The 60,948-nt window shown below is 42.3% G+C and overlaps 4 protein-coding genes across 7 annotated transcripts; 1 reads left to right on the top strand and 3 right to left on the bottom strand.

Annotated features, from left to right (window-relative positions):
* Positions 1-3,086: 3,086 nt before the first annotated feature.
* snrpb2 (small nuclear ribonucleoprotein polypeptide B2) lies at positions 3,087-8,869 on the bottom strand. 2 transcript variants are annotated; one of them, XM_066661422.1, is made up of 7 exons: positions 8,829-8,869; positions 8,501-8,596; positions 7,722-7,894; positions 6,187-6,318; positions 5,750-5,791; positions 4,289-4,377; positions 3,087-3,511 (listed from the first exon to the last, which is right to left on the bottom strand). In XM_066661422.1, the coding sequence occupies exons 2-7, from the start codon at positions 8,562-8,564 to the stop codon at positions 3,352-3,354; spliced, it is 660 nt and encodes a 219-aa protein (XP_066517519.1). In that variant the 5' UTR covers positions 8,565-8,596; positions 8,829-8,869; the 3' UTR covers positions 3,087-3,351. The 2 variants fall into 2 exon arrangements, with proteins under 2 accessions (XP_066517519.1, XP_066517520.1); XM_066661423.1 differs by having other exon boundaries at positions 8,501-8,570; positions 8,829-8,858.
* Positions 8,870-10,426: 1,557 nt separating this feature from the next.
* On the bottom strand, positions 10,427-14,787 carry rnaseh2a (ribonuclease H2, subunit A). 2 transcript variants are annotated; one of them, XM_066660920.1, is made up of 9 exons: positions 14,773-14,787; positions 13,567-13,720; positions 13,386-13,457; positions 12,867-12,993; positions 12,354-12,441; positions 12,027-12,164; positions 11,696-11,783; positions 11,080-11,203; positions 10,427-10,800 (listed from the first exon to the last, which is right to left on the bottom strand). In XM_066660920.1, the coding sequence occupies exons 2-9, from the start codon at positions 13,691-13,693 to the stop codon at positions 10,641-10,643; spliced, it is 924 nt and encodes a 307-aa protein (XP_066517017.1). In that variant the 5' UTR covers positions 13,694-13,720; positions 14,773-14,787; the 3' UTR covers positions 10,427-10,640. The 2 variants fall into 2 exon arrangements, with proteins under 2 accessions (XP_066517017.1, XP_066517016.1); XM_066660919.1 differs by lacking the exon at positions 14,773-14,787 and having other exon boundaries at positions 13,567-14,741.
* Positions 14,788-16,742: 1,955 nt separating this feature from the next.
* prdx2 (peroxiredoxin 2) lies at positions 16,743-26,857 on the top strand. Its single transcript, XM_066660921.1, has 6 exons — positions 16,743-16,892; positions 18,726-18,844; positions 20,164-20,317; positions 24,869-24,991; positions 25,673-25,803; positions 26,455-26,857. Exons 2-6 carry the CDS (start codon positions 18,742-18,744, stop codon positions 26,535-26,537), a joined length of 594 nt encoding a protein of 197 aa, XP_066517018.1. The 5' UTR covers positions 16,743-16,892; positions 18,726-18,741; the 3' UTR covers positions 26,538-26,857.
* Positions 26,858-29,157: 2,300 nt separating this feature from the next.
* junba (JunB proto-oncogene, AP-1 transcription factor subunit a) lies at positions 29,158-31,202 on the bottom strand. 2 transcript variants are annotated; one of them, XM_066659796.1, is made up of 2 exons: positions 31,109-31,202; positions 29,158-30,715 (listed from the first exon to the last, which is right to left on the bottom strand). In XM_066659796.1, the coding sequence occupies exon 2, from the start codon at positions 30,675-30,677 to the stop codon at positions 29,820-29,822; it is 858 nt and encodes a 285-aa protein (XP_066515893.1). In that variant the 5' UTR covers positions 30,678-30,715; positions 31,109-31,202; the 3' UTR covers positions 29,158-29,819. The 2 variants fall into 2 exon arrangements, with proteins under 2 accessions (XP_066515893.1, XP_066515892.1); XM_066659795.1 differs by having other exon boundaries at positions 29,158-30,835; positions 31,109-31,199.
* Between the last annotated feature and the right edge of the window lie 29,746 nt (positions 31,203-60,948).

Genomic DNA, 60,948 nt, shown 5'->3' with positions numbered 1-60,948 from the left:
CACCACCCCCCACCCCCACCCCCCAATGTGATCCCTGAAAATAGGTCAGCGTCTGTTAGACTTTGTGCTTTGCCAATGACAATGGTAGCCGTGCATTGTGAACCCAACAGTACACACTCGGTCTGGAACATTGGCTCATGGAGGTGTGTGTTTGGAACTGGTTACTGGTGCATACTGTTTCTTGTTTTTTAGCACAGTGGCGTCTATGCTTTATTTGATGATGATGTCTGTCACTTCCTCAAATCACATTTGCAGATGAGTGAGAATTCCAACATGAAAGAACAGACTGCTCACAAATGTGCTCACCACGCACATTTTCCCATTATTCTCCCATGGTACATTTCACCCCATTTAAAAGCTGTGAACACAATGACAGATAGCAGGTGTGTGGTTCATAATCATAGGCCTAATGACAGTTATCATGTGAGGCCCGTTTTAGTACACTGCTATTTAATTGTGCTGAGAGCCTATGGAAATTAAAGGTCAAAGGTCTTCTGTAAAAGCCAATACACAGTAGGCCTGAATAGAATTATATTACCACTGTATTACTCCCTCACTGGCTAGTTACCGGGTACGCCTACCTTGTATCATCACTCATTGTCCATTTCATTCACTCCATTGTGTTTAAAAAGCCATTAAGTCCAAGTTATTCATTTTTCAGGACATTTCTGAGATGCTAAAAATGAATAATTGGACTTGTGACTATTAATTAAACAAACGGTTGTTGGTCTTTGAATTTTACGGAGTAATTTGTGCCTATTGGTAGACACCTGCTCATTACGCATTGCTTCCTATAGTCAAGAGCATTAATAGAATTTGCTCCCTCTTTACTGCAGCAAGTCTGTATTTATCTGATCCCCCATCCCTCCAGGAAAATCAGTTCCCCAGCTCCTGTCGGCCACGTCAGGCATTGGGCATAATGACCTTTGGCTGAACTTTAGGTTGGCCTCAGGTGTTTGGTTTTTCTTTTCCCCAGCTGTTTAGTTTCTGTGGCTAGTGAGATGTAAGAAGATGAAGCAAAATCAACCAACACTAGCCGTAACTCGGCAAATGTTCCTAACAGTTCAATTAAGAATGTTGTAGAACGACAACAGGTCACCAACAGTGTCGCAGTCACACAGCTCCAGGGTCCTGGGATCGATCCTCGGGTCAACGTCAGTGAGGAGTGGGGTGTGTACTCCCTGTGTCTGTGTGGGTTTTCTCCGGGTGTTCAGGTTACCTCCCACAGTTCAAACACGTTCAAAGTGAAGACTACAAAGTTAAAAAAGCACTAATCACTGGAGCAACATGCAGAGATGCCAAGGAAGGCAACATATTGGAGAAGATTGGCTGTCCACAGGTGTGAGTGAATGGGTGAGTGTGAGAAACTGTCCGCAGGTGTGAGTGAAAGGGTGAGTGTGTGAAACTGCCCAAAAGTGTGAGTGAATGGGTGAGTGTGTGAAACTGCCCAAAAGTGTGAGTGAATGGGTGAGTGTGTGAAACTGCCCAAAGGTGTGAGTGAATGGGTGAGTGTGTGAAACTGCCCAAAAGTGTGAGTGAATGGGTGAGTGTGTGAAACTGCCCAAAGGTGTGAGTGAATGGGTGAGTGTGTGAAACTGCCCAAAGGTGTGAGTGAATGGGTGAGTGTGTGAAACTGCCCAAAGGTGTGAGTGAATGGGTGAGTGTGTGAAACTGCCCAAAGGTGTGAGTGAATGGGTGAGTGTGAAACTGCCCAAAGATGTGAGTGAATGGGTGAGTGTGTGAAACTGCCCAAAGATGTGAGTGAATGGGTGAGTATGTGAAACTGCACACAGGTGAGTGAATGGGTGAGTGCGTGAAACTGCCCAAAGATGTGAGTGAATGGGTGAGTATGTCAAATTGTCCACAGGTGTGAGTGAATGGGTGAGTGTGTCAAATTGTCCACAGGTGTGAGTGAATGGGTGAGTATGTGAAACTGTCCGCAGGTGTGAGTGAATGGGTGAGTGTGTGAAACTGTCCACAGGTGTAAGTGAATGGGTGAGTGTGTGAAACTGTCCACAGGTGTAAGTGAATGGGTGAGTGTGTGAAACTGTCCACAGGTGAGTGAATGGGTGAGTGTGTGATGCCCCGGTGCCCTGCTTGTGCCTAATGATTCGTAATAATAAACCTACTGTGAACCTAAACAGGATAAAACGGTTCAAAGAGGTTGAATGAATTAACAAATTATGCAAAATGCCCGAGTTGTTGTTCTGATTGGTCTAAAATTGTGAACATATGCATAGTAACACTTTGTTTTTTAAGCTTCCAATGTTAGATATTTAGTCATACAGACATAAGGAAATGTAACCGTACAGATGAGGACATTATTGGGTTAACATCACTTTTTCTGCATTAACTCAGCACGCGTGAGACGTATTCCAGTTTCACTGCCCAGCAAAACTGACACTGCTGCCGTTATAATTTTCAGTTTATATAAATGCTGATCTGTGTGTGTGCATCACTACACCGTTCTTTCACAGACTGTTAAATCAATAGTGTATTACAGAGGGAAGAGTGCAGGCTGTTTATTTATTAACCTGTCGCCACATGCTGAGATTCACATCGACGCTGGAGAGAGCAGAGCAGCTGCAGATTGCACAGCCTTGAATTCATTTTTCTGTGAAAGATTGATGCAGAGGGCGAAAGCAGACCCATCAAGAGTCCGGATGAGAGTGACCTTGGCCCTCAGGCAAAAGCATCTGTTCTCCAGGAAAATGACCAACAGACTTTAGCTCCAGAACAGCGGTGTCTGAACAGTTTCAGGGACCATGAGGATCTAGAGGACAGCAGATGAGAAATCCGGGCTTCTCAGGGTCAGTGTTAAACTGTTTAAAAAGTGCCCTTATTTACCTTTCACCTTGTATATATTCTGTATATAAATCAAATGTTTAACACCGTGTTGTGCTCTTAATAAACTAGAAAACGTACCATGATCTAAATAAATAGGCACCCCTGTGTCATTCTGATTAACAGAGGGGTCTTTCAATCTGAGTGGACTCAAATGAATTATACCAAAAAACCCACTGCGTCGGTAGAAATTGATGCGGGAAGAAGAGGAATTGTATAAAAGTCATTTAATATTTCTAGTATACAAAATAAAACAATTAGCGCACCACCCCCCATCAGTCCTTCATTCTCTCTGTGATCTTGTGTAATAATCTAACAGCCTGTACAGTCATTAAAAATAAAAAAAAATAAAAAATAAAAAACTAGCAGAAAGAGTGAGAGAGAGCGACCAAACGAGATTGAGACTGATGGTAATGGGCGGGGCACCAAACCAAAATCAGACCTATTAATTAGGCCATAGATTCAGCCCAAAAAGTGAGTGAAAGAGGAAAAAAAAAAAAAAAAAGTTCACTTCTTGGCATAGGTGATCTTCATGGCGCAGGTTGCAGTGATTCTGAAGCCCTGAAGAGCATCTTTAGCGACTCCTGCCTGAGCCTCTCCCTCAAACTCCACAAAGGCGATGTCGTGTTTCCCTGGGACCAGACGCACCTCTTTAAAACCGGGGAACCTGCACAAAGAGCACAAGGAGATGAGGAGACCACTCTGGAGGATAAAGATTCAGCTGCAGGTTTTATACTGAAGACACAATATTCAAGAGTTCAATGTTTTAAGTGCTGTTCGAAGTCTGGAAAATAAGCACAGAAACTCAGGATGCAACACTGGATGTGAAATGACTGTAGATAAGGGTTAGACCAATCAGAAGCAAGCAAGCACATCTGTGTAGAAGATAATTCCAGTTTAACCACAGTAGATAGCATTAGCTGCAGGTACAGAAAAAGGCTTGGCCCCTGTTTCTGATCTAGTTGGACACGGTAACTAAGACTCTGTCTCATGAGACGAGTTCACTACCTTCTGCCTCAGACAGTTGTTGACTTTACAGCTTCCCAAATGAGAAATAAGACAAGTTAGAACATCTGCATTGGCCACTTGTATCCAGATGTGGATATTATCAGGAAAGTGAGTGACCTGCATCGGAATTGTGGTGAAGAAAAATTTATGTTTCAAATAAAATCCAGCCATTTATTTTCCGAGCAAATAAGCGCAGAGACAAGGCAAGACCAGATTTACTACCTTTGCTCTCATTATGTGGTGCCTGCAATCAATCAAACTCACTGGAATCTGGTTTCTTTAACGGATTAAAAAGAAACCAGATGCCACTGGTCACAACGGTCCACTGGGAATGCAGCTAACAGCTCTGAAGGCTGAGGGTGAGACTTGGAGATGCAGATGAAAGAGGCAGGAGTTATAATGGAAAGATTATTTGTAGCTGATGAACTACACTCACTGGTTGAACAGCATGGACAGCATCATCTCATTGGTTTCTTCAGGCAGGTTGTTCAGGAACAGAATGTGGTTGGGTGGATTATCAGGAACCTGAAAGAATAGAACAAAACAAAGTGGTGAATTACTGCACAGTTCAGAGAAAGGAACAGAGAACAATGTAACATCCCGTAAGAGGCCAGTTCTGTTTTACATTTTTTCATAAAAAAACATGGCAGTTTTAAAAACTCTGGAAAAATAAGATTTATTTTTAAATAGGTACGCACACAATAAAATAACTAAACACTGTATCATGTGTGATTATCCAGAGCAAGAACATGTTAGTTTTTTAAGTTCCACAGTATTTAGTGAGTATTTAGAATTTAGTTACAGGCCAATACTAGTTTATCTTAACGTTTATTAATATTATCATTTAATATTATAATATTCTCTATCTTTATTCAATTATATTAGAGCTGGACGATACGACCAAAATTTATATCACAATATATTTCTTAATTATTGTCAATACGACATAACTCCGCTTTAGTTATTGATATGAACAATAAAAAAAGCCTCAAAAAATCTGCCAAAAACTGAAAGCAACATGACACCAACATCAAACAAAATCCTCTTGGCATTTTCAATATTCATTCATTATCTGTAAGCGCTTATCCAGTTCAGGGTCACGGTGGGTCTAGAGCCTACCGGGAACACACCCTGGAGGGGGCGCCAGTCCTTCACAGGGCAACACACACATTCACTCACACACTCACACCTACGGACACTTTTGAGTCGCCAATCCACCTACCAATGTGTGTTTTTGGACTGTGGGAGGAAACCGGAGCACCCGGAGGAAACCCACACGGACACGGGGAGAACACACCAACTCCTCACAGACAGTCGCCCGGAGCGGGAATCGAACCCACAACCTCCAGATCCCTGGAATATTATTATAAACTAATATTTTTAAACTAACTTTAAATTGACTGCAATGACCTGAGGACATTGCCCTGTAATGAACTTCAGTCAGTGACAGATGCTGTAAATAATGTATATTAAAATATTGAAAAATCATATAATTGTTATTGAAACATTTTATATTGCTATATTTATTGACATGGAATTATTGCCCAGCCCTATATTACAACAAATCATATTCTGAATCAGTTTCTGAATAGCACAGAGATCGCAAGTTTGATCCCTAGACATGCCTCAGCTGTCCAGCCCAATTGGCCTCACTCTCTCCATGGGTAAGATGAGACCCACTCTCAGCTCCTAGCAGTCTTTCAGCTGATGTGACAGATCTGGGCAGATTGCATTCTCCTCCAGTACATCAAGCTTCTCAGTACCATTTCATTAGTTTGAACAGAAGCAGTGGTTACATTTTACGGTATCTTATCTATTCATTTTGAAATCATCATGACTGCCTAACGCTCTTGAACAGAACTGTACCAAAATAAAATGAAATAAAAGCTTTGCGTACCTGTACTGTTGCTGGTGGAGCTGGCTGGGTGTTCACAGCGTTCTGTGAAAAGCACAATACATTTCCATCAACATATTTCAGCCAAGGGTCCAGTGAGAAATTTAAGCAAAATGATTGTTTCTACAAGAATGGCTTTTAAAAGCTGAATACATCTACCACAGCTGCATCAGAAAACCTGTGCCAGATTCTCAGAATAAATAAAACCCCATGATGGGTTTACACATTAGGCTAGTTTCCAAGACATGGATTAGTCCTACTCTTTGGGCTTGACTACAGCACACATGCTGCATCCCCACTGCAAATTTAATTAAGGCTAGGCTAATAAAGCTTAGGTATCATTCATTATTAGCAATGATATAATTACTTATATTATGAAACTGATTAAAAAAAAAGGTAGGTTTCATTGCTGATATAAAACTTCACATTTCGAAACTCACAGCTGGTTTCTTGGCAGCATTGGCTGCCTGTTCCTGAGCTTTCTTCTTCTTCTCCTTTTTCTTCTCTTTGTCTCCGTATGTGCCTCTCATCTTGGCAATGATGTCGGAGTCTGTTTTAGCGTATTGAATTCGCTACAAATGAACAGAACAAAACAATAAGCACCTGGCCATTTACCAAAACTACTGTCTTCTGTATAAGCACTGTAGGACACCTGCTCACACAGGAACGAATATTGCCAAAAGTATTCACTCGCCTGCCTTTGCACGTATATGAATTTGAGTGACATCCCATTCTTAATCCATAGGCTTTAATAAGATGTCGGCCCACACACTGCAGCTATAACAGCTTCAACTCTTCAGGGAAGGCTTTCCACAAGGTTTAGGAGTTTGTTTATGGGATTTCTTGATCATTCTTCCAGAAGACACTGATGTTGGACGAGGCCTTCTATCAGGTTGAGGTCAGTTCCTCCACAACAAACTCATTCATCCTTGTCTTTATGGACCTTGCTTTCTGCACTGGTGGACAGTCATGTTGGAACTGAAAGGAGCCATCCCCAAATTGTTCCCACAAAGTTGGGAGCATGAAATTATTCAAAATCTTTTAGTATGCTGAAGCATTAAGAGTTCCTTTCACTGGATCCAAGAGGCTGAGCCCAACTCCTAACAAACAGCCCCACACCATACTCCCCCCTCCAGCGTATTTTACACTTTGCAGTCACAGTGCAGTCATACAAATACCGTTCTCCTAGCAACTGCCACACCCAGGCTCATCCATCGGATTGCCACATAAAGAAGTGTAATTTACACCAATGTATCCGACGCTTTGCATCACGCTTGGTTATATAAGGCCTGGATGCAGCTGCTAGGCCATGGAAACCCATTCCATGAAGCGCTCTACACGCTGACCTTGAGCTAATCTGAAGGCCACGAAGTTTGGAGGTCTATAATGATTGACTCTGTAGAAAGTTAGGGACCTCTGTGCACTATGCACCTCAGCATCTTCTGAGCCCGCTCTGTCATTTTACGTGGCCTACTAATTTGTGGCTGAGTTGCTGTTGTTCCCAATCTCTTCCACTTTGTTATAATACCACTGACAGTTGACTGTGGAATATATAGTAGTGAAGAAATATTAGGGCTGGACTTGTTGTACAGGTAGCAGCATATCACGGTAACACACTGTAATTCACTGCATTCCTGTCAGCAACCCATTCTTCCACAAATGTTTGTAGAAGCAGTCTGCATGCCTTGGTGCTTGAAATTATAAACATGTGGCCATGGAAATTATTGGAACACCTGAATTCAATGATTTGGATGGGTGAGTGAATACTTTTGGCAATGTAGAGTAATTTCAAAGTAATGTGTTGTTTCACTGGCAGAATCAGTGTTGAGCTGTATGTAACTGGATGACCATAATGTTCAGTTGAGAAGCTTAAAGCCTAAACCTAAACTTACTGGAGCATATGTGATTTATTATTATAGATTGCATTCAGCCTAAACCTTTTATCACTGTAATGACAGACTCCTCAAATACCAACCATGGGCTTGTTGTAGAATGGGAACCCCTGGAGCTGTCTCAGTGCATTAGTGGCTGCAGCAAGTTCTTTAAAGACGACAAACGCCTGGCCTCTCATCTTCATAGTCTTCAACGCAACTATTTCTATAATCTGTCCGAACTGCGAGAAGAGAGCATAGAGTGATCTCTTCAACTCTGAGAAAAAAAAATGAAAGGAATCATTAGTCACAACATGTACATCTTCTGTTGTAGGTGTTAAAATTAAAAAGACAAGTGGTAACAGGATGCTGTCGGCTGGTGGACCATTATCAGTCCAGCAGTTTAAAAACTCCAGCAGTGCTGCTGTGCCTGATCCACACATAAAAGGCCAGCATACACTAACACAACACCATCACATCAGTGTTACTGAGTATAACCAGGACCTGACCATTGAAAGCCAGGATTAATAAAGTATGCAGAGCAACAGGGCAACAATCGGTAATTGAAGAACAGCAAAATGCTCCTGTAATGGTCAGTGGAAATTATAAAATGGCTCTGCACACGAAAACCTTCTGTTTATATGTTTTTAGTTAAATAAATAAATAAATAAATAAGACTACATAGACCTGGAGGTGTTAGCATTCAGAGGTCTGGTTCCTACAACCACCACTGTGAACATTAACACTGCATTTTATTCTGGAAATGAGCATTTCCATGTCGTAATGACGTCACTAAGGGACTGTTTGGAAAAGCGGTGGAGTTGCCCTTTAAGCTAACGTGAACAGCAGAGAGCTGAGAAGCAGGGGGGCTATGGAGGCTCACCTTCTTTCTTTATTTTGTCGTTGACATTGTTGATGTAGATGGTGTGGCTGGGTCGTATGTCCATGATGCTCTGAGGGAAGAGTTATCTGTAAGGAACTATTCAACAAACACAAAGCAGCGAGCAGTAAGAGCACAGAGCTAGCTCACAGCCAGTCACCTCAGTCCGATTACAAATATCAGCTCTGCTTTACTCTGGATTCTAACAGCCGCTAAACCAGCGGAACACTGCCTAACAATTCACAGCGTGTTGAATAAACACAGAAAAATACACTTTAAGCTGAGAAATCTAGATATATTAATGAATGAAATGTGCTATTCTCCAACTTACCGCCTGTCTTGTGTCGGAGAGCAGGGTCAGTGGGGGGTCGGTTTTATTTTTTGGCGCCCCCTGCTGCAGTGGAGGAGCGTCGACGTCAACGTTTTATTTTTTTTCATAATAAGACGTTAAACTCACAAGTCTGACCCAGGTTGTAAACTCCATAGAAAAGCATTAAACGAAATAAGACACACGAGCCCAGTGGTAAGAGTCAGAGATAAAGACCCCATCCCTGAAGTGTTGCTCTATTCAATACATTTTAATACGATTTGGACTGGGGGTTGTGATCCCAAACTAATAAACCAAAACTGGCAACTGATCTAACTAATGTTCTAGATAACCTAACACGATCAAATCCCCACAATTTACTAAGAAGTAGTCTTTCCAGAATAGGACCATTACTGCAGCTAAGACCTTATAACAGCCAAATAAAAATCTCTGTCCAGAAGAGATGCACAAACATTGGATTACATTTATCTAAACCTGAGTGTGTTGTGCTTTTGTGGACTGGTTCCCTATCCAGGGTGTGTTCCTCCCTTGCACGCAGTGTTTCCAGGTGGGCAGCACTGATTAGGATGAAGCCTTAAGAATAATAAATGAATGATCTGACATAGAGATCTGTTTGTATTTAATTTCATTCGTACAAATTCTTGGACGTATACATTGTAAAACATTATTCTGTAAAACCAAGGTCCCTGAAAACTTTTCACAAGCTTTGCCCATTACAAGTAGATCGAGAGCACATTGCTGTCAATTTTACAACAAAAAATTAGATTTACAGCATTTAGCACTTTTATCCAGAGCAATTTAGAAAAGTGCTGTCGACCTGTTCATGGCATAGTACAGATAAGATTATAGTCCACACTATTGAACTAAGGCACATAGAGGTACAAGAGTCAAAGCTGGACTAAAGAGAGAGAAACAAATTAAACATAAGTGAAGACATCAAGGCGGCATGGTGGTGCAGCAGGTAGTGTCTCAGTCACACAGCTCCAGGGCCCTGGAGGTTGTGGGTTCAATTCTTGCTCCGGGTGATTGTGAGGAGTTGGTGTGTTCTCCCTGTGTCCACGTGGGTTTCCTTCCACAGTTCAAAAACACACAGTGGATTGGTGACTCAAAAGTGTCTGAGTGAATGTGTGTGTGTGTATGTGTGTGTCTGTGTTGCCCTGTGAAGGACTGGCGCCCCCTCCAGGGTGTATTCCCACCTTGTGCCCAATGATTCCAGGTAGGCTCTAGACCAGGGGTGTCAAACTAGATCCACGGAGGGCCGTGTGGGTGCAGGTTTTCTTTCCAACCATGCAAAAGACCCACACTACTGAAAGTCAAGATCTACTGATTAGATCCAATGATTAAAAACAGGTGGAATGAGGTGTGGTTTCTGCGTGGTTGAAAAGAAAACCTGCACCCACACGGCCCTCCGTGGATCTAGTTTGACACCCCTGGTCTAGACCCACCGCGACCCTGAACTGGATAAGTGCTTACAGGTAATGAATGAATGAATAAAGACATTAAAAAAAGTTCCAGATGTTTAAATTTGTATTTATACCACCACCACAAATCCTGCACTATTCAATAAGCAAGAAGCATTTACACCAATGAATACACATTAGTGATTTATAAAATAGCCATTTTATTGAAGAGACATTAAGAAAATATGCTTAAAATTCACCACCATTGTTGTATTGACCATTCAGGCAGGTTCTGAAGTGTACTGTATGGAGCTGGTTCTGAGATCCTACAGTAAAGTGCCTGCTCAGATCCATTTGGAAGGGGCACATTTCTGAGGTCTGAAGTCTCTGAGAGTGCTCACCCTGCAGTGTGTGTTCAAAGGGTGTCGATGCTCTGTAATCTGCGCTCAGTAAAAAAGCGATGTGTCTCTCGGGTGGGTGTGTTGCTGGCAGGTTTGTTTCGGCTGAAGTATGAAAGCATTGAGGTGTTGTTTTGCCGAGCTGCTGCTTTCTCCCCGTCTTCCTCATCATCATCCCTACACACAAACACATGTTTTATGTTCCATAATATTATCACTTTAATACAGAGATGAAAGAACCTATTGGTGAAGTATCAATTATTTGCTCATAACTAAGATACAGTTTATTTCAAGAGTTATTTTGCCCCCCCCCCCAGCTTTATTCATTAGACCACTATATAAGCGCCATTATAGAGCCATTAAAAATGTATGGTGTTACGGAGTAGTCCAATGCCGTTCCTCCACCTCCTCTCTGTTCTAAAGCTACGAAACACTGCCCCCTGCAGCTCGACTCACCAGTGCACAGTGACTGCTTTGCTGTCCAGTAGAGTCTGTGCTGTGCTCCAGCTGAACCGCACAAACTGAGGATAACCAAACACTGGGTCCAGGTACTTCAGCAGCCAGCTCTTAGTCTTGGGATCTAAACACATACACAACAAGACAGGAGCATCATTAAAAGGAAGTGTGACTTAGAAGCTTTAAAAGCCCCTGTAGATCCCTTGGCTGCTACATCTCTTGTATCCCTACAGTTAAAGACCAAGGCATCACTCCATACTTTGTGTTTGGGTTTAAACAGAAGACTAAAATATATTCTCACCATTCAAAACACATGTATTCATATTCAAACAGACGCCTCAGTGAGAAATCTAATGTAAATAAGGGTCCTCTTCAACCCTGATATAATCTATGAATCAAAACAGGTTTGGTCTCTGAAATTTGAGTTTTTCGTAGTTCTGCACGTAGTGTGTCATAACACACATGATAAAGAAGCTCATTTGCAAGTTGAAGTCTTTTTGAAAAACATTCTGAAAACAACTTGTTCAAAGCATGACAAACAATACCTAGCTCAGCCTTACACCAATGTTTACAGTGAGAAAATGAGAAGAGGAAGGGTGTGTGCACGGGTGCTGACCATTGGGATATCCTGAGCCATAGTCTGTGTCCACTTCCCCCAGATCTTCTGCAAACTTCCAGTCTTTCACTACACGATCTCTGGCCACCTAACAGAGGGAGAGCACAAAGATTAGTTCATTTAATAAAATGTTAATGAGAACCACACTCTCCTCCTAAAGTTACGTAGTGTTTGTGCAGTGCCGAGCCCTGAAGAGCAACAAGAGGCTCTATTCTCCCTATTACAGCTCAGTGAAGCGTCACAATGAATTCTGAAGGTGTATTTTTAAAAGGTAGATGAAATGGTTGTGTGGGCATGTAGTGCATTTCGGACCAGGGTGCTTGTCTGTTACCTTGGCGCAGATGCTGGCGGCACTGACTATGGGGAACAGTGAGTCAGCTTTGGGACGCACAGTCACTGTAATGCCTGGAAAATGCTGAGACAGCTTCTGCTCATATTTCTCTGCAGGTCCTACTGTGTCAACAAACACCTAAAGAGATAAATATACACACACACACACATTTTACATGTTGATACGTTGCTTTATTTAGCTTGTGTTCTATCAATGAAGTTGTACACTGCAGATTACAATCAACAGAAGGTAAATCAGGTGTAGTATAGTGTTTAGTAAGTAAATAAGCTGACTGCACTTAAAACCAGTTATTGTTCTAGGTCTTACCTCTTTGAGCTGGACTCCACATTGCAGAGCATACTGCACCAGCCCAATGGCAGCATCATGAGAGAGAGCATTTAAATTATATTTAGCCCTAAACAGAGACAAAGAGAGTAAACATGCAATCTTCCAATTAATGAAAAATTCATGAGCTGTGAATAATTACATTTCTTCTTGACTTACACAAATGCCACTGGGCCAGTAAAATGACCCCCATGAGGGTAACCCTGATATGTACCGGCTGAGCTGGGAGTTTGCGTGTTTACGTTTGCAGCTCAATGTATTTTGTGTCAGGGCCTTTGCACTAGATTCAAGTTACAGTTGATTACGTACCACTGTAAAAAGCTGGAGCATATTGTGCAGTAATGGTATATTAGTTATAACATACAGTATTAACTAATAAAAATATAAAATTATAATCATTTTATTTATATGTAATTATACAGAGTTTGGTCGGTGGATTTTCCCTTTAATGAGAAACTACTGTTGATCCTTATTTATCTGTGACCATGCATGTACCTCTGTAACATGCTGGTGGAGATGGTGTTGGGAGACAGGATCTGAAGGGCCCAGCCAACATAGCTCTTTGCCTCGTCCAGCTTCGCAAACAGATTCTCCCTCTCTGCTTCTGACAGAGTCTTTGAGTCTGAACACAAACCCAGTAGACAACCACAGTATTTAATAAGGTCACGTGTAAGTGTGAGCAACATGAGAACAATAAAACAACACAATGTCCATTATCTGAAAACACCTTGAGCCAGGTTTTTAGATGAGGTTGAAGCCAGTGGCTTTTTATCACTTAAATTCCCATTCAGTCTAGACTTAAGCTTAAACTGAGCCAGGATTTAAGCCAGGAGACAGAATGCGGGCCTTTTTACATACATTAGTTCATTATACTTTACTGTAGATATCCATGGTTAGTAAAGCTCAATGTGTCATCATTGTAGTGATGCTGTTGTCATGTCATCAAATCACCAGCCCACTAGACAAGTTAGAGCCCGAGTCTGTGACTGAGGGCGAATAAATCCACGTCCTCACCTGCAACTTTCAGGCCCTTCAGGTCCTCCTTTCTGGACACGGGACAGAAACATATTCCATACACCATTGGACCTGAGGGGCACAGAACAGCAAGTCAATAACAAACTGTAAAGTCAATAGGCGCATGATCTATCTGCAATATACTGCCACAATATTTAATCACATATCCTATAAGACTCACCCAAAACAGGACCCCTTCCTGCTTCGTCGATGCCCAGACAGCAGTCCTCACTCTTGCAGACGTCTGGTATTGCAGAGGCCAGCCGACAGCTGACCGAATTATTGGCTTCAAAATCACTCAAGTCCATGGCTGTTTAAAGGAGGCTGATTTCACCCTAAAAGAAAAGACAGCAGATGACTTTGAATCTAGGGACACATTCAAAAAAATAGTGTAAATTTGAGCAAAACCTTTAATTAAAACTAAATGTGTTAAATTGTACGGGCTTCAACTAAAATATGTTGTACCTGCTGAACTACTGAACTTAACTGTGAGGTGTGATTATAATATCATAACAGGAATAGAGATTAAATGCTTCACTGATTAAACATTTTGTCTAAAACAAATTACATTGGAACCATAGTGGGAACAGAGTTTATTTACAGTAAGAAACACTACACACAACCTTTTTGTGGAACACCCTTAAACCGTAAGAGACACTTGGTGCAATTTATTAAAGCAACACTATATGTGAGATTTGGTATTTTTGCTCCTGGGGTCCCCCTACAGTTGCAGAGTGTGATTTATTTTTATATCCCTACCCTCCTTCAAAATGTACATAGTGAGGTTTCTGCAGTGCTGAGCCCATAAAGACAACAACAGAGGATCTATGAAGCATCATTATGATTTTAAAGCAGCCCTTTTAAGGTAAAAATAACACACTGTTTCTTTAAAGGTGTTCATGTAACTGGTCCCTGATTATAATTTAAATCCAAGTGTAATTTTAAAAGAACAAAGCCGGCCAATGAAAACAAGTAACAACCAACTGAACAACCAACACTGATACGGGAAAATATACTGTGTTTGATCAGCTTCTCCCCTCGTTTCATACTCCACACTGAATAACACAGAAGAAAATCAGCAGACACCAAACCACAGTATCATTTTGTGAGCACTCGTTTCTCCCCTTCACTCAGAGCTAGTTCTGGCACGTAGCAGACATTATAAGTATTTGTAATAATTAAACGGAGCTGTGTCCACTTCAGAGCCCTGAGTTCAACACAATAATATCCTCCCAGTTTAAAATGAATTAACTCCCGAATCTGATCTAACCCTCCACACCGGGCCCGGGCTGCTGCATTAAAGCAGATATCAGCTATAAAACACACGCATTTCTGACATAAACACGGAGTTTGAACAGAAAGAGTGAACAGACCGCAGTGATCTGACCTGCTCAGCGGTGGGGGGAGCTCTCGAAATGGCGCCAGTCTGTCACGTGACGGCTCACCGCCATCTGTTTTTTCTTTCTTAAAGTTACAGCAACGACTGCTTGTGAAGTGTATTAAAAAACACATTTAGAGAAACCAAGGGATGTTCTAATCACGAATTTTACTGACAAATGTCATTTTCCCCCCAAATAATCAAGTTGAATAAAAGAAATTTAATGAACCAATACAAAATTAAACATTGCTTACAGTTTTTGTGTGCAGTTAAACCAGTTCGTAAAATCTAAGACTGGAATGTTCATTTGAATTAATTAACTAATTAATTAATTAATTCGTTCATTTGTTGTCTGTAACCGTTTATCAAGTTCATGGTTACTGTGGGTCTGGGGCCTGCCAAGAAAAACTGGGCACTAGTCTATCGCAGGGCATCACACACTCACACCTGTGCAAACTTTTTGCATTGGCAACTCAACTAATGTGTGATTTTGGACTGTGAGGGGAAACCCACAACGACACGGGGAGAACAGACAAAACTACTCACATACCCACAACATCAGGACCCTGCAGGACCGGTTATTGCTACTCCGGGCTCAGCACTGCTGAACCTACCCTGTGTAACTTTTGGAGGAGTAGGATACAAGCCCTCTTCCCTCCCCCTAGAATTCAGGACAGTGCTGCTACTGTAGGAGGAGCCCTGGAGCAGAAATCCCAAATCTTACATTGATTCAAGGTGATATGGACAGCATAGAGTAGGGTGACCAGACGTCCTCTTTTATCCGGACATGTTCTCTTTTTTAGACTTAAAAAATGTCCGGGTAGAATTTCACAAACGTCCGGGATTTTGTTTTTCTAGAGCTTACATAGAACTTCGAGAAGCGTTTCGTTCACAAACTAGTCCCGCCCTCCCCTACTCCGATTGGTTTGCTTGAGTGAGAAGGGGGCGTGGTGAAGTAGCCTAAAATCTTCTGATTGGACGGTCTGACTGTAGAGCTACCGTTATTGGTCGAAGACCTTCTCTGTAAACATTTAATTGGTCACTGTGCACGTCAGTATTACTTGTTTACGTCAGGCAAATCTCATGTACCCACCCTCATCTCAAGCAGCTATGCCGAAATGTAAATGTAAATTCTCGGATGAATAAAAAGAAATTCCCATGTTTTGTGTAGCAAATGAAAGTGTAAAAGACCTAAAAGCACACATAGCATACAACGGCAGTGAGGGGTGAGAGCTCATAACCGCCCTGTACCCCCAGCCCCCCCTTCCTCTTTTTCACCATCTCAGATCTGGTCACTCTATTATTGCTACTCCAGGCACTGCTGAACCTACACTATGTAACTTTTGGAGGAGTAGGTACAAGCCCTCTTCCCTCCCCCTAGAATTCAGGACAGTGCTGCTACTGTAGGATGAGCCCTGGAGCAGAAATCCCAAATCTTACACTGATGCTTCAAGGTGATATGGACAGAATAGAGAAAAGAATATAAAATAATTACTACCAAGAGAGCAGCGCTGGGTCCATTTTGTGTACTTGGGGAAAAAAACGTGATCTAAAAAGTGGCCTACATATTAAAAACACTCTGGTTCATGTCCCGAACCCGACCCGGCCTGTATCTGGTAAATTTATGGCTGTGCTGGAGGAGGACAATTAGATTTGAACCAGTGGTGACCTGAAATTGATGTGTCTGACCTAATTTGGTGTTCATGTGGCTTAAGAGCTGTCAACCCTTGTGGCAAGTGGGCCATGGAAATGGGGGCTGTGGGCTGAACCTGGGCTTACCTATTTTTACATCTGGCACAAGATCATAAAATGCAGCATTATGGGGACTATCATGACATTTTCCAAGGTCCTCTTGACTTATAACTTGAATATTAGTCTGCGTTCAATATTTTCTTACTATTAAATCATTCCTGTAGGCCCAGACTGATGCAATTACTCGTTTTGTAGCAAATAAAGTTCGCATGTGCGACCTGCTGGGTTTATAAGAGTCCTGACCCCGCCTTGTGTTGTGATGTGGGTCCGCCTCCAGGATTTTCTTCTCGTGACAGAGGGGAGAGAGGCTCTTTGCTTCACCACCGGGGAGAGAGAGAGAAAGAGCTTCAGCCTACTGTCTTCAGGACCAGGATTATGTAAGTTCAGGTGGTTTGTGCATACAGCGGTTTAATGGTAAACACAAAGGGAACGTGTGGGGGCTCGATCTGGGGTTATTTCGAGCAGTTCAAGTCTGCAACTGCGGACAAAAGCCAGTCTCTGCGCGTGGCTTTGGCTGCAGCACTTTTAGCTCTTTCGCCTTGCACTGCAGAACTACAGCATGCATTTATTGCGTTGTTAGGAGTAAGAGTTTACACTGAAGGAATTGGTGTTGATTTTCTTTGTTTTCCCACGCACTTGGGAATTAATGGCGTTTCCTTTCTGTTCAGTTAGCTCCTGTGGCTAACTTAGCTACTAAAAATGCACGAGCTGACCGTTACCCTACTTGTAGCAAAGTCTTTGAGTGCTGTATTTCTTTTGTGTTCATGTGCACTGTGACACAAAGGAAGTGCTGTTGGCGTTGAGCGCCCCTGGGTTGACTGGGGTCAGCTATCAGGTCGTTAGCTCTAGCCTTGGCCTTGACTGTAGTTCACATTGTAACCGACCTCTCTCTCTCTCTCTCTCTCTCTCTGTCGGCTGGGTGAAGTTTTGAACGTTACTAGTTCGTTGACCTGCCCAGTTATCTCTCCTTTATCGTCATTCCACACCATTGGCTTCAGGGTGTCCAGAAGTTTCTGCTTTGTCATGGAGCCAGCTGCTATCAAGTGTCCACGACCCAACAAAGGGGGCGTGTGTTCTTTCTCCTGAGGAGTTCACAGCCACAGACGAGCTCTGACCCTCCTAGCCTCCTTTGGCTGCACATATTTTTTACTTTAACCAGACATGCTTTTCCCCATAAGGGCTTCTGGATAATGCAAGAGAGAGGAACACAAAGGCGATAGAAGTGAGCAGTGAAGCAGAAATGTAGAAGAAAAGAGAGCAAAAGAAAATGTGTTAAAAAGAAGGAAAGAGGAAAAACCACAAAAGAGAAGAGAGCTGAACTGATAAAGTAAACTGCAAAAGAAAGATTTAAAGGAATATAGAATGCTTAAATTTAATATAAGTACATTTGACAATAAGAAACATAATGAAAGCAGTGTTTATATTGAGCATTAAGGATTTTGATTTAACTTGACCACTGTGGTTATTAGTCACCGTTATAACTGTAGTAACTGATCCTTAAGGATCTCTTTGCTGTCTTCCTGTTTTGAATAAAGTGAGCTTTGAGGTTTAGTCTTAAAGCCTTTTTTTTTCCCACCAAAGCCCCCTAAAAGCAACTGACCAGCATGTGACCTGCTATGTGTGATCTCTCTGAGCATGTGCACTGAGTCTGGAAAGAAAAAATAGTATTTATTAGTTCTGTTTTTGGGACATTAACGTGAAAACAGACAGGACTCTTCTGTGTGAAGATATGTAGGCCACAGTTGTGTAGGTGTTCACAGAGTGAGACAGGTTCATTTGTTCCAAAAGGGAGGGGGGGGGTGTTGTGTAATGGACAGTTCCCCCTGTTGGCACTTTGTGGTAACCTTTAACCTAGTTGTAGCTCATTAGGTTATGTATTTAGGGTGAGTTTGGCTTCGTGTTTCACAGTTTGAAGAAAATGTGACCAATGTTATAATTTAAGTCTTAAGCCTGTGTATATGAGTAGAAGCAGTGTGTAGCTTGTCACTAACTCACTCGCAAAGGTGCTCGCTAACAGTTAGCAATTATGACGATGCAGAGTGGTGAAGTAATGAAATCACTTGCTTATGTGTTGCCACACATACATATGTTGATCCTTAGTCTCCAGCTTTGTCAGGATTTAAACAGACCTTACACAAGGATCCCATTTCGTTGAGTCATTGTTATTTGGGGGAACATTCTCACTACATATATTCTGTTTTTCTCTGCAGCTAACAACCACTCATAATGTCTGCTGGAAACGCCAAGATTGGACAGCCCGCTCCTCAGTTCAAGGCCACGGCAGTGGTGAAGGGCGAGTTTAAAGAACTGCAGCTCTCTGATTACAGAGGTAAAGTGAAGTCAAAGGGATGGAAGTCTCAGCTTATCAAAGTTTAAGTCAAATAATGATTAGAGAGGTCTCAATATCAGTTCCTTATCCCTAATCAGTGTTAAAGCCTTGGATACCAGCAGATATCATAGTTATTCCTCGTTACATCCATCCATTATCTGTAACCGCTTATCCAGCTTAGGGTCGCGGGGGGTCCAAAGCCTACCTGGAATCATCGGGCACAAGGCGGGAATACACCCTGGAGGGGACGCCAGTCCTTCACAGGGCAACACAGACACACACACATTCACTCACACCTACGGACACTTTCGAGTCGCCAATCCACCTGCAACGTGTGTTTTTGGACTGTGGGAGGAAACCGGAGCACCCGGAGGAAACCCACGCGGACACGGGGAGAACACACCAACTCCTCACAGTCACCCGGAGTGGGAATCGAACCCACAACCTCCAGGTTCCTGGAGCTGTGTGACTGCGACACTACCTGCTGCGCCACCGTATTTATGCTAAGTCAACACTGAAGCATCTACTTAAACAGTTCCCACAAAATGACATGACACTGTCTGTCGTTCTTTGCACACATTTGGTTTAATTCCATTACCCGATCCAGATATATCTGGAGATGGTGTTCAGTCTGATTTCTCCAGGGTACAGCCTGTATAATTACAAAAATAAAATACTAAACTACTACTTAGGCTGGATATTGTTTACAGACTTCTTGGGTATAGTTTACACCCTGAACTCTGTAACCCTTATCCAGTTCATGGTTGCAGTGGCTCTGAAGCCTACCCCAATTCATTGGGCACAAGGCAGGAACACTCTATGGTCGGGGCACCAGTTCTTCACAGGGCGACACACTCACACATTCACTCACATACTCACACCTATGGACACTCCAACATGTGTTTTTGGACTGTGGGAGGAAACCAGAGCACCCGGAGGAAACCCACATGGACACTGGGAGAACACACCAACTCCTCACAGACAGTCACCCGAAGTGGGACTTGAACCCACAACCTCCATGTCCCTGGAGCTGTGTGACTGTGACACTACCTGCGGCACCACCCATACCCTGAACTGACTTCTAATAATAGCATCTCTATTTTGTAATGTTTTTAATACTTTCTGAGCACCAGTAAACTTGTGTCACAATCACCTTTCCTATTTATTGTGATTGAATAATTTTGTATTATGTTTATTGCCTATAACAATAAGCTTTCATTAATGTCCTGAACTGGACTACTGGGACATGCATGTAAAAGCTGGATTCATGGGAAACTTGCCACACCTTACCCTCTAATATCTCCCTCTCTCTCTCACAGGGAAGTACGTGGTGTTGTTCTTCTATCCCCTGGACTTCACCTTTGTGTGTCCCACTGAGATCATCGCCTTCAGTGACCGTGCTGAGGAGTTTCGTAAACTGGGCTGTGAGGTCATCGCTGCATCCACAGACTCCCACTTCAGCCACCTGGCCTGGTGAGCACTCCCCCTCAAACCTCTGACCTAGGACTGATCCACAGTATCCCATGAAGTATTTCTAGTTGATGTGATGTGAATAGGATTTAAATGACATTATTTTATTGCAGATTAAGCAGATGCATGATTGCTGAACATAGTTCTCAGAATAATGTTGGAAAGCGGTTACATATCACAACACTGTATTTAAAAATTGCTTTCAAAAATGGGCCAGGTAGAGAGCCAGGTCATAGACCAAATCTGATTTGAAGAAGAAAAGGTAAATCAATGTGGTGATATCTGATGATTAGTGAGCCAAGCCCCTTTCTGCTAGTGTGGTGTTTTTCTGTGATTGCGTTTTGATATGCACCGTTCACAGAAACCTATCTGGAGAGTTCAAGAGTACTCACTGTCAGTAAGATATGTGATTCCTTCGTGAGTCTTCGTTGTAGGTGTCTTTCCTGCTCTCAGCAGCTGCAGTAATGAAGAGGGTGTATGTCTTTTGCCTGTGGTGTTTCACTTAATAGATAAACAAGTCTGGTAGATAAAGATTCTGATTAAAATCGAGTAGACATATCGGAACTGAAAAGTACCTTCATTGATGTTAGAATGTTTGTGTGGTGAGGGGGTGTCCTGAACAGGAGCACTGGGACATGCAAATAAGCAAGTAAATGCTGGTCTCGTGGGACCAAACCCATAACAAGATCTGGCCATTAACCTTAGACATGAGGTATTTGAGGCTAAATGTGGGTGGGAGCGTGGATTATCAGTGAGGATCTATGATCATAATGGAATCATATTAGTGTCAACAGATATTTGCTTTAAAAACAAAGACGCATTGTTTCATTTGACAGAAATAGCACCTCTTGTGGAGGTTTTGTCACAGCTAATGTTTTAATAAGTTGATTTGTCAAGAATTTCTCAGTCTATGTTACTGCATGACAATGCAGTTGTTAGTGGAATAGTTGCTCTGGAATATCCTTTTATATTTTACTTGAAAACCTTCTGAGAATGAGCACTCTCCTATCGGTTTTCAGAAGAAGACCCTTTAGACACCCTTGTGAACCTTCTTCTGTTCGCTACGTGCTCCCGCATGTGTGTGTACGTGTCTTTTGGTGCACATCTTGGAATTTTGCCAGCCACTGCTTTATCTAAAGTTGCTGCTCTTAACCTGGTTCCCTCTGATAAGAACCACAGGAGCAGACAAGTAGTTGGAGCATCATGGGAACAGACCAAAGAGTAACAGTCACATTCTCATACCCTCTATATACTTTTATTCAAACTAGGATTGTCACCATCTATTATTATAATAATGGGTTAATTCTAAACTTTAATTAAATATATATATATGTTGTTTTTAAACAGAAGGCTAAAAGTAAAACCTATCTAGGCACTTTGTTAAAACTGACATTACAATAATTTTGGAAATTTGTGTCATTTTAACTTTTTTAGTTAATTAATTCTGAATAGTTTTAAAATCTAAAACGTAATCACCAGAAAATGTAATCCTTATCTAAATCAAGTATTGGACATATTCATGACAAATCTAATTCAGACTGAGCTCAAATTCTGAATCAAGGAGTCCAGGTTCTCCACAGAACACAAATTCTTTCTTTTGAAATACCTCTTGAATGAGGTTCCTATGGTGTAATATAGGTCCGATGTTAATGGTACTCTGTTTTAAAAAAAATTACTTTACCAGTACCTTGGATGACACTGGCTTAAGGAATTATATAATTATATTATATTTTACTCTTTGACTGATACAGATTTAAAGGTGCCCAGAAAGGTGTAACTAATTTTTCTCCTCAAACAAATTAAAAATTCTAAATAGAATTTAAAATGGCTTTATGCTACATTTTAGAGAATGAACACCAACTCGCACACCCACAGACCAACTATTGCTTATGGTCATTATGGCGTCATTGGTGTTCTGTCTGCTGTCTGGCCCACAGGCCAGCTATTGCTCTTGGTCATTATGGCATCGTTAGTGTTCTTTCTGTCTGCGGACTGGCCCACAGGCCAGCTATTGCTCTGGGTCACTTGTGACATCGTCAGTGTTCCGTCGGTCTGCTGGCTCGCCCCCAGGCTAGCTATTGCTCTGGGTCACTTGTGACATCGTCAGTGTTCCGTCGGTCTGCTGGCTCGCCCCCAGGCTAGCTATTGCTCTGGGTCACTTGTGACATCGTCAGTGTTCCGTCGGTCTGCTGGCTCGCCCCCAGGCTAGCTATTGCTCTGGGTCACTTGTGACATCGTCAGTGTTCCGTCGGTCTGCTGGCTCGCCCCCAGGCTAGCTATTGATCTGGGTCACTTGTGACATCGTCAGTGTTCCGTCGGTCTGCTGGCTCGCCCCCAGGCTAGCTATTGCTCTGGGTCACTTGTGACGTCGTCAGTGTTCCGTCGGTCTGCTGGCTCGCCCCCAGGCTAGCTATTGATCTGGGTCACTTGTGACATCGTCAGTGTTCCGTCGGTCTGCTGGCTCGCCCCCAGGCTAGCTATTGCTCTGGGTCACTTGTGACATCGTCAGTGTTCCGTCGGTCTGCTGGCTCGCCCCCAGGCTAGCTATTGCTCTGGGTCACTTGTGACATCGTCAGTGTTCCGTCGGTCTGCTGGCTCGCCCCCAGGCTAGCTATTGCTCTGGGTCACTTGTGACATCGTCAGTGTTCCGTCGGTCTGCTGGCTCGCCCCCAGGCCAGCTATTGCTCTGGGTCACTTGTGACATCGTCAGTGTTCCGTCGGTCTGCTGGCTCGCCCCCAGGCTAGCTATTGATCTGGGTCACTTGTGACATCGTCAGTGTTTTGTCGGTCTGCTGGCTCGCCCCCAGGCTAGCTATTGCTCTGGGTCACTTGTGACATCGTCAGTGTTCCGTCGGTCTGCTGGCTCGCCCCCAGGCTAGCTATTGCTCTGGGTCACTTGTGACATCGTCAGTGTTCCGTCGGTCTGCTGGCTCGCCCCCAGGCTAGCTATTGCTCTGGGTCACTTGTGACATCGTCAGTGTTCCGTCGGTCTGCTGGCTCGCCCCCAGGCTAGCTATTGCTCTGGGTCACTTGTGACATCGTCAGTGTTCCGTCGGTCTGCTGGCTCGCCCCCAGGCTAGCTATTGATCTGGGTCACTTGTGACATCGTCAGTGTTCCGTCGGTCTGCTGGCTCGCCCCCAGGCTAGCTATTGCTCTGGGTCACTTGTGACATTGTCAGTGTTCCGTCGGTCTGCTGGCTCGCCCCCAGGCTAGCTATTGATCTGGGTCACTTGTGACATTGTCAGTATTCCGTCGGTCTGCTGGCTCGCCCCCAGGCTAGCTATTGCTCTGGGTCACTTGTGACATCGTCAGTGTTCCGTCGGTCTGCTGGCTCGCCCCCAGGCTAGCTATTGCTCTGGGTCACTTGTGACATCGTCAGTGTTCCGTCGGTCTGCTGGCTCGCCCCCAGGCTAGCTATTGCTCTGGGTCACTTGTGACATCGTCAGTGTTCCGTCGGTCTGCTGGCTCGCCCCCAGGCTAGCTATTGCTCTGGGTCACTTGTGACATCGTCAGTGTTCCGTCGGTCTGCTGGCTCGCCCCCAGGCTAGCTATTGATCTGGGTCACTTGTGACATCGTCAGTCTTTTGTCGGTCTGCTGGCTCGCCCCCAGGCTAGCTATTGCTCTGGGTCACTTGTGACATCGTCAGTGTTCCGTCGGTCTGCTGGCTCGCCCCCAGGCTAGCTATTGCTCTGGGTCACTTGTGACATCGTCAGTGTTCCGTCGGTCTGCTGGCTCGCCCCCAGGCTAGCTATTGCTCTGGGTCACTTGTGACATCGTCAGTGTTCCGTCGGTCTGCTGGCTCGCCCCCAGGCTAGCTATTGCTCTGGGTCACTTGTGACATCGTCAGTGTTCCGTCGGTCTGCTGGCTCGCCCCCAGGCTAGCTATTGATCTGGGTCACTTGTGACATCGTCAGTGTTCCGTCGGTCTGCTGGCTCGCCCCCAGGCTAGCTATTGCTCTGGGTCACTTGTGACATCGTCAGTGTTCCGTCGGTCTGCTGGCTCGCCCCCAGGCCAGCTATTGATCTGGGTCACTTGTGACGTCGTCAGTGTTCCGTCGGTCTGCTGGCTCGCCCCCAGGCCAGCTATTGCTCTGGGTCACTTGTGACGTCGTCAGTGTTCCGTCGGTCTGCTGGCTCGCCCCCAGGCTAGCTATTGCTCTGGGTCACTTGTGACGTCGTCAGTGTTCCGTCGGTCTGCTGGCTCGCCCCCAGGCTAGCTATTGCTCTGGGTCACTTGTGACGTCGTCAGTGTTCCGTCGGTCTGCTGGCTCGCCCCCAGGCTAGCTATTGCTCTGGGTCACTTGTGACGTCGTCAGTGTTCCGTCGGTCTGCTGGCTCGCCCCCAGGCTAGCTATTGATCTGGGTCACTTGTGACGTCGTCAGTGTTCCGTCGGTCTGCTGGCTCGCCCCCAGGCTAGCTATTGATCTGGGTCACTTGTTTGCCTATTGGCCAACAGATTGAATACTGTTTTTGGTGTCTGTGACATTAGGAGTTTTGTCTGTTGCTTGTGTAATGTAATATATCTCTCTCTCTCTCTACTTCTATCTCTAGGACCAACACCGCAAGAAAGCAGGGAGGCCTGGGCTCTATGAACATTCCTCTCCTGGCTGACCTTACCCAGTCCATCTCCCGTGACTACGGTGTGCTGAAGGAGGACGAGGGCATTGCCTACAGGTCCGTGCTGTATTTTCCTTTGAACGAAAGAAGCGTCCGTGAGCATTGGTTTCAGGGATGGGGGATCAGAGTATGGAGTCACAAAGTGTTGCATAAACAATGCTTTTTTTTTTTTTTTTTTTTTTTTTTTTTTTTTTAATATGACCAATCACCAAACCCGAGAACATGGTGGCGAAAACCATGTGATAAAGCGATGTGAATGAGCTCATTCATTCTACTGTAACATAATCACGTGCACTTCAAAGGCAGATTAGCTTGCTGTAGCACAGTCTCTCAAGTGAAAACTTTAAAACGTTGAGTTTGTATGTAACATGGAAGCATACAATATAACAGTATCCCAGCACAATTTGTCTAATAATAATATACTGGGTTGTGATTGGTCAATTTGAGCAGTTTTTGTATACTTTTACAGTACACAATGTGCAAACTCTGTCAGTTTGTCAACTCAGATGTGTTGGGTAAACAATGTATTGTAGATCAACCTGGACTGAATGGACAAGTGCATAAGACCAATAAATGAAGTCAGTAGGCTATAGAATCGTATTAGAAATGTAATTATACAGCTTAAACTGTACAGACACCAGTGTGTAAAGATGTGCCTAGTTTTTCCTCATGAAAAGTGATGGGTTGTTGTGGTCTTGATTGGTGAAGCCACTTCTCACCCGGTCCATTCTCTTGCAGAGGGCTGTTTGTGATCGATGATAAGGGCATCCTAAGACAGATCACCATTAATGACTTGCCGGTGGGCCGCTCAGTAGACGAGACCCTCAGGCTTGTCCAGGCCTTCCAGCACACTGACAAACATGGGGAAGGTGAGTTCAGCATGCTGCTTTTTAACGGTGTTAAAATGATCACTGAGCCATTAACACAAGATGAATAAGGGGTTTCCACATTTCCAAATGACCCTCATGTACCTACAGTCATTGTTCATTTTATCATCTCCACTGACATTACAGGAACACTTTGTAGGACTACAGTTAAAAACTAGACCATCTGTTGCTCTGCATACTTTGTCCCATTTCTCCCTGTACTTCAATGGTCAGGACCCCCACAGAGAAAGTATGATTTGGGTGGTGGATCATTCTCAGTACTACAGTGACGTGGTGGTGTTGTGCTTGTACGAGTCAAACACAGCAGTGTTAATGGATTGTTTAAACCCCACCGGGTCACTGCTGGACTGATAATGGTCCACCATCCAAATATATTCAGCTGACAGTGTCCTGTGTCACTGATGGAGGACAGATGAGCTACTGTCTCTGACTTTACATCTGCAAGGTGGACCAAATAGTGTCTAACAGAGTGGACAGTGAGTGGATGTCCAATGAACAACAGGGTAAACTTAAGTTTGCAGTGCAACAGATGGACTACAATCTATAATTCTAGAACTACAAAGTGTTTTTTGATCGAGTGACGAATATAGCCATAATAAATTAATCTCTAAAGAACCTTTATTTTCTCTGCAGTCTGCCCTGCTGGATGGAAGCCTGGAAGTGACACTATTGTCCCTGATGTTCAGAAGAGCAAGGAGTACTTCTCCAAGCAGTAAATCCTGTGCTGTGTCTGATTCTGGAGACTGATGCGGCGGGACACTACTGAAGCACTTAACGCTACTCACTGAGCTCTTGTTAGTCCTAGCCTCCTCCATGGTGTCTTTTTTTCTGCTGTTTGCAAGCCTTAGACGGATTCCTAATGTTAACACACTTCCCATCTCTTTATCTAATCTGAGTTTGTTCTCTGGTATGCCGGTAGTCCAATGCACTGAAATTTCTGTAGTTTGTTTCTGATTTTCTGTTGAACATTGGGAAGCATTTTCTACTTGAACATCAAAGCCTAGCGTCTGAAGTTGTGAAATAAAAAAAAATTGTTACATAAATATAACGTTTGATTGAGTTTGTTGCGGGAGACTGTTTTGGTCTTTCACTCTAGTGTGGGGTGGAAGAGGGGAAACAACTGAGTGTATCAGCCACTGGAGGGAGCTATTTCATCATTTTAAGACCTGTAATAGTGTTGAAAGTGTAGTTCTGCCGAAGTTTATCCAGTCATTTTTGCACTGTGAACAACTGACACCCTCAAAGAAAACATTCTGCTTTTTTTCCACTAGTGAAAACAGTTCTGTGGTCATGTTTTTATAGGGTGTGGGTTGGTAGACTCTAGATAATTTAATGCACAAGTGCACTGAATAAGTGACTTTTTCCATAATAAGCCCCCCCCCCCCTTTTTTTTTTTTTTTTTTTTTTTAAATAAACAAGCTCTTCACATCAAAACACACTCCACTGTAAAGATCCAAGGCTGTTAAACCATGTATAAATGCAATACTAAAAGCCGTCTTTGTTTGCACCAAGGCTTGTCACAGCTCTGTTTATAGCTACACAGACTGGGCTTGGCTCACTATTGCTACCTCACACGAGTTGTGGACTTTAGTTGTTTAGTTTATGTAATAGATTTTCATTGTGTTTCACAAATGGGGAAACTGGCCATGAACTAGTGAGCCCCTAGGACCCTAAAGACCATGTAAAACTGCTTTTGGTACTGTGACTGTGGTGATTCGTTGGCAACTTAGCTGTGTCCTCTGGGTCTGTTTAAGAAGAGCTGTCAAAGGTGTACAGGAGGACTTGTATGGTGGATAAAATTGGTGGATAGTTGTGTTTTGTACATTTGAACACAAAAATTCCCTTGGGTGTGACATGTCTTGAAATTATTTATGTGTAATTTTAGTGGGACTTCATTGAGAATTCAGTGCTCTCTCTGTGGAATGTACTGTATGTTTTGAGATTGTTGCTGTCCAAAGAATTATGTATACCCCCCCCCCCCCCCTCCTCCAATATCATTTTTGTTGATTTGTAGTTTACTACATGAACACAGCAGCTGTCTGTCAAGTTGTGTGAACATTTCTTGATAAATCTTAAAACTATTTTGGAGATCCATGTTTATCTATGGACAGCTGTGTATATGTGTATCTATATAATATATATGATATAACGCTGCGTTACAGTGGCAGTGTGTGTTTGAAAGATCAGCATGGGCACAGAACTCACAGCAGACCGTGATACACTTCCTAATAGAGCAGTGTTAACTCTTTCAGCAGTGTGACTCTTCTGTGGGATCGGAGGAGACGGGTGAGCATTTGCTTCCCCCACACAAATGAGGCTTGGATGCCTATGACACTGATTCACTGGTGGTCCTTCCTTGGACTTTTGGCAGGTACCAACTATTGTTTATTGGGAACTCCCCACAAGAACTTTCCTTTTGGATAATCCCTGACCTGAGCTTGGCTGATTCTTACGTGTGTCCATTTTTTAAAAAAACTTGCTGCCTCATATAATGCCACCCACTGTAAACTTGATACTCTTATTCATTTCCCCTGTTGTGGTTTTGATTTTGAGGTGGTGAATAAAATCACTGTACTGTATATTTTCAAAATGTGGCACTTTGATCAAGACATCTGTAATATTGTTTATCAAATGTATTTATTTATATAGCACTTTCTACAACTGATGTCACAAAGCAGCTTTACAGAATTGGTATGTATCAAAAAAATCATGTGTGCTGTAACTCAGTGGATAAACAATGGAATTACCTGTTTAATATAGTACTAAAGCCTGTGTATTTCTATCTATCTATATTTAGCATCAAGGAAATATTTGTTTTTCTTTTCTGGTTCCTTGAACCTTTCTCTCATCTCTTTTATCTCAGTTGTATTTGCGGTAGCTCTAATTTTGTGCCAGTTACCTGGAAAATGGCTTGCGCTCTTATTTTTATCTGCAGTTTTCTTTTCACTGAAACTGTTTTGGGAACTTGACAGTGTGTGTGTGGTGGGGGGGGGGCAGGCAGCGGGAAATTCCCCAGCCTGAGCTACTGCCGCTCTCCCATTCACACAACACGTCTCATTCACTCTTCAGAGGGGAAACAGGCAAAAAATATAGCGCAAAAAAACAGAGTGTGGGCGGGGGTTCCCGGCACATCTGCCCTCAGTGACGCACGTGCTTACATCTGCCCTTATTTGGACTCTACGTCAGCGGGAAACTGCCCCATCGTGGGCAAATCGCGAGCGTAAGCCAGCCCACGTGAACACGCACAAGGAATTGTTATTTTTACCTCAGAGTGAGTTTTCGTTTGTGTTTTGTGAAATGTAAGCCTCAGTATTTCACCACTCGCACTCAGCGGGACACTGTCACAAAGACATTTACTTAAATACAAAATCCAAAATCAACAAAAAACATAAGACTGTACAGTTTTTAGTCAAGCTCAGCCAGACTTGAAGAACTAAACAGTGAAAATAACTTACTGGAATGTATTCATAGGATATCACTCACAAACATAATGTGGATTCATCTTTAGGGTGGTCCCTTTCTTTTCAAGTCCCTTTTGTTTCTTTGAGTGCATTTCTAGTCAGTTCATTTCACTGGGAAGTACAGCACAGACAGAGTTTGAGTTCTTGTGCTAAAGGAAATGCGTCAGAAAACAAGAGGTGGCAACACAATACAGTTTTCTACAGGAAAACACAACAAAACCGCAGACATGCTGTTTCCATCAGGAATTCACTTCACTCTGCATTGCATTCTCTCACATTAGGATTTAAAGTCCTTTCAATAAGACTAGATGTTGAGTATGAGCAGCTCTCTCCCTCACACACACACACATTTTTTTTGTAAAAGTCATTGCCTTTTCAGTAAGACTTTCCCTCACTACACCTATTGCCCAGTTCCATTTTAATGTCACTGTCCTTGCAGTAGGTCTTACAACTCCATCTCTGTGCGTGAGCATCTACAAGCCCACTCAAACACAAGCTCTGAGGAGTCTCTGCGGAGTCCCTTTCTCACACTCTTCTTCAGTACGACTTGATCTTGGGCGCGAGCATCAGCTGGCACCCGCTGCTGACATGTGTCATGACCTTCTGTTTCAGCTGTGCCACCTGCTCGCGCAGCAGCGAGGCGGCGCTCGAGAGGCCCGCGTTGTCTGTCTTGAGCACCTTCACCTTGTCCTCCAGGCGCGAGATGCGCTCCAGCTTCCTCCGCCGGCACTTGGTGGCCGCCAGCCGGTTGCGCAGCCGCTTGCGCTCGGCCTTCATGCGCTCCTGGTCCTCCAGGTCCACGGGTGACGTGGGCGGAGAGCCGTCACTCTGCAGGTCCGGGACGGTCTGCGGCTCCTCTTTCAGACCCGCCAGCCTCCCCGCGTGCTGGAAGTGGTGAGGCTGGTGGTGGTGCTGGTGCTGGTGGTGATGGTGGTGGTACTGGGGCAGGTAGCTGATTGTTGCTGTAGGGTAGCTGGAGGCTGGAGGCAGGGTAGTGTTGGGGTGACAGCTGTTGAGCGTGGCGTAGACCGGGGCGTCTGGGAACACCGGAGCACCGGCGCACGAGGGCGCCCCGCCGGCTCCTCCGAGCGCAACGTTGGGCGGAGGAACGTGGTTCATCTTGTGGAGCTCGTCCAGCGCCTTCACGAAGCCGTCCGCGAAGCCCTCTTGGTCCTCGGCGATGGTGCGTGAGTACACGTGCTGTTGGACCGGCGCAGCGCCGGTGACGGAGACTGATCCGGGGCTGGGGCCGGTGATCACGCCGCCGATGAGCCTCTCCAACTCGGGCGAGGCGAGCTTGAGTGATGCCGCGTCCCCTCCGCCTCCTGAAGCTGCGTAGAATTCGCCTTCCACTCGTAGACACTTGAGGCTCCGGTACGGCTCCGCGAAGCTCATGTTCTGCTTGAGCAGCTTGTAGTCGTGCAGAGCAGCGTCTGGGTGGCCATAAGCAGAGAGAAACGAGTCGTCATGATAAAACGGCTGCTCCATTTTTCAGCTGTAGTTCTGGTTGTAGTTGAAGCTGGTGCTGCTGCTGGTGGTGTTGGCATATATATCTATATATACATGTACGTATGTATGAATGAAGTGCCTCTAAACACACACCAAACACAGCTCTGTAAGCGTTTAAACTAGAGAAAAGCAGCAATGAAGTCTTTATAATGTGCCAACACTTGTCTAAGCCAGCGCTAAAAGTGACCGTTACAGTTCAAACATCTCTCGCGCGGCCGTTAGACAGTCTACAGAGTTAGCGCTAACGGAAAGCCCGCTGAGGGGAATAAAAAACAAAGAAAAACTCCCAAAAAAACACTTGGTTCTTTGTACTGTACCGAGTCGAAGTCCGGCAGCTCTCGAAACTTCTCTCCCCTCAAAAACGGGCTTATTCACACAGAACGAAGAAACAAACTCCGATTACCTCCGTCTCTGTCTCTGAGCCACTGCGCCGGGACCTGTCTGTTTTATAAGGTTCCTCAGAGCCCCGCCCCCCCCTCCTCCCCGCGTAGTTGCCAGTAAACTCCCTGAGGTTAAAAAACAGGAGCATTCGAGTCCGCTGTTTCCACAGTCGACTCGAGCCGAGCGAGTTTCCTAAATACGTAGAAAGATAGAGAGTAAGAGGCTAACAACAACAACAACAACAAGGGCACACGCTCAGGAAGGATGTAATAGAGCTCAAAACAGGTTTTAAGAACTATATTTGTACTTAGCCTGCTTAGTGACAGCTACAAGTGCTTAAAATGGCTAATATCCTAGTTACCCTCAGCTCCACGTCTATATTCTGAGTGCATTTATGAACACAAACATCTGAATCATCTCTCCACACTCATTTGCCAAGCCCTTTTTATAAAAATTAAACAGATTCTTTTGTTGCTACGCTTTTAGAAAACCTCTCCAGGGAAAACCATATGTTAAAACATATTAACATTTCTCGGGGCGCTGCCACAACTCAATAGGGTGAATTCAGACAGGGTTTCTGACATCACAAAGCTAAGGATCCAATCCCATCAGCTTTCTGGAAAGGGTTTTCAAGCTACAGGAAAATGATGGAGGAGTGGGCAGTTATAGATACCAAATAAGCCACTTTAAAACAAAAGTAGGTATTCATTTTACCTTAAAATTACAGTTTCAAAATCATTGTGATGATTCACTGACCTGTAATATTTGGAATGTTACTGTTGTTGCTACTCCGGTTGCACCATTGCAGACACTACACTATGTAACTTTTGAAGGAGGGTAGGAAACTACACATCTTAACTCCCCTCCTTGATATCATGGCATATCAGAAATAACTTCTTCATTTGTAATTTTGGTGGTTAAGGCAAAAGTTTGGACATATGTGGTAAAATGACACAATGTGTTGTCTATACACACTCAACAGGGTTTCTTTTTTTTCTAAGGTAGTGCATTTCCCACTTCTCTAATGTGTAAAACACATTGAAAATAAAATGTTCCTACATGAATTAATAATATATTCCTTCTAATTTTACTGTAAATGAAATTAATTAAAAAATATATACACTGTAGATGGCTAAACCGAGCACAATGAGAAGACAGCAAACTAGTCCCAGTAGTCGTCAGTGCCCTAAGTTTAAGTGTGATTGCTTGATTCAGCCTGCTTACGTCTTCAGATCCTCTCTCTGATGATGTGAGTAGCAGAAACCATGACATTTCAAATGAGGAAGAAAACAAAACAGAAAGCCCCTGAGTCTTGGCAATGCCCTACACCAACACCTGTTTGGACGAAAGAAATACATCACTGTCTGTTGAATATGGTAATGTGAAGTGATTCAGCACACACACACACCCACACCCACACCCACATTCAACAACAGCACGCATCACCTCTCCCCTACATCCTTAGGCGTGTGTGTGTGTTTTTTTTTTTTGTTTTGTTTTTTTGTTTATGTTCTTGTACTACACATAAGAGAGACAAAATAACAGCTCCTACATCACCTATCCCTATCCTATTATTTCTCGATTTCAAAGAATTAGGGTTAATATTTAAAGGTTTGTGGTCACCTGCTCATCCAGCATTTCTTCTGAACACAAGGGTATTTGTGGGGAATATGGCCCCCTTTTCTGCAGTGGGAACATTGCTGTGAGGATTGAAAGAATTGAGCCTCAGGACCATTAGCGAGTTCAGGTCCTGATGTCAGATGTGCTCAGGGCCACAAACACCAACTCATCACAAAAGCATTGAGACAACAGTGTGTTTTGGTGCTTCAGATTTTGTATGTTACTGTTCATATGGTATATAGTATATATAGCTGTGTATGTACGTGTGTGTGTATGTTTTATATAGTATCGTAGTCTCAAAAATTGTAACTTTATAGGAGAAGGGAAAAAACTTCATAATTTTCAATGGAAGTCAGTGTAAAAGACTTTATTTTAAGTAGTTATGCTGCACTTGTAGTGGTTAGTTCATCTTGAAAATGACACAAAAACTGAAAGATGTGTTGTTGTTTTTTTTGAACTGCAACAAAATACTTTAGTTGAAGCAAAATGCTTGTATCTCTGTTTTTGGCTTTATTTTTTAAATTCTGCATTATTTGGAATTACGAGTAGAAGGTCATTTTGAACAGAACAGTAGAAGTTGTTAAAAATAACATGGGAACAAGGTTTATGGTTTTATTCTGAGAGTGATGGGATTATTGTATAACTGTAAACTTTGTTTTCCCTCAGTTTCTTGTGAACATTTCTATTACCACTTTGAATGCTTGACTACAAGAATGTCCACACATCGCAGTACATTAGTCCAGATCAAAAACGCTTGCTTGACAGTTCTGTTCTTCTTGTTGAAAGAGCTTGGCGACTTGCGAAAGACTCTACTACTGAAGGACATGGGGCACACTGCTGTTTTGCTAACTCTGCACTTCTCGCGGACTCCTCTGTCTAACTGAACAGAAGTGACTGACTGAGTTATGATGATACGTCTTGACCACAACACTCTCACTCCTTCAGTTTGAATCAGACTGGATTCCAGAGCCCAAATCACATTGGACTGTTTATTTTTGTCTTATGTAAAAACTACTTTGACCTACACAGACAACTGGCAGTCTTCAAGAAGCAGCTGTATATTCAAGATATTGCATATTAACAATGGCCCAACACACACTGATAATACGAAGTCTTCAGCCAATAATATCACCTGATGCTGAGGCTTAAAGTGTGTTTTGGAAATGTATACTATATGTACTGTATACAAATATATTCATTCATTCATTCATTCATTTATTATCTGTAAGCGCTTATCCAGTTCAGGGTCGCGGTGGGTCCAGAGCCTACCTGGAATCATTGGGTGCAAGGCGGGAATACACCCTGGAGGGGGCGCCAGTCCTTCACAGGGCTACAAATATATTACATACATCTAAAATATTAAATGTTTAAAAAAAGTTTTTTAAAAGTTTTCGCTGAAGCTACCACACAGCTGGGTGATTGTGTGAAACTGTCCACAGGTGCATGGCAGTGACTGGGTGAATGGGCAAATGACTGGCTGAGTCTGTGTGTGACTGGGTGAGTGTGTTATAGTCTACTTTCAGTGAGAAATTTCTAGGGCATCAAAGGTTTCCCCAGTGCGAAATGAGCTTTATAATGAGTCTCAGTCCCAGAACATCAAGCGGGGGTGGATCTTCTGTAATAAAGCTGATTTCACTAATTAACATACCTGATCATAATTCAGTATCCGGTAAACAAGCCCTGTCAGCTTGTGTTATGAAACACGTAGTGTTGTATTGTCCCGAAACGCTAGTGACATAAGTACGGGCCACACGGGTTAATCATATCAAGTGTAAACAGGGCTTACACTATGGATTCGTGTTTTTGACGGGCAGGATTCTGTGTAACTGATATTTATGTGAGCGTGGTATTGTTTAGTCTACCACAATGACTAATCCCGGTGCTAATTTTTTCTTTCTTCTTTTAAATGTTGTGCTCTTAGTTTTTTCATGAATGGGACAGTCAAACTGAAAAAGAAAGAGAGAGAGAGAGAGAGAGAGAGAGAGAGAGAGAGCGAGAGAGAGAGGGAGAGTGAGTGAGAAAGAGAGAGAGACAATGAGAGCAACAAGCAACTGTGTGTGGTAATGCTAGAAAAAACAGTAGCTCCTTTGATATCAAAATATCTGTACAGGAAATTGTTTGCGCTGGATAAAAATAACACCCAGAACATCACTGTTCATTAGTTCTGTCATATATACAAAGCTGTGTGTCCACATGTTTGTAGACATCAGCTAGTCCAGCACTTTTTCTGAAATAAATTGTCCCTTTTCTATGTAGTAACAGCCTCTAGTGAAGGACCACTGGTCTGCTTGCACTAGCACAGATCCCGCCCCCCGGACTCCACAGGGTGCACGCCACCCCCTCGCTTAAGGGCAAGGCTTCCCTGGCCCTCCATGTTAAAGTTTCCCCTCGCTAGAGGAGTCTCGAGTTTTCAACCAGGGTTCACCAGGGTCCAGGGACGGCTGTCCCTTTTATAACTGCATTCACATATGTCCAGACGGTCTGTATAAGCTCCACAGAATAACATGACGTGAAGTAGCTGCACATGAGCCTATTTTCACCACAGTCAAGGTTATGTCTGGTATACGTCCCCTATGACTTATAGGGATTGTTTTGAGTGGTGTTTGTTATGCAGAACTACTCATCCTACATCACTACCTGACCTCATTAATGATCTTGTAGTTGACTGCCATCAAATCCTTATAGAAATGTTCCAATACATAATGCACATCTATCAAGAAGATTTTTTCCACAGCGTTTGCACCGGTGGGTGTTGTACAGAAGGTTGTGAAGAGCCTTTCCAGCGTCTTAAAGGCTTCAGAGGTGTCTGAATCTCCGAGGAATCTGTTTCACACAGAACATCTCACAGGAGGCTCTCGTCAGATAGTCTGTGGTTATTTCCTGTCCTCCTACTTTGAGCTGATATCAGTTAGGGGTCATTCTCCAGCTCCAGCCCACTCGTTGACGTCTGTCATTTAGCAGTTTCACAGCAGACCATCCACATCAAAGAGGACTACCCAGAAGTGTGTGTTTTCCAGTGTAGACCGGGGACACGGCTGGCGACACTTTTTGTCTTAATCTCAGCCTTATCTTCTTAAGAATTTGTGAACAGTGGTGTACAAAGAGGCCTTTCTTTTATCTTTCTTACATCACACACACACACGCACACACACACACAAACGCACACACACACATTTACAGCTCATGCAAGCAATTTTGACATTTCTTCTGAACATAAGCATAATGCACAATGACATGTCATAGACTAGGGCTTTAAAGAAGATAGGCCTATAGCATGAGGCAAAGAAAAAAGAGAAAGCAGAGAAAAGTAGTGGTGTGTGTGTGTGTGTATCCTGGCAGTACACTCACTCACATTGATGAACACACACAGCCAGCAGGATGGCTTCAAGACAAACACTTAAACCAGTTCACCAACCATTAGCACATCACTGAGAGAGAGAGAGAGAGAGAGAGAGAGAGATAGAGAGATCATAATGTAAATTAATAGAGAATGGAAAAAAGAATAAATAGAACAAAACAAATACATCGTGATATGGAATGATAAAAATAAATAAATAAATCTTGTTTTCAAAAACATTATTTAACATTAAACACACAGGTTGTCCTCTTCTCCTGTAAAACCTGTGCTGCCCACCACCTCATATTCACTGTTGTAAAATGGCAAGAAGAACCAATTTCTTTTCCACATTGTCATTTTGGACCTGATCTATTATCATGCACCATGTAAAGCACTGCTTTTAATGTAAATGCTAAGTGTGCTGTGAATTTTGGGAGCTTAATTTATTAACAAACTGTCAGCTGATTTTCCATGGCGCTGAGGTTGGGATGAGACTAGGGTTAAGTTAATGTCTGAAGTGACATTCAAGATCAAGTTTAGAAGAGTTACACTGAGTCAAATGCAAGTTAAATGTGTGTTATTCATTTGCAAAATATCTACACAGCATATCCACAATATTGTCATTATATCAACAAAGAACAATCAACCCACAAAAACAGACAAATGGAAAGAAAAGGAATTGAACCCTTTAAGGTGGTACCTGTAAGCTAAGAAGTGGTTTTAACATGATGCTAATTTTGGCTGAATTCAGCTGAACTGAGAGGGAGAGAGACAGAAAAAAAGGAAGCGTTTGTTGTTAGCATAGCGACCGCGTAGTGACAGAACCAGAACTAGCCACTTCCACTCTCAGGTTCAGAACCCTCCTGTCACGCAAACACAGCAAAACAGCCACAGGCAGTGATTTCTGTTTTCACAGAGGGAAACACTCCATGTTAATATGCTTTGAGCTATTCGAGTTAGCGTTTGAACACATGGCTATTTTGAAACTTTACATGTAGTTTGACTGGATAATGATGTAGCAGAGAGTTATAGAGTACAATATATTGTTCAATTGAAAATGAATCTGACTGGTTAAGTGGCATATTTGCATAAAACTGCTTTGTAACAGTTTTAAAGATGATTCTACCAACATGTGACCGGTATTATAATATTTCTGCTGCTTAAAATAGCATAGACAAAATAAATATATAATAAATAGTGTTGAATTATGTTAAATAAATATTTTAAAGTCGGCCTATATTTTACTACTTTTAATAACTTTAAAATCTATCTCAATATCTTTAAAAGCTATAAATAAACATTTTGCAATACTCAAAAGACTGTGTGTTGCCCTGAAGGACTGGCGGCCCCTCAAGGGTGTGTTCTTGCCCTGCGCCCAGTGATTTCAGGTAGGCTCCAGACTTACAGCCACCCTGAACTGGATAAGCACTTACAGGGAATGAATGAATGAATGAATGAATGAGATATGTTTGTGATAATTGATATTAAATCTATGCTAACTTACACACAGAATTGCATAGGGACACTAGCTGAAAATCAGCATTGTCACTGTGATGAATTACCTTAGCTTCAAAGAAAACTTTCAGATTATGATCTTGGCTCTAAAAGCAAAACAAAAAGAGAAACTATCAACCTGTACAGTACAAGACTACATTTCATTAACACTAGTTGGATCTGATAATTGAATAATGCTTACAGAAACAGTGCTAAAAAAATCTACACATCACAAAAACAGAGCAAAACACAACTCCAATCCCTGACCAAGGTCATATTGTGATCTTGTTGGTGACCTCTAAGTTCAGCTGGAGTCAGTAGTTGTGTTACCGTGGAGCTGTAGTCATGAGACACTGATGGACAAAAACAAGATGCTGCCCAGAGCACATTGGCACACACAGTGATTCTGACAGCCAACTACACACACACACACACACACACCCTCCTAGCAAGCCGCTTGCCCAGCGCTTAACTGTTGGCCAGCAAAGCCAAATGGGCCGGACGGAATCTCGGCCAGCCTTCTTGGGCAAGATTAGCATTAGCATGCTAAGCAGTGACCCATGAGAGCCCCCTAGGTGCAGTGAGTCAGGTAAAGAGTGACTCTCTCAGAGGCCCATTGGCAAGGAGAGAGAACAGGACGACACATTAGAGAAAAAGAAGGAAGACAAGAGAAGAAGCTTGTTAGTCAGACCGAGGGTCTTCAGGCTTTAAAGTTTATTAAAGTTAAAGGAATGTGCTGATCCAGTATCAGTTTTGGTGTGTTATGTTGTTGTAAGCATATGGACATGGACTGTGAACTGTTTATACATTTTAAAACTGATGAGCAATTGTATAGATCTAGTATAAATTTGGCTTCATAACCTACTTGACAGTTACCTAAAATGTGCTCATGTAAAAATGTAAATATACATCTCTGCTTACCAAGATTAGTACCTTGTAAATTAGTAATCTAGTAATGTAGCTGTCATTTTGGTGATTAGTCAAGTCATTATATATGCAGCAAATATTTTATTTCACTTTGCATATATACAATTTGAATTTTATCATTCAAGTCTCAGAAAAACGCTCCTACAAGTATCTGCTTACACAACTTTCAGGTTAACATTAGCTGGCTAGCTTTCTGTTAGGTGTACAAATATGCTGTACAAGCTGTTGTACATATAATCGTAAAAGTATAACATATAACTTTAGTACAAAATTCAAATATTCTCCTGCTCTTTTGTCATTTTATGACGTATTGCATATTCTTAAATATGATAATTGTCATTTAATTTTTTTAAAAAAGAACCGGTATAAATATGTTACCTTCAAATCCAAAACTTTTTGATGATGCATGTGCTTTTGCAGCACTTTTTCCTGATGGAACTCATAACAAATGCAGTGATGAATAAATTCCTCTTGCTATTTTTAAACCACTTATTAGTTAGGTTGCGATTTGTTGTAGAAAATCTCAGTTGTTATTTTTAATACTATGCCACTGTTACCATTAAATGACAAAAGAGAGGGAGAATGTTTACATTTTTAATTATAATTATACATTAACTAACACATGAAAATGCTTTAAAACTTATTGGCACCTAACAGTTAGTCAAGGTTTTTAAAATTATTATTATCATTATTATTCATTCATTCATTCATTCATTCATTCATTCATTGCCTGTAACTGCTTATCCACTTCAGGGTCATGGGAGTCCGGAGCCTACCCAGAATCACTGGGCGCAAGACGGGAACATGTTTAGTGTGTTGAGTGAAATGAGTGGTTTGAACAGAGTTTGGTTGAAATTCTATAGCTGGATATGATCTTATGGCCTGTTATCTTAATTCAGTTGTCTAATAAGATCACTACATTAAAACAATGTAAACTACAGAATAAATATACTTAAATGAAGGCCAATAGTTTTTCTCCCTGATATCTGTGTCTGTATCTGAGTTAGCTGATGTTAGATCAGTACTACGAAATACGTGATGAGTAGCCTTGGGGTTGTTTAGTGCTAACAGACGGCTATTGTCGGTTTGAAGTCTCTCAGACACAAACACACACACACACACACACACACACACACACTCATTTCCCTTCATATGTGCTGCCCTGACCCTAGTTATTTCCCTGAAAGCCGTGGGTCAGAAGTTTGTCCTGTGCCAGGCTAATCGCGCTAATGAAGGCGCGGCTAATTGCGTGAGTTCTGGCCGCTCTGGATGTGTGTGTGAGGCTGTGAGGGGGTGTCTGGGGGTGTTTTATTGGGGGTAGGGTGGTGTTTGAGGGGCTTGAGTCTGGGAGGTTTGCCTTATAGCGCACAGAGACCTTTAACATGAGGCGTGCTGATGTCGCTGGGTTGAATGAGATTGGCAGGAAAAGGCCGACACACACTGCCCCTGAGGTCAAACACACACACACACACACTTGGAGTGAACACAGAGGAGAGGCAAGACACTTAGAAGAATGCTGCTCACTTGACTGTCTGCTGTCAGTTAGAGAGAAAGCAGTGAAAACAAAAGCAAAGAGTGCTGTGCATCTGTTTATTTGTAGTGAAAAGGACAATCTTATTTTGCCTTCTTCAGTTTAGATCTAATTTTCTTAGAATTTGAAAGCAACTCTGCTGTCTATGTTTGTTTATATAAAGAACACTCATGCAGCTGCTCACTGATGGTTATAAGGTATAGATATGGTAGCTAGAGATAAGTTTAAAGATGTTTAGCCTGTACAAACTGAAGGGCAGTTCTGAGGAACTGATGAGATTTATCAAAGTGTAAATACAACGCCAACAATATTTCCAGCTTATTGCTGAGATAAATATTTTCCCTTCATGATTTACATGGTCACTCTTTTACAAGTGAAATTAAACCAAGCGAAAATAGTGCTTAAGATAAATAACCCATCCGTCAAGTTGGAGAGTGGCAGTGCTCTGCCAAAACTTGTCTGGAGTAAATTCCTGACTCTGCTTTTTCTTGGCTTTGATCCTGGGGATGCCAGGAAGCTGGGTGAAAAAAAAAAAAGAAAAAAAAAAAAAAGGCTAAGAGCAGAATTAGCTCTAGCCATAGCAAAATACAGCACTGTGCAGAAGTTAGAGACCACTTTTTCAGTTACTTCATCTCCAGAAAAGCAGCCGTTATGTAGGAGTTGCCAGCGGACAAAAAGCAGGAATATAGTTCACAGAAAGTGACTCAAACACAAACTACACACAAACTCCAGTGCTAACTGTAATATCTTGTCTCTTCTTACTTCTTGTTTTTTCTTCCTGACTTTCCTGACCTTATTATCATTTTTATTCCTTATTCTTGTAGTCTTAAAAACAAATGAGCTACATCTTTGGTCTCCAGCAAAGTAAGTAAAGCACTAACAGTTACACAGACAATTACCCACACACACCTCAGCTGCCTTACTTTAATATAAGAAAATCCACTATCAGATAAACAGTTACACAGGGGAAAATCAAGCTACATTTCAGTCAATCCTTCCACTATGAGGAGATGACTCAGCACCATGGGTCTGAAAGGACATGGGGCTGACAAGAAGCCCATATTGGAAAAGGGAAATAGAAGAAAGAAGAAGAACATTTTCAACAGGACACTAAAAATGGGCATCTGGGGAGTAGGTGCTCGGTCAAATTAGCATAATATGCCTTTTGGAAACCCAGCAAAGCCCAACTGACAGTGATCTCTGAGTGAGAAATGCAGAAAATGTAGAGCTTGTGTGTGAGTGGGTGTGTGAGTTGGTTAGCTCTAGCAGTGAAACTTTTTTGTTCCCCAGAAATAATCTAAATAATCTAAATATAAACCTTTAAAGTCAAAGGTCAGCAGTAAATGTATGCGCTACAGTGCTAACCCATGGGGTCATTGAGAGGCCATGGGCAGTGATGTCATTTCAGAAAATACAGCAGGGAGGATTACTTGTGGGTACATGTTTGTGTATTTTAGGGGGTGAGTAAAGCCCGACTCACTCACACACTTTATCAAACACACCCAAAGAGAGCGCATCACACAGCTGTGTTTGAGATTGTCGTGCGGAAGGTGGTGTGATAAGCGGTCACTTACATGGAACGTGTGAAGGTTTTAGCCATGTTTGGTGTGGTTTTACAGTCGTATTCCTGTAAGTGAAGGTGCCACGCCCTGATAACCTGGTTCAACCCGCTGCGTCGACCAATTGCAACATCATTATGTGTTGCAAGCACATTGTACACAGAGCCAAGAAGGTCTTAAACTGCGCATAGCGTATTAATCCATCCTGATCCACGAGTAGATTAAGTGTCTTAAATGTGTAGCTTGGACCAAAGCAGAAAATGACCTATTGTTGCATTTCAGTCCTGGTTTGCATAGCTTTCACACTGATTTAATACACACTGAGACATACGCTGAGGTCATAGGGAGAACACCCATTGGCCTGATTTTATGAAGTGTGTTTGGTGGTGATAACTGAGAAAATGTACACTGAAGTTTATGAACCTCACAGTAAGTGTCACAGAGCTGTGAATAAACTGAGCGTGTGGATCTTAGGACTGTTTGTTTTATCTGTTTAATATTCTAGAGCAGAATTCATCAAATCCTAATGTGATCCAGGTTCCAGGCCAGGATTTTACAATGGCTGGTCGGTTGATTGCTACGTGGTTGATGTGTCATTTGTGTGTACACTGTGTTTTAAATAGGCACCAAACACATCTCAGACTCGAGTCCTTTCCTGAAATACCCACAAGCTCCTGAAAGACATCTCAGTGTCAAACATCATCAGAAATATTTTCCTTAAACTGCCATTAGCCGTATAGCTATTGTCACAGAGGTGTGTTTGGCATTTCAAAATCAGACAAGCCCAAAATACATGCCCTTGTCATTGGAAGGTCTGGAGAAGCTTTGGTGCTTCATCAATGTCTTTGTTTACGTTTGGCCTTTATTATGTGTTTGTGTTTTACAGAAAATACGGAGGGCAGGACTAATAAATGCAGAAATGAAAAGGGAGTTTGGTGTGTTCTCTCTTTGTCCACGTGGGTTTCCTCCGGATGCTCCATTTTCCTCCCACAGTCCAAAAACACACGTTGGTAGGTGGATTGGTGACTCCAAATTGTCCGTAGGTGTGAGTGTGTGAGTGAATGTGTGAGTGTGTGTTGCCCTGTGAAGGACTGGTGCCTCCTCCAGGGTGTATACCCGCCTTGCGCCCAATGATTCTGGGTAGGCTCCAGACCCACCGCGACCCTGAACTGAATAAGCGCTTACAGTGAATAAATGAATGAATGGATGGATAATAATACCATTTTTAAATATTTTATTTTATTTTTGAATACCAGGTGAAGAAAATCAGTTCATGATACAGTTCATGAGCCATATACAGTTCGATAAATAATAATGGGGTTCACTGCTGAGGAGAAGATTTGACAGGGGGTTCACGTTGTGCTGCTCTGAAAACCTGATTGATTTCTTCATTAGTGAATGGAGTGAACTGGCAGGACTGAGAAGTGCAGAGTTTTGAAAAAAGATCATTCAGAGAGAGAGAGAGAGAGAGAGAGAGAGAGAGAGAGAGAGAGATATGCTGTAGTATAACCAGTAGTGAAAGTGGGACCCATTCCGGGAGTAAGAGTCAAGATGGGATGAGGTTCTGGTTCAGACCTCTAAATGTTTATATTACTGTTTTTAAAAAAGGAAAAAGTGTATTGTTGGTTTCCTCTGTTTTAAAGTCAGTGTGAAACTAACACTGTGTCAGAAACGGTGCCCCTTTCACTATGTAGTGCACTACTGTGCAACTTGGTCTCCTCGATTTTGTAGCAGTGTGCAAAAACAGAGGACAGTTTTCACTGCACTTAAACAATCCCAAAATGCATCAAAAAAAAAAAAAAAAAAAACCATAGTATACCACCAATGTACACTAGTGGATAGAGGATACCCATAATGCACAATGTTGTTTGATAAAAAGTGTCCAAAATAGTTCACTATTAATCTGAACTGAATTCCCAGAATAGTGCACTGTAGTTTACATGTCTGTTAAATCCACTTTTATCCATAGGTTGCTGTGACATTTTTTGGCATGGGCACCATATTGGGGATTGTCTGGTTTCAGAGCACAGTGCTAATATAAACAAATGGGAAAGATGGATAGTCTTATCTCACACACAGCCTCTCTCCCCGCGCTGGAGAGAGTCTCACAACACTTGGAAGCACAGACACCCACTGCCTCTATGTGTCAGAGGGTTAAGGACAGCACTCTGTAATATAATGAGAAGAAAAAGATCATTAAAATCTGTTAGCCAAATTAGCATTTTCATCATGCTCTTCAGCTCTTGAAACGTCCATATATTTTTACTGCAGGAACTGTGCTCTGTTAACACCTTTTTATTTTATATTTCAGTGCAATATGTCAAAATCATAGACAAATTGTTACTTCAGATTCACCTAAATACTCTTACTTCACCTAAATATCTCTGAATGTTACATAGTGCAGTTTCTGCAGTGCTGGGCGCAGAGTAACAACAACAGAGGCGCTATTCTCCCTATTACAGCTCAGTGAAGCATCACCATGATTTTAAAGCTGTAATGTTAAGGTAAAAATACAACCTAGCGTTGCTTTAACTAGGATCAGGCAAACTGAAATGACCCCAACTATATTCAACACAGCTGAGCATAAGAACTCAGATCAGCTCAGTTCAGCTCAGATGTAGTTTGTATTTACTGTCCACTAGCTCTTTTTCAGTTGTCAGATTGTGGCAAAGACTAGGGTTACTCACTGAACATATTAGTCATTGCCAAATTTACCCATTGGTGGGTCTCCCCCAGTCACATGATGAGGGTAAGGGCTAGTTTAAATTTCCTCAGACCTGTAAAGCCCCACTTACTAATACATTACTGGACACATGCTCATCACACTTGCAGGAGAACCGTATAGCAGCTTGATTCTCTCCGTCTGCATTGACCAGTGAAGGGCCGGTGGGAGTGCCATAGCCTGCCCACCCAGAGAGGGCCACATTGATGATACAATCTTTTAGGCTTTTATAGAATATTGAGGCTGTTTGCAAGCCCAGGCCACTGGAGAAGTGTTTATAACCAAGCTGACACTGGCTGATATTTTTAGCCTGGTGGTTTCCCTCGTGTGGTAGCAGCATCTTTGCTTTGTGAAGGTAGTATATTCATGGTTTTACACACACACACACACACACACACACACACACACACACATACACACACAATACACTTGCATAAGTGTGTCTTGCAGCCAGTTGTCCATGATTTAGACTCATCCTGCTGATCTTTTTCCTTCAAAGTGTCTCTGGCGCTGACGCTAACACTGAGCTTGTCCCCAGTGCTCATTTATTACTGTGGCTGGATTGGCTTTGTGTTTATTCACGGCTGGAAATTCACACTGGAGTTTGAATATTAATGTTGCATTCATAACCGCTGCATGCATTAAACAGTGTGGCAACCCGAATGTTCCAGTAACCCCACTCCCACAAACGACAGAGTGAAAGAGAGGAGGCATAGAGAAATACAGAAACGGGTTCTATATCCACCTCCTCATCGAGCTGGTATGAGTATTTTTTTCTAGCAATCGCCCATTTCCTCTTTTTTGGAATTAGCAGAAGTGCTTGCCCTATTGTGGGGCAGAGGTTGTGGTGTATGTTAATGAGCTATACCTTCCCCTTTCTTGCAGGCATTTAGCCTCAGCGTGATGTTAAGTGTGAAACCGTAGAGACCCACAGTGATAAATTGCACGTAACCAGCCCCAAGAAGTACCAACCATACATCGGGGTAAGGGTGGGTGAAATGGCAATATCATCTCGCACTGGACAATATCAGGATACTCAATATGTTGGAGAAAGGGCACCAGTGCAACAGTTTAACAGCCCTGTTCAGAACGGTCGCTTTCAACGCTTGTTCATTTCAATGATAATGAGCCGCTCACTGCACCCCGACCCCGAGTGCCCAGCAGCGAGGAGCGAGGAGCAGAAGCTCTGGTTTTTAGTTGTTTTCGCAAAGTTCTGTATCAGCCAAGAAACACAATGAACAAAAGAAAGATCATAAGAAGCAATGAATTCCACCAAAGCTGGCAATGACCCCTTAGTTGCATTTTCCATTCCACCTTAAAAGGTGCAGCAGTTACACTTGGGTTTACCTTAAAATGGTGCAGCAGTTATTCGGCCACTTGTGTTTGAAGCTTCTGGTCTTAAATGGAGCAGAATTTACAGTGCGTTCTGAAGCCGAAGCACAAAGCCAAGCCAGCTATGTCAAAAAGTCAGAAAGGTCTGGATATTCTCAGTTTTCCAAGTGTGAAAGGATGAGTGTGAGTTTTTCTGATTCTGAGTGTGTCTTTGAAGCTCTGCAGTGTGAGTGAAGTGCGTCGAGTTTTTCTTCAACAGAGCATTGATTACTTGAAGTGTAGAGTCATTCCTTTTTACACTTCAGTCACAAAACCATTTCCTGAAATATGCCACACTCGTTGATTTCAAAGAACTGTTTGCAGTGTGTGTGTGTGTGTGTGTGTGTGTGCACATGCAAAACCCCTCTGTGTCCATTGAAACCACTCCAATACAAAATAATCCAACATGCATTAAAATAAACTGGACAAATAGATAGATATAGATAGAAGTTGTGAAGTGTGTGTGTTTGTGTGTGTGTGTGTGTGTGTGTGTTTGTGAGTGCGGGGGCGAGCTGCAATGCGAATGTGTGTTGTATGAACGTGTGTGTGTGCACGCTGTTGATTGTGATCAGTCTTGCATAGCATCATTCACATTTTGAAAGCTTCTGAGAAACAGGGACACGAGTAAAACAGAGGAACAGGGAATTCACAATCGCACAACCACACAGACTTGTTTATGTGAAATGTGGGGACATTCATTTCTGTGAGACTTACCCAAACCTTAATTATAACCTAAATCATAACCATGACCATAGCCATAGCCCTTGTCGTAGCCTTAATCGCAAATCAGTGGCAGCTGTGGAATATTAATCTATGGGGTGCTGTGTGCCACGTTGTCAGTTTCAACAACATTCCCAATATAATCTAACACACACTGCAGGACAGCAGAGGTCATGAAGTGTAGCTCTAATCTGCTCAGATATAAGCTACATTACATTATATATACAGAATACATTACAGACATATATTCAGAAACATGAATAAGACATTATTAGACATTTCTAGAGTGCTGTATATTGCTGAATTTTGGGGCCGGAGACAAAGCGCCTCCCAGGGTTGAGATTTTCTCTCAGCAACAGATTTTGATTGGCTGTTCTTCTGTCATTCACCAAGGCCCAAGAGGCACCTAATAGATCACCTTCTGCAGCAGAGCAGCCAATGGAAACACTACCCAGTCGCAAAATATAAGATAATTAATCTCTCTTTCCTTAATACATTATATATGACACAGTTTTCACGTCTGTAAGACACTCATATCTCAGACAAGACGTTAATTATTATAAAAAAAATGTTTTATTCAATATTAAATAAATAAATAAAACATTTCCACAAAGGACCCTAAATCGCTACTGTCCTAAATCTAAAAAAAATCTACTGTCCTAAAAGTTCCTTGTAAAATTACAGTAAAATACTGTACTGTAAAAAATAATCAGTAAAATTTACGGTAAAAAAATTGGCAGCTGTGGTTGCCAGAATGCCACTGTAAAATATACGGTCATGTTTTCGGCAAACATAAATTTAAATTTAAGAACAGTTTCGTTTACAGTACTTTTCTGTAACAGAAAAAACAAATATACACCATAAAAAAGCTATAGCATTTAAATTAAATAACAAAGAAACATTGATTTCCATAAAATTAACATGTAAATTGTGTGACGAATGAGAGAAAGGAGACTGAGATATAGCTATATTTATATACAGCCAAACCACATCCTATATTCAGCTCTTAAAAGGAGATATTGCCAAAAGGACCAAAGAAATGTGCGGTATCTGGGTGCCACACTCCAGCACTCAGAACACAGGTGGAAGGTGGAGAAGGCATGCTGGGAGCTCCCTAATGAGTCTCAGCTCCTCCCAGTACTTGGACACTTGAACCGCCCCTAATGGTTTGTGTATTTAACAGTGAAATAATGTAGAATGAGATGTAAAAACTTGTATTTTGGCTGATAAAAGTATTTACGGTATTTCACTGTTACAGAAAGTGTTTACAACCTTTTTAGAGTATACAGTCATCTTCTGTCATGGTTTTACAGTTTTCCACCATAAAATTCACAGACATTTTTTATTGTGGCAACAGGGTTTCCCGATATTTACTGTAATTTTTACAGTTTCTGTACTGTATTTTAAATGGACAGTTTCATACTGTTATTTTAAAAAGCATTAAAATGCAGTGAACTTCAGTAAATACAGTAAAATACTGGTAGCAGGGTTTACAGCTCTTTACAATAATTTTTACAGTTTCTGTACTATACTCTGAATTACAGATTCTTAGCATTATATTAAAAAATAATACATAAAATACCATGAAATTTATTGTCCTTTTTGGTGTCTGTATAATTTATCCTTACCATTGTGATAAAATACAGTTCCCCCATGACAGTTGCCAACTGTACATATAAAATCTGTGAAATTACTTCACTGACATACAAATCAAATAAAAAATGGTATAAAATGGTATTAATGTCAGTGAGCAGCTGAAAATGGCAGAAGATAGACTTCTGATTAAAAAGGTAAGGCCACTGGCTCCTCAAGTCTTGGGCTGAAGGTGGTGGGGTTGCATTTAGATGCTGATGCAGAAGACAATTAGTAATTAGTTAAATAATCTGTGGTTCAACCAGGGGAATCTCCAAAATGTGCAAGTTCTTTGCATGGTGAAATGGTTCTTCACATTGGTGGAGAATGTGTTGTATGTGGTTCTTTATAGGACCCTTTTGAAAATGGTTTTATATAACACCAAAGTTAATTATTCTATTGAATTTGGTGCTATAAAGAACCATTTTCAAAAGGTTCTATATGAAACCACATACAACACATTCCCCATCAATATGAAGAACCTTTGTAATGCAAAAAACGATTTAAGCATGAAATGTTTCTATGTATAACACATGGTTCTAAATAGAACCATTCCTTTTATTAAAGAACAATTGACGAATCATCTTTTAAAGTGTACTCTAGAACAGAACTGAAAACCACTGATCCACCCTTTTGATCTGCTTAAGGTCTACATTACCCAGTTTGAAGGCTTCCAGTAGTTTCCTGAGTTGAATTACTGGCAGGACTTCACAAATATCTTATTGTTGTACATATTGTAGGTCTTCTTTACTTTCTACTCCACAGTTCTGAAGCATAGAAATCAGCTGTACACAAGTCTCTTCAGAAACATTAGGCAACTTCTTGAGAATGATGGCCTTTATGTCTTCAATCAAGATGGACATCTTTGTACAAACACAGAAAGAAATAGTAAAGAATTAGTAATCGCATGCCCCATACCATGTACTCAGGCAAGGGGTAGTATTTTAGCAGATTCTTGTGGTTAACCCAGCCCATTTTCCCTAGTGGTTTAAGACTATAAGCACCCATGTCAGGACGACGCAGAGTCTGATGCTCCTCTGTAATAAAATGTACTTCTAAACCCTCATGAATGAGTATTACTTTCATTTTTCCCACTACAAGGACTCCGTGTTCACTAATCAACATGTACATGTTCTTTTTTGTATTTTGTGCCCTTCACTGTAACTTCATGAGCTATCGCAGCTTCATGTCCGCAAAACTGGCAAATCATTTTAAAATTCTGATGTCATACATCCAAATAAACTCCAAGCATGTTTTATAAATAGAAGACATTAACAAATATTACATTATTATTAATTTGTTCCACTATTAGCAGCAATAAATTGTGTGGGTTAACATATAAGACCAACATGTTCTACTTGTGCAATTTAAAAAAAATTCTTCATCTATTAATGACTCCCATTCAAGGCAAAACAAAGACGACTTATTACAGTGAGCAGCCCTTCTGGTTATGGTAAAATAAATGGTGAGCAGGGGCTTTCAAAGTAATGAGACATGTTGGAGTGATCCAAAAATGGCTTCGAAAAAATAGAGAATGGTACTGTAATTTAAAAGTGCAATAGTTACAAAATCAGGAGCATTAGCTTGCAAATTATCTAGCTAGTCAACCTGCACTATCAAGCTTCTAACATGATAAATGATCATTTTTACATGTAGCAAAACAAAATTTCTCTCATTAATGTAACAATTACCTTCTTAATGATGAACCACAGGAGAATGACCTGTGAACCCGTTGACTTGTGTTACTAAACAAATATTAGTGTTAGCAAACCAGCCAGCTCTCACATTCAGAGCTAGCTAAAAGTTGTATGTAGCTAAAAATGATGTAGTACTGGTTTTCTGAGTTGGACATCTAATCTGTTAATCAATCTGAAATTGAACACACAACAAAAGAACAGTTTATTTTACTGAGGCAGCTTACCTTGTTAATGATAGACCATGGAAGAGTAATCCTGAGGGCTTTATACAACAGCAGGATCTGAGCGTGTGCGGTGCTGAAGATGGCTTTGAGAAAATACTGTTCTGTACCGTAAAAAGTACCGTACTTGTTGCCAACATATTTCCTATTTATAGTATTACTGTTTTTCACAAAAATAGCAACTTACTGTTGTAATGTGACTTTTTTACAGGAATATTTTACAGTGTAAGCTCCGAAAAGTTAGAATGAACTGTGTACATTCTCCCCCAGCAGCAGTTTACAGTCCTGTTTTTGTAGCTTTTCTTGATGTACAGCAGAGGTTCTCAAACATTTTAGACCATGCACCACCTATTTTCAATCCGAAACCTTCGAGTACCAGATATGATATTTACCACAGAAACATGTGGCCCCTGGTTCTCCCTCTGCTCCGGCAGCATAAGGCAAAATCTTGCTTGAATTTTTGCATGTTTTTGTTGCTTTTTATTTACTTGAAATTTGCAGTTTAACACAAAATTGTCATGTGTTTTTGGACTGTGGGAGGAAACCCACGCGGACACAGGGAGAACACACCAAACTCCTCAAAGACAGTCACCCGGAAGAAACCCACGCAGACACAGGGAGAACACACCAAACTCCTCACAGACAGTCACCCGGAACAGGACTTGAACCTACAACCTCCAGGTTCTTGGAGCTGTGCGACTGCAACACTACCTGCTGCACCACTGTGCCGCCGAATTACTAAACATTATAGAATATAAATAACTAGGCCTGAACTGAATGCTTTAAACACAATTATACATTTATGAGAGCATTTAAAATGTATGGGCATTAAGTGTTTTGAAAGAAATATAAAACAAGAAGTTGTCAATGTAATATCAGTTTTGTGCTTTAAAAGGCTACAGGTGAAAACAGTGCGGCGCTGGGGGCAGGTCACAGTGGCTCTCTGCGCTTATAGTAGTAGGTGAAGGAGGGGTGGCGCTGCGTTAAACCTTGATTTAGGGCTGTAATGATGTGAAGAACGTCCGTGTTTTCCTTCAGCTGAGTGTTTGTCTCTATTCTTGTCTTCACGTGTACAGAATTCTCGCTTAGTTTTTCTCTATTTTTGTATTTAGCCCTTCTGGGTTCTGAGTATTTCTCGGGCTTTGTCTCGGCTTGTTTTTTCTCGTTTTCGCTTTGCCCTCTTTGTAATAAAATCCAAATTGCTCATGTCTGTCTCTAGCCTTTTCTTACGTCCAGTAAGCAGCTGAAACTGGGCTTTCTTTACACAGATTTCTCAAAGATCGCATTCTCTTTTCTACAACACAAATGTATTTCATTGGGGAATAATAATGAAAGCTGTGACACATTGTGTAATTTACACATAAAAACTTTTGATTTTCAGTTATGAAATAATATATTTCTTAATTAAGCAGTACATTTTTGGCATCCCACCTCATGCTGTACTACAGTTTGAGAACCACTGATGTACAGAACAGACAGTATATGTGGGTCTAGGGAGCAGCGCCATGGGTGGTCAAGAGTTCCAGTGGTGGTCCAGTGATTGTAAAGATGTTCCATTTCATCATACCTGGACTAATCACTGCAGATACTTTGCTTTCATTCCTTTTAGACGAAGATATTTTCAGTGTGATTCAATATTGATGATTCAAACTTTAAATATCCCCTTCGTTCCCCAAATGTAGCAATCAGCCAAAACCTGATTGGTGTCTGGAGCTGGTTTCCTTATTCTTGAACTGGAGCTGCGTGGCTAATTTAACAAAGTATGGGAGTTTACATATGCTAGTGTTGTGCAAACTGCATGACTAAAGCATCACACTGGCCTCAAACTGCGTCAAATTTTTGTGTAACATTCTTAGTTGTTTCTGGGTGTTTATGAAATGCTGTTATTTGCAAATGAAGCCAAAGCACTGAGAAAATGCAGCCTCCATAATGGACGCCACAACTGACTTTAATGTCATGCTTGTGTCCAGTTTTAATGCACAATGTCCAACAGTTAATGAGCGAAATCAGCTACTTTAAGGTGCACCCACTATAAACATAACCTATATAACCAGCCACAGAAAATTACAAGTCTATTAAGACAGTTTGGAGCAGCTACACATGATTTTATGCTCACAGTTACAAATGACATCTGGAATGATGGAGCAATTCCTTTGGGAAGAGCTGGAGTTGTGTTTGGGAGGAGTTGGTGTGTTCTCCCTGTGTCCGCGTGGGTTTCCTCCGGGTGCTCCGGCTTCCTCCCACAATCCAAAAACACACGTTGGTAGGTGGACTGGTGACTCAAAAGTGTCCGTAGGTGTGAGTGTGTGAGTGAATGTGTGAGTGTGTGTGTTGCCCTGTGAAGGACTGGCGCCCCCTCCAGGGTGTGTCCCCGCCTTGTGCCCAATGATTACAGGTAGGCTCTGGACCCACCGCGACCCTGAATTGGGTTACAGATAATGAATGAATGAATGACTGCCATGACATCACAGCTTTGTCATGTTGAGGATTAGGACCACAGATAGCGCTTTTCCACTGCATGGAACCTACACAACTCGACTCAGCACCGCTCTTTTGCTTTTCCATTGGCCAAGTGTGGTACAGGGGTAAAGGGTGACGTGTAAACCCTGCAGAGCACTGAATGACCAGAGCCATGCCTATCACCATGAAATGCAGAGCTCATTCAAATCCAGCACAAATCACCGCTTGTAAAATCACTAAAGTTACAGCAGATTTCACATTTATTTTTATCGGACTCACAACAGCAGCTCGTAACTTTACCTCGAGGTGTTTTAAAGAGGTTTATATGCTCCTTGGGGCGATGGCCGACGAACATATCCAGTGAAAGCCGAACGTGCAACAAGTAAAACTGATCTGTGAGAACTGGGGCACAGAGCCATGTTCAGTGCAAAAAACAACAACACATGAATACACGAAGAGTTACAGCACCTGACTTTACTGCAGCCATTGTTATGGTTTTCAAAGCTAGCGATTCCTGTTAGAGACGGGGTGTTGCAACGCCACCGGCTCCATTTCAAGGGGGAGCTGTGCCAGTGGAAAGCAACAAGCTTTAAGTGTTGAGCCGAGTCGAGTCCAGTCCAGTCGTGTAGAGCCGGACCCATGCTGTGGAAAAGCACCATTATTGTTGGGGTTAGAATTAGGATTACAATCAGTGTTAGGGTTATCATTAGGGTTAGGGTTTGGGTTGGGGTTGGGGTTTAGATGTAACAAAGAAAATCCTGGAAATAACTGTCAGAACCATAAGTTATAAATAAATAAAAATGTTACCTGGATCATAACACTGCTTTTATGGGGATGGTCCTGAGCATGGGAATGGTTCAGTGCTCATAAGGTATTAATAAAATCTTAATAAGGAAGCCTTCAGGCGTTACTAATCAGTTTGTGTAGGCATTGCTCAGAGCCGATGTTAATCAGCAGGGTGGTCTTTTCTCACATCTACTTCACCATCATCGTCAACTTTCTCATGATGACTAAACACCTATCACACATTCACCAATACTTCTTGTACCCTCCTTACAGCCCATACAGAAGCATGACTATTAGACACACACACACACACACACACACACACACACACAAGTTAGTTTTCAGTAATAAATATGTCACTTAAAATATTCAGTAATAGTGCGTAATTCACTTTTACAGCACTGTCCTGAAATCAAGGGGGAGGGAAGGGCCATGGATCGCTACCCTCCTCCAAAAGATACATAGTGCAGTTTCTGCAGTGCTGAGCCTGGAGTAGGAATTACAGAGGCTGTATTCTCCATGTCACAGGTCAGTGAGGCATCACAATGATTTTGAAGCTGTAATTTTGAGGTAAAAATACTACAGTGTTGCTTTAAGTGATTAGTTCTGAATCTCTGAAAACATTGCACCTCATCTTAGGCTTTTTAATGGAGTGCAATCCCTCCAGAGCATACAGTTACACTTCTGTACACTTCTCTTGTTAGGGGGGATATTGGGGTCTATAGACCTCCAGCTGATGCTTGTAACAGGGCTTGATGACACTTCACATTGTAATGCAAAACCATTACATTTCTGTCCTAGGAGTGTAGACTCTCTCTCTCTCTCTCTCTGTCTCTCTCTCACACACACACACACACACACACACACACAAACACACATATACACACTGCCATTGATAACGAATGACAAAAAATGCGTTGTCATATGTGGTTATGACTGTGAGCTTGTTTGTGTGTGATGCATCTCCCTCTCTGTGTGTGTGTGTGTGTGTGTGTGCGTGTGTGTGTGTGTGTTTGTGTGTATTTGTTTGTGTCTGTGTGTGGGTTTTGTCGGGAAACTGAAACCACCATTCTGTTTCTGTCCATGCCGTTCTCTCTGAGCTCTTGCTCTCTCTCTGGGTTGAACTTGCTGAAAGCACCGATAAACATCAGTGTGTAAGCACCTGATTCTACATCAGCTTCCAGCTCATCAGCTCTACTCAGAATAACTGAAGTGACTCTCACTGCCAGTCATATTCAGCCAAGAAAACTTTCACCTCCATCATACAGCTACAACACTTTTAGACTTTATTTCAACATATTACATTCATATTACGTTCATATGACATGTATATTACATTTTTATTACAGCCATACAACATATTATTATTTTCTTTTCAATTTAAAAGTAAATACTTTAGTACCGACGCATATATAGCACTTTAACCTATTACTATGCATTACATTTTTATTACATTCATATTACACATACACATAAGAATTCGTAAAAAAACAGGGCTGCTCAAGATTATTCCGTCCGACTCAACCCAGTCACCCAACATTCTACCTACTTTTTATTTGAGTAATGTTTTGTCTGTTTGCCGTCTGCCCTCCACCAGAAATTCTGGTTTTCATTTGATTTCCATTCAGTGTTAAACAAAGCAAAGGTCTTTATCTCATTTTACATCTCCCTTGATGGATAAATAAAGAACCTCTTCTTGTAGATGCACCAGCTTCCTGTTATACCAGATATTGGACAGTATTTTTCAAGTGGTTTGGCTCTCACCTTTGGGAAACCGAGAATTTAAAACCCCCTAATGACCAGTCTCTGTATGACAAAGGCTTCCAAACATAAACACAAAGTACATTTATAGCCACAGTCGCTGACTGAGTGGACGAGTGGCCGATACTTCAAGATCTGTGTACAGTAAGATACTTCTGTTGATGAGTTGTCAAGTAAACAGCCCACGTCTACCAGTTATACTGTCAGGGATATTTTATTTGAACATGCCTTAAAGGAGACACAGTTCTGTGTCTTAATAAACTTTAACCTGCTTGGATCAAAAGCTGAAACCCCACAGTGGCGTTCTCCCCCTGGAACCAGTTGAATTGGAGGACTCTTTTAATCGAACAGTACAATGAATCAAACACTTTTCCAACAATGGCTTTTTCCCAATCAGTCAAATCTTAATGGACAAAATCAGCTCCCTCATCACTCCCCTGTGGCTCATTAAGCAGAGGAAATAAGTTATTGGTTCTGTTTCAGGACGCCTTTAAAGGCAACACTGACAATTCTGAGAAACTACTGCTCTCGCAGCAAATCAAACTCCCCCTCATCTAGAAGCTCCCTTAAAGTGGAATGGTATGGGGATTTTTTTTTTGTATGTAGCTGAAGTTTAATGTGTCTGGATCTTCACTAGTTATTCACTGTTTGAATGACCACAGAAACTCATCTGTAACATGAGTTGTAGCACTTTCCCTCTATGTTTACTTGCACTCCTAAATTTGGAGTCAGTTCCAACTTAAAACAAAATCAATATTATCCAGAAATATTGTAACATCCTCATCACTTTTCATGATTTTCAACGTTCTGAGGTTTCTCCACCGTCCAAACACCTCCAGGTGCCACTTCTCGGCCGTGGCACAGCCAGTGATGCAGAGAAAGAACACCTGAGCCGGTTCCAGGTGAGACCCATAGTTTTCTCCCTATTTACAGAGCTAGGACCAACAGCTGACCTTTTTCCACTTACAAATGGCAAGAAAATATTCTCTGAATTTTATAATAAGTGTTTTTTTTTTAACATTTTGATATATGTTGTTTTATTAAGACTGAAAACTTTGTCTTTAATATTTAATTTTACTTTACATTAACAAGTCCCCACAATGTTAATAAAACTGGTACACACACACACACTGTACTTTAATTAAAAAAAAGAAAATATCACAGTAATGAACAGTGATAACAGCATCAAACCTTTTTATTTCGTCTTCTGACCAAATAATGCTGATTTATACCTGGAGACGAAAATGCCCCTGGTCCCTTTGGCTCCCACTCAAACTTTTCCTCCTTGGAGATGCAAGGTTTTGCTTCAGAACCATCTAAATGCAACTAGGGGGCAATTAGCATTATTCAAATAAGCATAGGAAGGGTTGATTAGTCAGTGAATACAGGGTGTTAACCCCTTGTGGTCTCGTGACAGTAGCTAAACTGAATGGCACCAACTGAACAGATGAAAGTAAGAGAAACTGAGACGGATGAGAATGAAAATGCCAGGTCTTAGTCAGCCTTTCACAGACCACTCACAACCGTCCGGCACTCAAACGGTTAAACTGATTTCCTTTAGATCATTTAGTCTGGTCACACCCTTTCAGAGAACAGCTCTGCACATCTACATCTGCATCTACACATGTACACACCTCCAGCAGACACACACCACCTTAACACAGCTCATTCCTGAGCCAAATACACACCAACCAGCCAGAACATTAAAACCACCGCACTCATTCTCCAAATAATCTGCTGCACTGACAATACAGGAGCACTTTGTAGTTTTGCAATCACACAATGTAGTCCATCTGTTGCTCTGCATACTTTGTTCACCCTGCTCCTCAGTTGTCAGGGCCCTCTCAGGACCCTCACAGTGCAGCTATGACTTGGTGGTGGATCATGCTCAGTGCTGCAGTGACAATGACGTGATGGTGGTGTGTTAGTGTGTGATGCGACGGTACGAGTGAATCAGACACAGCACTGCTTTGACACTCTTGCAGCCACTGCTGTGTCTGATCCACTCATACCAGCACAACACACACTAACACACCACCATCACGTCATTGTCACTGCAGCACTGAGCATGATCCACCACCAAGTCATAGCTACACTGTGAGGGTCCTGAAAACTGAGGAGCAGGGTGAACAAAGTATGCAGAGCAACAGATGGAGTGTAGAATTATGTGTGGGTATATGGACTGTGTAGCTGATAAAATGGACAGTGCCTTTAGAAACGAGGGTTTGTTTTAATGTTATGGCTCTCAACAGGAAGTAAACTATAAGAGTGTAGTTGTGTTCATTTAACATTAATAATGTTACACCCTTCAGAATGAAAGTCACACCACTTTTCAATATTTTCTTCATCTGTGTTTGTGGTCATTTATCTGCTAATGACTAGTGAATACAAATATTGAGGATGTGTGTGAGTGTGTGTGTGTGTGTGTGTATGTGGTGGGTGTGTGTGTGTATGGGCTGTTTGTTGAGTCATCACTGTGTCACCTATATGATGGATCACTGATGTTGTATTAGAGGGTAGAGAGGGTGTTTGCCTAAAAAAAATCTCTCCTCTCTGAATGTCACACCTTCCAGCTGCACAAAGGTTACCGTGATTTGCATTATGGTGGGAGCACTTTCTACCGAAGTCAAAATTGGCATCCTACTTGAAATAACACGAGACCCCTGGCATTTATGCACTTACTGTAAATGAGCACTGAATGTGATCACTTTACTCCCACTCTGACTTTATTACATCATTATTACCACTTTGTTTCAGCTTTATTACAGTTTTTTTAGATTATAAATCACTTGAATCTGCTTTTCAGTGAATAATGGAAATGTTTAGTTCACTTCTTAGAATGGTGTGAGATTACATGAGATTAGAAATGATGAGGCTTACGCTCAAACACAGTAAACACCGGCTGTGCCTTCACAGTCAAATTACAAAATAATTATTGTAACAAACAATAAGAGCCGGACTGAAATAATGAAATAATGATGGGGTTCTCCAAACAGGTAAGTGGACAGGTTGTGTGAAACTGTCCACAGGTGTGAGTGTGTGAGTGACTGGGTGAGTGTGTGAGTGACTGGGTGAGTGTGTGAAACTGTCCACAGGTGTGAGTGTGTGAGTGACTGGGTGAGTGTGTGAAACTGTCCACAGGTGTGTGTGTGTGAGTGACTGGGTGAGTGTGTGAAACTGTCCACAGGTGTGAGTGTGTGAGTGACTGGGTGAGTGTGTGAGTGACTGGGTGAGTGTGTGAAACTGTTCACAGGTGTGAGTGTGTGAGTGACTGGGTGAGTGTGTGAGTGACTGGGTGAGTTTGTGAGTGACTGGGTGAGTGTGTGAAACTGTTCACAGGTGTGAGTGTTCGAGTGACTGGGTGAGTGTGTGAGTGACTGGGTGAGTGTGTGAAATTGTCCACAGGTGTGAGTGACTGGGTGAGTGGGTGAAATTGTCCACAGGTGTGAGTGTGTGAGTGACTGGGTGAGTGTGTGAGTGACTGGGTGAGTGTGTGAAACTGTCCACCGGTTTGAGTGTGTGAGTGACTGGGTGAGTGTGTGAGTGACTGGGTGAGTGTATGAGTGACTGGGTGAGTGTGTGAAATTGTCCACAGGTGTGAGTGTGTGAGTGACTGGGTGAGTGTGTGAAACTGTCCACAGGTGTGAGTGTGTGAGTGACTGGGTGAGTGTGTGAGTGACTGGGTGAGTGGGTGAAATTGTCCACAGGTGTGAGTGTGTGAGTGACTGGGTGAGTGTGTGAGAGTGTGTGTGTCGCTCTGAGTATACGAAACTCTCAAATATTTTTCCCCCCATCAGTGATGATATCCACACAGAGAGGATGCCCAGAATGCTTTGGTGTATCTGTCTCCCGTCTCCATGGCGATGCTGGCCATGCCGCTCTGAGCCTGCCTGTCAGACTGATTATAATTGGTCGATTACATGGTGCTTGTTAGAGCTCCTTAAGGCCAGCAGCCTCTGATGCAGCTCTAATGAGACAGATGCTCGCGGGCCTTTAATGAAGAGCACAAACCTCCAACTGCTGTTTTCACCACCGTGAACACCTGCTTTAATACCTCCGTGTGTGTAGGAGGGGTATTAGATACACCTCTACTTCATTCTACACGTCCTAGCCATGCTGCTACATTCACACCTTTGATAATAAAGGTCTGGAGTCTGAATTTTGCTTCGTAAAAGTGTACTGGAGCTATAATATGAGTGTTGGTAAAAAGTACCTTGGGAGGAATCCCGGAGGAAACTGATGCCTGGGAGAACACATCAAATGTTAAACGATTAGCACAAAGCTACAGTTTGTTCTCACTTCACTGAAAAGTAACAGTGAGAATCACACAGTACTCGGAAGATATCAAAAGACAAGTTGTCCCCAATCTTTTGATGGGAAGTGTGTGTGTGTGTATAAGTTCACCCTCCTGATATTATCATCACTGCATGACCTGAGGTGAACCCAGTGAGCAGTGCATATTCACACAGCAGCAGAACATCTTGAGAAAAGCTACTGTACCCCATTCGGCTCTATTAGAAACACCCGTGCGCAGACTGGGACTCCTAACAACCGCACAAGATTTATCCCCATGTGATACACAGCCTTCCACTGTGAGGAGACCACTCATCAGCATGGGTCTGAAAGGATGTGGAAATGCCAAAGGAGCCCACACTGAGACAAAGAGAGAGAGACACAACAAAATAAAGGAAACAAGTAAACAAAAGGCTTCAGCTTCACTGAAAGTGCTCAGGATTGCACTCGGACAATGAGAAACCTGGTCTTTGGAGGTGTGGAAGAATATCTGTAAAGGCTGGACACGCTCTGAAAAGGATGGACACACTGTAAATACTAGTTTGACACAAATACTGGATGGACACACACTCAGCACGTACCTGTATTTGTGTTAAACTCATGTTTTAAGCTTTCGTTTCCCTGATGTTGAAAGCTGAATACCTGACCTGTTTAATGGTCATTTGGACTGGAACTGTGACAAATACAAGGTGTTCTTTGACTCCCACACACTGCTGTAGTTATAAAGAAGGTACGAACTGAAAGTGTGTTAGGGGGCTGTTCGGAGCGTGTGTCTGGTTTGTCTGTCTGTGAACGTTCACACATTTCTTCGTCTTCGTTTGGACCCACCAACACCACAACGTTTCTTCTCATAACTCTCACCAGTACGTACCGGATGTTGTCTGCTTTCCTGTTGTGTGGGTGTGGGTGTGTATGTGCGTGCACATGTGAGCGTCTATGTGCGTGTGTGTGTGGGGGGGAGGGGGTGTCTGTGTGTAGTGGTGGTGTGGGGGGTGGGTGTAGGGGGGAGAGGTGGGCTGTAAGTATTTACTGTCGTCAGCAATTAGGAGGGATTTAAGGTGGTCTAATAGCAGCTGAACTGATCCTGACCTTTTCGGGGACGCAATGTTCACATTAAAGTTCAGCGTAAATATCACTCAGAGGTTACAACATTTAAACTTCCCTCATATTCTCAGATCTAACAGAGAAAGATTGCGACAGGAACGCATACAAACTGTAAATGACGTGTGCTACAGTGAATGGGTTTCATTTGGACCTGTGGTGGTTGTAATGTTGTGGTCGGAGCTTGTGGGGTGTTCCTTGTATGCAGTGGTTAGTGCCTGTCAAAAGTGTTCAGAGGAAGATGGTTTCGTGAAGTACTCCTCCTGAGCCCATGTGACTATCACAGTAACATGACGATTTTAATGCAGTGCTGTCTGAGGGCTTGAAGGTCACACACATTAACAGTGGCTTCCACAAACCGACATTTCTCTGGATTTCCTGAACCCTTACACACTGTGTTGTGATCCCATTCTTTCAGAGCCTGGATTCACTTTCTAGAATTGCTCACATGTGGGAACATGGCCTTGTGGCCAATACCTCTGGTGTTCTTCCTCTGACCACGTTTGGCTAGTATGAACCACCGCATACTGAGAACATCCCACAA

This window comes from Hoplias malabaricus, chromosome 2 (assembly GCF_029633855.1).
Source record: "Hoplias malabaricus isolate fHopMal1 chromosome 2, fHopMal1.hap1, whole genome shotgun sequence".
In the NCBI taxonomy this organism is placed as follows: Eukaryota; Metazoa; Chordata; class Actinopteri; order Characiformes; family Erythrinidae; genus Hoplias; species Hoplias malabaricus.
The sequence above is the reverse complement of the archived record's forward strand: the minus strand, read 5'-3'. Positions and strand labels throughout refer to the sequence as shown.

Coding starts and splice junctions, on each gene's coding strand:
- junba (XM_066659795.1), bottom strand. CDS start 30,770: ATGGAGCAGCCGTTTTATCATGACGACTCGTTTCTCTCTGCTTATGGC.
- prdx2 (XM_066660921.1), top strand. CDS start 18,742: ATGTCTGCTGGAAACGCCAAGATTGGACAGCCCGCTCCTCAGTTCAAG. Junction 18,845..20,163: donor GCAGCTCTCTGATTACAGAG/GTAAAGTGAAGT, acceptor TCTCTCTCACAG/GGAAGTACGTGGTGTTGTTC. Junction 24,992..25,672: donor GACGAGGGCATTGCCTACAG/GTCCGTGCTGTA, acceptor ATTCTCTTGCAG/AGGGCTGTTTGTGATCGATG.
- rnaseh2a (XM_066660920.1), bottom strand. CDS start 13,693: ATGGACTTGAGTGATTTTGAAGCCAATAATTCGGTCAGCTGTCGGCTG. Junction 13,458..13,566: donor AGGAAGGGGTCCTGTTTTGG/GTGAGTCTTATA, acceptor TGTGCCCCTCAG/GTCCAATGGTGTATGGAATA. Junction 12,442..12,866: donor TCCACCAGCATGTTACAGAG/GTACATGCATGG, acceptor GTCTCTGTTTAG/GGCTAAATATAATTTAAATG.
- snrpb2 (XM_066661422.1), bottom strand. CDS start 8,564: ATGGACATACGACCCAGCCACACCATCTACATCAACAATGTCAACGAC. Junction 5,792..6,186: donor ATGCTGCCAAGAAACCAGCT/GTGAGTTTCGAA, acceptor TGCTTTTCACAG/AACGCTGTGAACACCCAGCC. Junction 3,512..4,288: donor CTGTCCATGCTGTTCAACCA/GTGAGTGTAGTT, acceptor CTCTTTGTGCAG/GTTCCCCGGTTTTAAAGAGG.